Source organism: Hemiscyllium ocellatum (genome assembly GCF_020745735.1).
Source record: "Hemiscyllium ocellatum isolate sHemOce1 chromosome 27 unlocalized genomic scaffold, sHemOce1.pat.X.cur. SUPER_27_unloc_1, whole genome shotgun sequence".
Taxonomy (NCBI): domain Eukaryota; kingdom Metazoa; phylum Chordata; class Chondrichthyes; order Orectolobiformes; family Hemiscylliidae; genus Hemiscyllium; species Hemiscyllium ocellatum.
Genome location: NW_026867476.1, coordinates 227239 through 299327, shown reverse-complemented (window position 1 = coordinate 299327; position 72089 = coordinate 227239). Strand labels below are relative to the sequence as shown.

Below are 72089 nucleotides of genomic sequence, written 5' to 3'. Positions count from 1 at the left end.
TTTGGTGGATTGGCCGTGCTAAATTGCTCAATGTGTGCAGGGAAATGAAGGTTTGGTAGATTAGCTACAGGGAATACATGTTGACAAGGACAGGATCGGGAATCCGTCGAGTTGAGACGCTCTTCAGAGGGTCACTGCTGACTAGAAGGGCAGAATGGCTTGCTCCCCTCACTGCAAGACGGCTATGATTCTATGAACAGTGATACAGTGATTAATGGATGCAAGAAGACGAAGAACAAAGTTGACTCCACTGGTACCAAACAACAAACCAGACTGAACGTAAGAAAAACTGGTCAGAAAAGTAGCAAGAAGCTCACAATAAACACAAGCAGGGATTTCCGAATTCTGAAGAGAGAAGGTTGAGGCTTTATCGCAATACAAAGTTCAGATCCATTTTCTCTCCATGCCCAGACATTGTTTCAACGTTATGCTGCATTTGTCTTTTATGTTTATCACTTTAATGGTTGGACTACAATATAAAATATGTTTGTCAGATTTTCTGATCAGATTGTTACACAATGTTGACAAAGAATTCGATCTTAAAGGTATAGATGAAATCTTTCCAATCTGTCACACTTGATTTTCTGTCTTTGGACTAATTTTAAATCGTGACAAGCTGCTGAAAGTTTAGTAAATCCACACGTCTATTCACTCAGCCCCAATCCATTCACTTCGTCCGAATGATAGCAGTGGTTTTGTACGTGACTCCCTCTATTTCCTGTCACCGTGTCTCTCAGCCCGCAGTAATACACAGCGCTGTCAGACAGCTGCAGCTCATCGGCGGTGAAATTTCCCTCGCTTTTAGAAGTGTCCAGAACTGCAGAAAATGGATCACCAACGCCTTCTGTTTTGTAAACGTCTCCTGACTTTGGGATATAAATCATGAATGTGGGAGATTGTCCACCATCCTGACGGTAGAGTTGCACTGAATAGAAAGCGGCAGAGATCTAATACTTGAAGTGAATTGATGCCGAGTTTCGTTTCATCTGTGTCTCTGCAACTCTCTCCTGTGAGACCCAGTCCATACAATTAATACCTGCAGGAATTTATATCCGAAAATTCGTATGCGTTTACTGTTAAATTTCACAATCAATGTAACGGAGCTGTTGCAAATGGAGCTAGTGCACAATTAAAGAACAATATACCATTATCATCTGCAAATGTGCTTTCTCACGTTTTGGGGAAGTTACCAGTAAGGATGGACCAGTAAGGATAATCATGGACATGCTTTCAGAGCTGGTTGTAGGTTTGTACAGAGGGAACTAAGATGAGTGTTTCAGCTCAGAGTTTAGATGAGGAGTCACATCGGTCGTGCTGCACGACTAGCAGCGTCACAGTTGACACCCACTCAAATTTCCGCTGTTTTATCTCACAGTCCATGAGGTCTGAGTAAGGAACGGGTAATGAGCTAAAATTGTTCTCACTACAATGAATAGCACAGCATAACGTTTATCAGAACTCTCTGCATTGATCCTATTATGCGATCATCTATCATAGTTATTCTTTAACCAAATCGGGGCCGAGGATCGATCACTGTCTGAGTGAGACAACATTACTAAGATATGGATTAAAGTGATATTTTTCGTCGTTTAACAGAGTGAATCTTTGAGATGAGGCAATGACTGGTAACATTTAATGTTGTGCTGCAGATGGTGGCACAGGTTACCTGTTAGAAAGATCATGAAGAATACTGATATAAGAAGGGATTTTTCTTTTAACACAATGTCATAGATTCAGTACCAGTGAAAACGATCATTAGGTCAAGATGGTCTTAATATGAGGTTGATAGTTCACAGTTTGAATTTCAGATCTGATTCACTGAGCAAAGCTGACAATTTCTGCTGCTTGTACATACTAATTATGCCGGTGGGGCCCAGTGAACGGCAATTCTGTTGAGCCAGAGACATGAGATCCAGCGACATTTAATGGGAACATTTTCTTCTCTTGATCCAAGTAAATTCATCATAGAATTCTGAATATGTCTTCCTCCATGATTCAGACTTTAACTCTTCAGTAAACATCTTGAAGATCCCCCACGAGAGCGACTGTGGAAAAAGAGAATCTGATCCATACATTTTGCAGTGTCATTACAGATCAGTTTTCGGGTCCACCCCTCCTTAGTCATTAATTCTAGCGGCTCTTAGGAGACTGCATGTAGGCCATTCGTTCATTGAAGAACATGCAGAATATCTGAATTTTTTTTTGCGAATCTCAACCGAGAATTACATACTGATGGCTTTAGTTCACCGAACAGCATGATCATCATTCCGAGTAAAACACGGAGAGCATACATGATTACAGTTGACCTTATAAGCAGTTCACCTTTGCAAATATTTTGACTCTTCTAGTCTTCAGTTAAGGATGTAACTCGAATCAGAGTCAGTTTCGAATTCGGGAATGAAAATACGTTTCTCTACTCTCATTGTCTGTTCTCTCTGACATGGCAATTATTGTGCACCAAAGGTTCACTCGCTGATGAGTAAATACAGCTGACTTTACCCAAACACTGTCTGCTGTTTCCAATTGCTATCTGTTTGCGTCTCCTTTCCTTATTTCTTCTTCTTACTTTTCTGAGTCTTCCTCACTTAAACTTTCTTTCCTTTGACATCAACAGTTCTAACAAGCGACAAATGCATTATTCTTATTAATTCAGAAGAACCGATAAGTACCATAAAATCTGCCACATTTTAAAATCAGGAGAAATGTCCTTCAATTTATTCACGCCATCAATTGTTATCAGTGGAATCCCTTGCTTATTATAAGTTGCTGCACATTTCCAAATAGCAATTTTTATTTTTTATGCTTTTGTGGACTATGTGTGCTATTGCAAATACAAGCACTTGATGTGCATCCCTAATCCTAAATTCTACTCAACTATGTTGCTAAGTTCACCATTTCAGAAGGCAGTTTCGAGTCACGCACATGCGATTGGAGTGACATGCGTGGCATTCCAGATAAGGAGGTATTTCCCTTCCCCATAAGTCAGAATTTGAACATTCTTGTATTTTACAACAATCAGTAATGGTTATCATGGTCACCATTCTTGGACTTTCTTTTCCATTCTATAATTGTGATTTGAATTAAAGTTCAAACAGCTGCCCTTGTGAGATTTGATCTCTGGACAAACTGGTGCATTTTCCCATTGGCGTCCTTTTTCTCTGATTAAAATGCTGATTTCACCCATCACAATTTTACTCAAAAAACTTGACAATTCAAACCGCTTGAGGCTGCGTTTTTAATTATATCACTTTTGACAGTAAGTTGCTGATCGAGGTGAACCACAGCTAACACTTAAACATTGCATTCATTAAGGAGAATTACGTTTATGAATATTTTTAATGTTTGGATCGCATCATTCTTGATAAAGAAGGACAAGAAACCTTACGGATTATGTGGGAATATGGGGATCAGATCAATCCTGATTTTACTGAATAACTGAGCAGCATGGAGGGGTTGAAGGGACGAGAGTTTGCTCTCTTTTCAGATGCATTTATGATTCCCTGCACAGTTCCTTACGGATTCAATCACTTGCATTTCCTTGAACTTACCTTTTATTGTGACAAACATTCAGTTTTTGTGTGAGATTTGGAATCATTGCAAATTCACCGAGGATCTCAGTGAACAGTTATACCGGGCGCTGTCTGTCGCCCTCAACATATTCATGAACAGCTGAAAAGTATGTAGTCCCGGACTGAGATTCCCACTGAAATGTTCAAAACTTGGAGCCGTTCAGTTATATCCATAACGACTGGCTCTGAACAGATAGTGAGTGACTTGTCATGAATATCGACAATAACTGTCTAGTTCATACTGTACAGCTGTACAGGGTAACTTTGACCTATCGTCGATTTTTCACTCATTATTGCTTTGGCCCCTTATTCTGATTGGGACACAGTATATATTACTCATCTTTAAAAGTAATCATCTAACGCCCAGTTAATCATAGAATACCTCCAATGTGGAAACTGGCCCAACAAGTCCACAATGATCATTCGAAGAGTTACCCACCCAGAGACATTCCCCACATTTAGCCCTTACTAACGTACCTAACCTATACATCAATGAACATTATGGGCAAATTAGCATGGTCAATTCAAATAATATACAAATCTCTGAGTTGTGTGAGGAGACCAGAGCACCGCGAGGGGCCCTACGCAGACGCGGGGTGAATGTGAAGACGCCAGACAGACAAGCACTCAAGGCTAGAATCGAACACGGGTCCCTGTTGTTCTGAGGTAACTGAGCTAATTATTGAGCCACCATACCACCCGCTGTATCACTCGCTAGCTAGGAGGAAGGGAAGATAGTTAATCACATGGAAGTGGAAACGGGAAATGTGCACAAGGATATTTAAGATTTAAGTAAAGCAGACCTCTTAACAGGGAGATGACTAGAGTCAGACAGAGATTAATGTTCATGGTACTCGTCTCAATACCATGAACAGAAACAGAAAGAGCGATTACCATCTGTCACCTGGAAGCGAAGAGTTTAAAACAGAAGTGAGATATTATTTGATCGACTCTAACTCAATTGCTCCATCTACGTTAAATTTTCACACAGTCACTTTTTGAAAAAGAGGCACCTGATCTGTATTACGTTTTCAGATAGTGCCTACCCGTGTTCGCAATGAGATGAATGAGACGCCAGAGCCTGCGAAGTGGACTGACCAGAGCTGGAAGTGGGATGGTAGGGAATATTGTTCCCATCTCATCATTAGTCTCTTCTTAGTGTTAATCGCACATTTTGTCATGTGGAAATAATGGAGGCAAGTTCCTGATGATCATGGGTGAGTTGGACCCGGAGGCTTGAGGTTTGGTGCTGACAAAGTGCATGGTGTGCGAGAAAATCGTTGTCATGGCGGGGTGAGTTGCTGTGCCATGGTTATGAGATACAATGTTTGAATCATAGGATTCTTACAGTGTGAAAGCACACCATGCTGCCCATTGAGTCTACACTGATCCTCTGAAACAGCAGCCCATATGCAATAATAGGTCTGCATTCCTCACAGGTAACCCACATAGCCTGCTTATCCTTGGACTGTGGAAGGAAACTGATATACTAAGAGGAACCCCATACAGACATGGTGAGAGGGTGAAAACCCCACAAAGGGAGTCGTCAGAGAGTGGAATCAGAATGGAGGTTTATGGTATCATGAGGCAGCCGTGCTAACCACTGAGCCACAGTGGCTCCCTAGTCTACAAGCTGTAAGAAGGAGTCATTTATTTGACAAAATAAATGGAGCTACAGAAGAAACTTAGTAGATTTTATTAATATTTTTAAAAATGAAGGCATATATATATATATATATATATATATATATATATACACACACACATATATATATATATACTTTCGTAAAGCAATCGGATACTGCTATTCTGAAGAAACGTTAAATCATTCACTTGAATGGAATGTGACTGTTGAAAATATACAGCTCAGTTGTGATTGTTTCCAAGATTAATAGCTTCTGAATTTTAACCGAGCTGAATTTTAAGATCAGACTGCACATCTTCAAATGTATTCAGTGAAATGTGCATAGTCTTTTCTTACCTCATGTACCTTGCTGTGCCCTTTGTACATCATATGTGTCTCATTCTGGTGGCTGCTAATTAAAAATTCTATCCATCTGGCTAGGCCCGAACACGAGAACGTTACTTTCATTAAGCATGATTATGCCATCAGAAACATATCCCAGTTTCTGCAACAATTTCTATTTTTCGGTTGTATTTCTCTTTTATTTTCAATGAAGCTTTTGATATTTCATGCATGCATTTTTAAAAATTCCTCACGGTCTTCAAATGTAACATTACAATCTTCAACTGCAGCGCTCTTTATTTTCCGAACTCTTCGTTAATTGATCTGAGCTTGAGCAAATATGTTGGCTTTGTGGAAAAGGCTATGTGCTGTGCGACACCAGTTGCACTTAATTAGTCAGTGATTGATTCCCTTTGTGCCTCGTGCATGTGCGGAAATATTGAGTGAGTAGGGAATGGATGTAGTTGGGTGCTACGTGGTTAATTCTCGATTCAGGAGGAGACATTTTACACTTGTTGCTCTCAGTGTGTTCTGCGATTGTCACAAGAAGGAGACAATTTCAATTGGAGTTGGAGTGACATCTTCATCATTTGTTCTCGAGATCAGCCGTCATACCTTCTGTATGGGAACTGACTATCCATTTTCAAGCTGTTTGCATTCGCTGAGATCCAGCTTCTGGCTTCCAGTCTCACTGAACTCGTGGCACTGAACTGACTGCGTGCTGGGAGACTTCAGTAAATTGCGACACCGAGGTTTACGAATATCATGTTTCAATATCCAGCAGTCATTTGACAATGCAGTTTTTTTTTGTCATTTGACTTGTTTTGGGCACACTGCACAGACGTTGCGATTAAAGTGGCAGTGGTAACATGCGTGCGAGACTGCATAAATGTCCTTTATAGTATCTTGACATCGATAACACTCAGAATTTCAGGCAGAATTTATATTGATTGAAACTTCCACAGGTGTTGAGAATGAAGGAGAATTTGTGAAACTTCACTTCATAATGGAGCTTCAGAAATCTCACCTGTTTAACTGTCTCGCGGCTGCATTTATCGAAGCCATTTTGTATCACTGTTCTTTTAGAAGGATGGTGATCAAATGCATTCCCAGTGATGTACAAAACTGTCAGCTGGCGATGCGGTCTGTTGGGATATTTGTGGAATCGCAGGCAGACATATTCAATTCAAACTTAAACCATGAACAACTCAACTTAACCTCGAATTAAACAGTCAGCGAACTGCTTGTAGTGAAAGCTCAGAAAATGAACTTCAATCTCCATTCCTTCTGAAGTGCAGGCCAACGTTCCATTTAATTTCCCTGCTCCCCCCTGTGTCAACATTCCAACTTTATGAGACCAATGCAATAGGAGCCATAATAATGTCACCTCCTTCATCCCCGGAAATCTCTGCACGTTTCTGTAATCGCCATCAATTTGCATAATGTTCACCTTTGCTGTTATTTCAGATGTAATATTTCAGCTGCCAAGCTTTTGCCCTTTCACTCTATCTATTTCCTTCCACAGTCTCGTTGTGTCATCATTACAACCTGTGTTCCAATTATTTTTCTGTCACTCGCCAACTTGGCGACAGTAAATGCTCTTTCCTTTCTGTACATGCTCTGAAAGACACAGGCCCCAGCATTGATGTTTGTCGCACTGTAGCTCAGATTCGCATTCTGTCGGGGCACGCCCTGCCTTTATTCAAGCGTTTGTGTACGAATAGTTAAGACACCATCTCTCCATGCTAATATCTGCCTCCGATACTTTGACTTTTTTTTCATAAAGTATTCGAATTTGTGGTACATTCTCAAACATGATCTGGAAATGCAAATGCATTTTCGAGCCAGCCCTTTTAGCCATTTCGCTTGTTCTCTGCTAGAAGATTTCCACCGAATTTGCCAAGCAGGTTTTTCACTTCATTTAGCTCTGCTAACACAGTATGACCATCTAATTGTTACTAAATGTTCTAGTGTTAAGTTCTTTTTAATATGTTCTAGCATTCTTGGAATCACAAAACTGAAGATCACATGGTAAATAAAGTGAATAAGGGCATTTAATGTATTAAACATGAGGGCTGGGTGGAATGTTACAAGAATTTGTGGAATGCTACATCACTCAGAATACTACATCAATCGTGTATCGAGTAATAGTGGGAGAAACATGCTAGTTAGGTAGTATAATTAGGTTAGGTACCAACGGCAGCATACTCAGGTGAATCAAAGCAAGTGACATGTAGGTAAAAGTTAGCGTGATGTAATTAGTTCAACCTCGGGCTAAAGTCCATTGTGGTTGCTGTAATAGCAAATATCTAACCGTAACATAATAGAGAAACATTAAGATTGGAGTTGGGAGACCATTGTGGCAGACGAAATAATAAATAATCGTTATGATATGAGTTAAGTTTGAAGCAGGAATAAAACATAGTGGAAGGAGTAGAGAGGTAACATGAACTAAAATCATTGGTTTGTTGCATAACTGCAGAATGATGTCCCTGACTAACACATTAGATATGCTGATAAACTCGAAGAAGACATGATAAAATAAGTTAAAATAATGGACACCGAGGTTCGGGGGCAATTAAGAATTCGCTCCCTGGTTGTCAGGGCTTTTGTTAGCAAATGAAAAGTCATCTTCTTGTAGAACTCTCCACGTCTCCTGGTAATTCTCTACGACAGTCATTGGCCAATGGCTACATTTGCTTTCTTTCTCCCGTTTTGAATAAAGATATTGAAACTGAGTCCGTTAGATGCAGTTACAGCTCGCAGAAGCGATGTTCAGAGAAGCAACCATTTCATAATATGTGAAGCTGAGAATTAATTCAATGTGCACTGAGAAACATTTAATTGTTAATTCAGGACAAATTGAACAAAGCCATTAAAAAGTATTCTACAGGGTTTTGTTCTCCCTGCTTTGTAGCTACAAGTAGTCGATGCGGAGTATTTTAAAATTAAGATGCTAAATAGGTGCAGACATTTGTAAAATCTGTTTCTACCATGTTCTGCATTTTTAATTAGGCTGTTCATTCACTTTTCCATAACCTGACATATTTCGTTTCTTCTAAAAATAGTTTTCATTTTTATTTCAGCCCTGCAGCAATTTTTCCCCAGGAGTGACAGAAAAGACTTCACATTGACCTTATGCATGATGTGATGCTGCCGTCAATTTAAGTTGCCCACTAATTGACATCCTGGGAGTTTCAACCTGCGCTAATGCAATTGTGAATTTTGGTCATCAGAGGGTGACACTGTATCACACGAATCATAAGACAGAGAAATCAGGATAGAGACTGTGATGCTCAATAATTGATTAACATCCTTGCAGACAGTTTATCTTCCACTGAAACTGCCATCTCTTTTTGTAAAAGATTTAACTAAATTTCAGGACGCTGCAGGCAATCATTTAGGAATGGGGAACTGATATCTCACCGGGCACGAAGTCAGAGAGAAAAGCAACATAGACGGAAATATACAAACATGGAAACAAACTTACAGAGACACCAAAACAAATGTGAGCAGCAACAGAGGCACTCAAATGTAGGCATTTAAACTAGAAATTGAAAGTGCACGTTTTGAAGGAGATGCAGTACTCAGCAATCGTATGTTGAAGGGACAGCTCAAGCCTGCAACACATTACAGAGCTAGAAGTGCCTATTGCATTAATTTGCATATATTTCAATGCAAGAGGACTGACAGGTAAGGCAAATGAATTTAGGGCGTGGATGGGTATGTGGGTTGTAGGTATGGCAAAGGGAGTGCCATGACTGGATGCTTAATGTGAAGTAGTACAAGTGTTTCAGGCGGGACGGAGGTTGTTGGCAGAAGGAGAGTGCCAGTTTCATTTTGATTAAGGTGAATATAACAGAGGTGGACAAAGATGGAATAAATGAAGTATCATTCAGTGAGACTTAGTTGGAGCAACTAAGGAATAAAAATGGGATGATAACGTTATTTGGATTATAATATTGGCCATCAAATGCTCAGCAGGGATTGGAGGAACAGATATGAAGGGAGACTGTGGAGACTTGCAGAAGCAAGAAGGCTTTCACAGAGCTGAGAACATAGACCAGCACAGCACAGTGGAGACCCTTCGGCACTCGAAGTTGTGCCGAACTTTAATCCAACCCCAAGATCAGATTAACCTACACAAACTTCATTGCGCTATCTTTAATGTGCCTATTCAAGAGACTTTTAGATATTCCTAATATGTTTAACTCTACTACCACTGCTGGCAGTGCAGTCCACATACCCACCACTCTCTTTCTAAAGAACCCAACTCTGACATCTCCCCTAAACCTTCCTCGAATTACTTTAAAATTATGCTCCGTCGTGATATACATTTCCACCATGGGCTAACAGACTCTGCCTATCTACTCTATGTATGCCCCTCAACGTCTTGTATATCTCTATCAAGTCACCCTGCACCCATTTTTGCTCCAATCAGAAACGCCCTAATTCCGTCAAACTTTCTTCATAAAACCTCCAGTGCAGAAAGAAACCTTGAAAATCTCTTCTGCACCCTCTCGAAAGCATCCACAGCATTCCAATATTGAGACGACCAGAACTGAATACCATATTCCAAATGTGGTCTGACTAGAGCTCTTTAAGACTGTAGCATCACCTCGTGGCTTGTAAACTCAATCACACTTCTCATCGAAGCCAACACATCTTACCCCCTCTTAACAACCCTGTAAACCTGGTTAGCAACTTTGAGGGATCTCTGGACATGGAAACTGAGAGTCCGAAATTGCACCACAGTAACAACAATACTACTTTTTACCCTGTATTCTGCATTCAAATTCGACTTTCCAAGGGGAATGACTTCACACTCTTCCAGGTTCAACTCCACTTGCCAATTATCAGCACAGTCCTGTACCCTGTGTTAACAGAGAATTTGGCAAGCTTTGAGAAGATTTTTAGCTCAGGTAAAGATTCTGGATGTAAGTGTGCTCACTGAGCTGGAATATTCCTTGTCAGATGTTCCATTACCATACTAGGTAATGTTATCAGTGAGCCTCCGGTGAAGTACTGCTGTTATGTCCCGCTTTCTATTTATGTGTTTAGGTATCCTTGGTTTGGTGGCGTCATTTCCTGTAATTATGTCATATCCAATGTTGATGTAATATTCTGTTAGGAGCAACTAATTTTTTTTTGCTAGAAATCAATGGACTCTTCATTCTTCAATTCAATCGGCAAATCGTACATCTGAATCAGCTGGAGAAAAATAATTGTGTCACGTTTGAGTAACGTAATTGTACAGGTAGACCATGGACACAGTTTTTGAAAGTATTTCAGTGAGACAGTTTAGCATGGTGAAGAAAGTAGAAACAGTTGACATGGCACTGAGGGAAGGAACACCTCTGTCAGCCATTTACCGACGTGATTTTTAAAAAGGTGCTTCTTGATTTTGTTTCCAATACCATTAGTATCATGATTTATTGAAAAGATGCAAAGTTATAATTTACTTCTGATCTATCTTCGATTAGTTTCAGGTTTGATTTTGAACAATTGCAAAGTTTTCCTTCCCTGCAGGATTCTTGTTCCTTGGACATGCCGAGTGCGTGTAAAATGTATCTGAAGCAAATTTGGTTCTATCTGCGCACGCTGGATTGAAACATTTCTCTCCAAATTATCAGTGTTTTGACCGACGTAAACCTTGACTAATGTCAATTCAGCCACTTCTTCCAGAACAATATTAAACCTGTATAATTGGAGTCATGTAACCACATAGTTATCAAGTCTGATATAAAGCATTCTCAGATATTCACACTTCTAATTTGCAAAGTAACAAGCAAATCTCATTTCACAGATTCGTTTAAAAATAATCAAATAAACCACAAACAAATAAAAATCAGAAGAGGCATTCCCTTGCCAAAGAGCAGGAGCAGGCAATTGGAGTAAGTTCTAAACGCGTGGTTTATCAGTCCATGAAATATTATGAAACCTGACCTGACTGATTTCAGCCGTGTAATTATTGCATGCATGGTTTATCCTTGCTCCCTTCTCCACATCACAGGACCACACTAATGGACACTTTTTAGGACACTCTCTCTTGCTGCAGATACACACAAACACACACACAAACACACACACACATGCACACGTGTGCACACACGCACACACAAACACATTCTCACAGCCTAATGTTTCTGAACATAAATATAGATTGATTCACTGGCACCAAGCCTGAGTCACTGAGCAACATTCAGCAGCACGAACATTAGCTAATTGTCCGACAATAACCTTTAGTCTTTGGATAATGATGAAAAGAAGGTTTGTAGGTTGATTGATTTGTTGAACTAATCTGATATTACTGGGTAATGTTCAGCAGCAAGAATCTTGCTTGCTTTTGGCATTCCATATCATGCTTAATGAGGCAATATTAGAAGCAGGACTTGGGTTGATATTACATAATAAACCAGGAGCCACTGTGAAATTATCAGGGGAATCTACACTTATCATGCTACATTATTTTCCCTCATTCATCCGGAAATGATGAATAATGAATTGGAGCAGGATTTGGATTGGTGATTCACAATATTCCAATGGCAATGCACTATGGAAGAAATCTTTGTGATTCTCTGGTAATCAATGAATAATGATCAGATGCTTGAACTGAGTTGATGTCAGATCATAGCCACGCTACGTATTCTGAACGATTTCACTGATTTCATCCAACTTCTTTTAGTATATTTCAATTTGTTTGTTGCTGATTGTTTCTGCTGGACTGCAGGCTGTCAGCAGAATACACATTCCACGTGATTACCTGAAGTTCTGTTACATCTGTGCCAAATCATGCTAATTATATCTAGGATTTGTTAAAAGATGAATTATTTTACCTAGAAAAAATGCTGAGCAACATGTAAGTATTTTTATCCTTTGCTGATCACATTAATGCAGAATAAATCTGAACAAATTCTCAAACTGGCAAGTTTCTTTCCAAGCTGGTTTATACTTTATGTTTGTTTTCTTTTCTTTTCAGTTACCGTACTGACAATTTTGATATTATCTCATGGAAAATTCGGTCTGTCCAAATGTATTACGCAATACCTTTTAACGATGGCTGCAGCGAATCTACCGGTTGTAGTTCTTGACCTAACATTGAGGCATATTCCGATTATTTACATATTATAATTGATTTTCCTGTAATTTGGCCGTGTGTGCACGATACATGCTATCCTGGTTTATGTAGTCACTGATTGTTCTCTCTTGTTCACTGTCTCTAACTTTTGATAGATTTGTGGCTATTTGTTGACAGAAGCTGAAATGTAAATACCACACCAAGAAGACAGCGCTTGTTGTTCTGGGAACAGTCACTGTATTGAGTTGCATCAAAGACAATTTCTGATATTTTGTGCTCATGGGTGAGTCCTGGCTGGAGAACACCCCCTAGTTTTGTTGGAGAACAAGTGAAATTCTTGAATCTCCTATTTGGGTATTAATGGAGTTTGGGTATTAATGGAGTTCATTCGTACATTCTACTCACTGCAGTTCATTTTGCCCTCCAATTCTCCTGTTTATTTATTTAAAAATCCAGATATTTGATGAGCAAAAAAGCCCGGAAGAGACTGCATCGTCAGAATGACGAGGAAATGCAAGAGACCCAGATATTGAGATGCAAAGGAAGTGTATAGTTTTACTATTTATTTTCTCAGGGAATTTCATCCTGTTATGGACAACTTTCATGCTATATCTTACTTTGTTGAGTTATGAGGCTATATGGTTACCATACTCCGTACGGGAAATTGGATTTATGCTCCATATTCTGAGTTGCTGTACAAATACTTGCATTTGTGTTGTAACTCAGGCTAAGTTCAGAGAGCAGTTCAAGAATATGAAGCTTTGTCCATTTAGACACATTGCATTAGTCATTCAATTATTTCCATAACTGATGCACTTCAGCAGCAGTACTCAAACTTATTCCAAATTATTTTTGATGCACGAGTCCCTTCGGATTAGTGTTATACATTAATAGAAAAATTGACTGCTACATTGTATCAAAATATACACATATTGTCAGCGGGTTACATATCACAGAAACAGCCACACAACATATTTAGCTTTGGTAATGATGATGATGATAAATATGATGATAATAATAGTGGTCTAAGCAGTCTGTGGTGTTATTTGCTGTACATATTCCCGTGAGCTGCAGGGGTGGTGGCGTTGATAATCTCGGGGCTCATAGCAGTTTTATCATCAGTGAAAACATTTGATTAGTGGTTCCAGCTGACATGCACAAATCGTGTTAGAAATCGATCTCAAAGCGAGCTCCAAGTGAGTATCAATTTGATAATAACAAGATTCACGTTTTTTGGAGACTTTCAAAGTAAAATGGGGCCAATTCTTGATCATCTCCTTTGAAAAGCGGCTTTGAAATCAATACTAAAACCAATTAATGTTGGAGATCGCAGCGAGTCAGACAGCATCTATGGAGGAACAGCAGGTTGACAGTTCGGTTCGAGATGACTCTTCATCAGAGTGGAAGTGGACTGTGGAGGGGGCAGCATCTATGTTATATCTAGGGGATTGGGAGGTATGCGATGTAGAGTGCTTGTGAACAAAAGTTTGTGTTTCAGATTAAGTGATAATAACATAGGAATGGCCAGAGAATTGTGTATTTAACTGGCAGACTTGAAAGGGTAGACAGTACCACTGATTGGGGGGTGGGGATGGGGCGGGGGGGGAGGGGGTAGCAAGACAACATGGTGACAGAGAATGCAGCAAATAAAGCTGAAAATAACGGCGCTGGTTCACATTTTCTATATGTTGAGCTCAATATGAAGTCCAGGAACACAACTATCTTAATGATGCCTTCTACCATCTCATGGTCACTCTTGTCAAAGGATCTCTCACCACAATGTTGCTAATTAATCAAATCTCGCTACGCAATACCTAATATAATATGGCTTACTGTCTAATTGGTTACTTGATATATTGGGAAAGGAAAAAAAAATCCTTCATGCATTCAGGAAATACTCGTCCAGCGCATTGCTGCCGGTTTTCTTAGTCTAATCGATAAGTAAATTGAAGCAAATGCAATAGACATACTGCATCCGTCTCAAATTTCCTTTACAATACACTGCCCAACATTGCAACTACTGTTTGGTGGTTGCACATAACGCAATATTTCCACCCATACAGCTTTCGCATCGTGTAGGCTCCCGTTCTAATTTACTAGTGTGATAATCGATTCTACCTCACCTCCCTTTACTGTTTTTCCTGAAACTTGAATAATCCTCGATGTTGAGTTCCCATCCTCAGTCATCCTGGAGACAAGTTTCTGTGATCACAATTATATCAGACGCATTAGTAAATGTTTATGCAGTTAATTCATCCACGTGATTAAAATGTCACTCGCATTGAGGTACAGACCTTTCAGGTCATTTTGTTTTGAGAGATATTGCGATTTCTGAATCACTGCATAATGTTGCTCATTTTTATTATTGTCTTTAGTGTCTCTGCCTTCTACTTTCAAGTTTTCCCTCACTGTCGTTGGTTCTGTCCAAACTTCACGTCCTTCCGACTTGTGCATTGTTTCCCATTCGCCTACCATGTTATTTTAAACGCTTCCCAACAGCAATAGAAAACACTTCCCCATGACATTGATTCTCGTCCATCTCAGGTGCAGACCGTCTGGTTTATACTGGTCCTATCTTCCCCTGAACCTAATCCAGTGTGGCATCAATTTAATCCCTCCATCTTGCACCAGCCTCCAAGCCATCGATTCCTTTTAGTTATCTCGTTATTCTCACTCTGGCTTGAATGTGACACGAGTAGTAATTCCAGGATCACTACTTTTGAAGTCCTACATTTAACTTTCATATGTAACTCCCTAAATTCAGCTCATTGGACAACATTCCGATTTTTACCTGTGTTGTTAGTGCCGATATGGATCATGACAGCTGGAAGTTCACTCTCACCCCAACTCCACGTCCCCCCACCCAACCCCCCGAGGCCTCAGAATGTTCTTCAGCCGCTTGAAAGCTTCCTTGACCCCTACATCACGGAGGCAACATACGATCCTGAGCTTTCTTTTGTGGAGGCAGAAGCATCTCCCTGTTCTGCTAACAATTTCATCCCCCATCACTCCAGCTCTGACAGGTTTAATCCTCCCTCCTGTGCAAAATTATCAGCCATCTTACCATGACCAGACAGCTGCAAATTTTTCTGGTGAGCCATCTCTCCCAACAGTGTCCAAAACTGATTACCTGTTCTGAAGGGAGATGACTGCAGACGATCCCTGCACTGCCTTCGTGCTCTTCCTCTGTCTGTTGTTATAGCCTAGGTCAGACCCCCTCAACATTTTTTAGGTAATCTGGAACGTAACCTTTCCTTATCTTAAGGCAGATAAGGACGCAGCTGACTGAACCACACAGCTTGAAGCAAAACAGAATCCATTTAAACGCTACAGTTGAAACACAAACAATAGGAACTAGAATTTAGTAGATCTTAACTTTTGGAAACTTAAATGACCGACACATAAAATTAGCGAAGGAGCTGTTCCATTTCTTATATCATCTCAAAATACGCACCATGACAAAAGTTAATTTCATGCACAAAGTCTTACAGGAGAAGAGATTTCAAAAGGAAAATCAGTCAAGCATCTTCTGCTGAAGCATGGAACATTATTCACTGCCGCAGCTTCTGCTGTTATATCGAAAAACAGCAGCTTCTGACTGATACAACAATAGGAAGCTTATATAATCTTGAACTGGGAGAACAGAACACTCTCCTGCTTTTGTTACACCTGGACCTTTCCCAATATTTCTGTACCTCTGACCATTTTTAAAAATAATCTATGGACAAAATAACTTTTTAAAGAGACAGCTTTGCCACACTGTTGATCACTCTTCCTAAGTGTTTTTTTATCTATAGTATGACCACGTTACTAAACGTGCTATCCATAGCTTTTTCCATCTCGCTGAAGCTCCAAAGTGAGTCCACCCGCATCTACCGAGCTATCAAAGTGTCAGACAGGGGCTGCATCTGGGAACACATCCTGCACATGAAGGAATCAGGGACATGGGAACTGTCCTTGAATTACCAAATTGCATTGGAGGTGCATAGGATCTCCTCCCATGATTTAACACTTAAGTTAACAACAGGACCAAAATTAAGCGAAAGGAAATAAGAAACAATCATGTCATTTCGTACAACAGAAAAAGTTAGCGTCGGCGTACTGGGAATCATGCAGTGAGAAATACAAATGAGTTTCGACTCATAAAAGACAACAGAAGGACCAGGGAGAGAAAAGGCAGTTGTGATAGTTACTTGTGATGGCGAGTTAATAAGTGTTTGTAGAGGTGCCTGTTGTACTTAACGAGGAGACTGAGAGCCTGGTTTATGTCTGATCTGTGCTGAAGTAATCAGTATTCATGCAGTAAGTAACCAGGGATTCTCGATACTTTCAGCTTGAGCAGTCAGATGCTATTTGTAGTCCCACAAGAGCTGGACGCTTCAGTGAATGATTCTGAGCTGCTACTTTTTCTGAAATCTCTCTTTATGTTGTTCCCTCTTGTATTGTAGAAGTACATTAAACCCTGTCTTTGAATTGACCTCTTTGCCAAGAGGTGTGTTGAGAATACAATGTAATAAATCAGAACTAAATATAACAAAATAGAATAGAATAGCATATTCGTTATTGTAACATGCATTCCTTTGCAAGAATTTCGTGAAAATGTTTTAAACTGTCTGCCTTCTGAAGGCGACATCTTAAGTACAAGTACCTCGGTAGAAATCCTGCATACAACAGAGGTATACAAGTAGTTGCATTACTTTACAGAGTTTAAAACTAAGATCGAAAAAAGAACATATTTAAAGGATTGACATTACAGCAAGACAAGACATTTCAAATACACATGACATCGTTGCAGCTCAGCTTAGCGCATCCACGTTGATTCCAATCTACCAGCCGTCTGTGCTCCACTGCAAGCCTCAAGTCAACTCCATTCTAGCACTCAGTTGCTCCAAGGTAAGTTCAAGTATTGCTTTCCCCACGCCAGTCTCGGTCCAGATCGCGCTTCTTACTCACGTGTCCGAGGCCACTTCTTGTGCTGATCTAGGACTCACAGCTCACGTGATGCTCGGAGATTTGCATCCCATGCGCTGCTCCAGGGATTCTGGGTCCTTCCAACTACATGATAATTTAGAGCTTGTAAACCAGGCTCTCTGTCAGGCCTCGTTGCTCAGGTACTTGCTATGCATGCCTGCTGCTGCAAAACGATTCGGTTTTGGGGTTCAGGGGAGAACAAGAAAAAAGAGAGAGAAAAATAACCAAAGGAAAGAAAAGGAGTAGCAGGGTAGAAGCGCTCCAGCAGGAACACTTTTCTCGAATGCCGTCTTGCCAGGGAACTGTTATGGTAGTTACGGTATTCGAACAATTAGTTAGGAAATTGTACTTTATGTATTAACAGGTTATGTTTTTCACTCGTTAAGTTATTCTAAATAATGTTTTCTTTTGTTTGCATTTTAACTTCATGACATAAATTAGTTGTGTTTTGTTTAACGTTGTGTTATTTCATCAGTCTCATCATATCTGGAACAATGAGTTCGCATCTATTTTTACAATAAGAAAATATTAGGGTCTTGGCACCCTTCTTAAGATATTTTTACGTGCTCTCGTCTCTCCAAAAGAACTGTAACACCGGGAATGAAGAGCTGATATTATAAAAATATTCAAATTCCGCGTGTGTTCAAAGAGGCAGGATTAGAAATTCCTTATTTAGTGGATTGGTGAAGAATAAAGAACGACCAATCCATCAGTTCAATAACAGCACAGCTCGAGAAGAAATATTTTTGTTACCGAATCACATCAGACCTCATTGACAGTCGAGTGCATGGAGTTCGTGGTGGTGATGTCAGGAGAAGAAAAATTACAGAAGAACGGAAGAGAAGAGCACAATGCCTTGGTGAAACTGGTTTGCTGTGGTTAGAGCGGTGAACCTTTATTGTAGAGTACAAAGTTCTGTCATTCTCCAGTTGACAGTTGATTCGCCCACCCCTGTCCTGAGCATTGTACATAATGTAAAACTCGTGGAGTTTCGTGGAGCACCGGACAGAATCAGGAAATTTTTTTTTCGGGAATTTAAGTTTTCCAGGACGTAGAAGTTGCACATGCTAGTGAGTAACAGTAAAACCACAACAGAACCTGCACAAACAGAATCTAACTGACAGTTGAGTCTTCTGAGCAGTTTCTCACGATGATGTAAAACCTCAAACTAACCAAAGTTATTTTATTCAAGGAATAAAATATGACAAAATAAAATTAACTTCTAAATTCAAATTAAGATGAAGTGGAAAAATCTACTCCCTTGAAGGAAGAATACACCTTCCATGACAATTAAAGTAATAAATGGAAATGGTTAGTTGTTGATGATGGAAACTCAGCTGAACTGAATCTATCGTTTTTATCTGATTTTTCTGTGAACATTAAGAAACACAGTTTATGCATTCACATAAAATCTTGCTAGAAAGTACTTGTCTAACTGGGATTTATTTCCCTCCAAAAATGTAAATACAAATTTAAAATCAAATATTCATGCATTTGTCATCTTATTATTATCACTGCTTTCTGGAGCAGTGTTACCCCGACTCTTTCTGCTTCTCCAGAATCCACAAATTTGAAAGAAATCTGTAAGTGTTCATTGAATCTGCTTTCTCTATTCTCTCCCTGAGTAGAAGAGAACAAACCATATTCCCCAAGTACCAGCTTTCTAAGACAAGTATTGAAAAATGTAGAAAGTAATATCTAAAATTAATTTTCAGAAAATTACAATCTCATTCATAAAATTATAATCTTTCCATTATGTACGATGGATTACCACACAATGAATAAAGTTTCTATGCTGCAGTCCGAGATTTCAAGTTTCCCATATCCCTCAACTGCAAACCACTTCATTTGTTTGTATAGCTGTCTCTGTTCTCTGCATTGCTGTTGCTGCAATCGTCAGGACGTTCAGGTTTTTGTACAGCTCTGTCTGTGCTCTGTGTCACTGTGTCCTAATCGTTAGTCTGGTTACGTTTTTGTACAGTTCTCTCCGTGATTTGGATCATAGTGTATGCTGAGCGCCGACTCAGTGCACAGTAATACACAGCAGAGTCACTTTGTTGTATTGTGGCGATATATAAACGAGTAATTTTCGCTGCAGAGTCAATATCAGCAGAAATTCTTCCTCCAGCTGCATTTTTGTTATTCTGCTGTCCTGAAGTGTATCTCTGAAGCAGGTATTCCAGAGCCTGTCCTGGGGCATGACGGTACCAGTAAACTGTGTACTGACAGAATCCTGAATATTTACAGCTTAAAGTAATGGTGTCACCTGCAACTGAGGTTTTGACAGTAGGGCTGTGAGACACCAGGGACGGGGAATCTGGAGAACATATTAAGAAAAAAGGTTTTAGAGCACTGGTTATGCTGGAAACCTGGAAATCGTGCAAACATTTCTGTCATTAAGAGATTTTTTCTTAATTTAAAGCAGCTTTGACACGGTCTTCATCATAATTAACAAATTAATATCCAGATGTTGCAATTTCTTGCTGTTGGCAGAGTGCGTTGTTATTACCAGATTCAAACATCAGAATGCATGATAAGAATTCAGAATTAAGACTAAATTTCAAACGGAGTTTGCAAATGAACTGCAACAGGGAAGGATCGCAGGAGAACGGGCAAAAACTACAGAATGGGAGGAATTGGTTTTATTTGAAGTATCTACACATGCACTATCGATACTGTGGTGTCTGCTTCAATCGATTTTATTAAAAATCTTCTTCTGTATTTCTGTTAAATGTACATCTGGGAAAAAAATAGTTCATGCTCCTCTTCACTCAGATGTTCACTCTGCAGATTTACATAACAGACAATTACCCCCGCCATGTTACATCTTTATGGTCAGTAAGATCCAACAGAACGTCATAAAACTCATCAGCAGTTATTCACCTAGATGAACGGTAAGTATCTGTCGGCCACAGTATTCGGGAAGATAATTAAGAACAGCACTGGCACAGCAGAAGGTCATTCGGTCTGACGTGCACATACTGTGTCTCTGAAAGAGGAATTCAATGACTACCACTTCCCACTCTCTGCCAGCGGCTGACACACACTTCCTTCTTAGATAATTATGCAATTTCCTCTAGAACACCTTGGCCAAGTTTGCCTTTCTTGCAGTCTCAGGAATTACATTATACATCACAAACATTGAAATTAAATTCATTTTGCTTAAGTCGTCATTGATTCTTTTATCTATTCAATGTGTTTGTTTCAGTTCTGGAGCTTTCCACCAATTGGAGCAGTTTGACACTATCTGCTCTGTCCACACTGTTCATGATTTTGATTAACTTCATTAAGTATGGAGGAAGCGAATGGTTTGGGGCCCATACTAAAACTGTTCGACAGGACTTCCCTGGTATGGAGGATTGTAGCTGTGAAAAAAGTTTGGGTAGAATGGGTTTGTTGTCACAGGAACGCAGGAGATTGCAGGGCGATTTGACAAACGCCTGTAAGATTGTGAATTGCACGAAGAGGATGGAAAGTATGAGTTTTTTTCCCAGGGTGGAGGGGTGAATTGCTCGGCGAAACAAGTTCAAGGTGCGAGGCGGGAGATCATAGAAGAGGTACGCGATCCAAGTTTTTCACACAAAGAGAGGGGAGTGGCCGGAAGGCGTTGCAAAAGGAGACGATGTAAGCAGGCACAGTAGCAGATTTCAACAAGTACCTGGACGAATACACTGAAAGGAAAGGAATGAAAAGATACAGATCATGTGTGGAGAAAGTTGTGGTATGGAAGGGAAAATGTGTCAATGGAAACTCAGAGAAGTGAAGGCCCTGATCTTGTGCTGTATTGTTCTTTGTTCTCGATTTTTTTTTCACACTTCACTTCTTGAAGAAAAGTAGACAGAACATCTTCAATCCATCTCCAGCTCCAAAGTCCTTGTACCGTGAAATAATTCATGTACATGTTTCTGCATGCTCTCTCCTGCCTTCACATCCGTCCAAAATGGCGTTTCCCACTAACTAATACGATGTTCTCGTTGGTTTCAAAGCATGTTCTACAGATTTAACAATCTAAATGCTTTTGGACTGAATGCTCCTTTCACTATAGCTTATGAGAATGATTGCATTGTTTTGCAATTTATCACAACAGTTTCATTATTTTATGCCTGTATGTCAACGTTCTGTGACATTCCATAACCACACTGTAGCTCCAGGCTAACTTTGGAACTATTCGTCTTTCCATATACCATGGAACTAATCTCTTTTGATTTCACTTCTCTAATAATTTCTTCAAATCATTTCATTTGAAAATCTATAGCTCTCATTTTGTGACGTTGGCTTGCTGTTTCCCATCCTGTGAATTGGTTCCAAAGTCGCACAACTGACATTTGGGTTCCGGCATTGGCACTTACACAGTGGTTTTTCAGTCACTGAGAACTAGATTCTCAGGATATCTGACAATTTCAATGCCTCACTCCATTGATGAACAGTTCTCCGAGATTTCTGGCAAGGTGTTCTCTGAAATTTGAATCACATGGAGACATCAGATCAAGCATCGTCCATTCAGGGTAATTGACTGCATCTGTTTTTGTGCGCTCCAAATGCCTTCTCCCTCCTAAACTGGAACTATCACGTTTCTAACTGATTCCCATTTCCTTCCATTCCCTTCCAGTTTTCTTTCTCTATTTTGCAATGACGCCATCATCATAATGAACCATTCGTTCCAACCAATCCACTTGTCAGCCAGCTCCACATTCTGAACTGTCCCAGTTCAAATAAATTCCCCCGAATATATCTATCTATTGTCTTGGCGCTTCATGTATTGCAAGGCGCTTTCGTATTGAGTGACATACAATTGGACCAATCTCCACATGCATTTGGTTTCGCTATTAAGCGAAGGTCAATGATTTGTCTGGAACCTTTTCATTCTGCCAAATTTCGAAAGGAGCCCCAGGCTTTTCAAACTTTCAAAATGACACGTAATCCTGCTCAAGCTTTTATTGAATGGTGTAAAACAAAATCAAGTTGATGATGCAAAAATCTGAACAGGAGAGGCTATTCCTCCCTTAAATAGGGCCGGAAAATTGAGGAACATCAGCGTGGCTCATCTGTCTTCGCATTATGCCCCCCACTATTTCCAAATACTTTGACATCGTTTGCATTAAAACATCTATCACAATGTGGATTATTTATCAGATCCCTTAAGAAATGGATACGTTTTTATTAAGTACAGTCGTTTTCATAAATTATGGTTAATATAATACAACCCCCTGTAATCCTATAGGTAACTGTACCCCTGTGTTTGAAGTTGAACTTCAATTTCGTAGATTCAAAGAGATGTGTAGCATGGAAACAGACCGATCAGACCAATTCGTCCATGATGATGAGGAATCTTCAATTAATCTAGTCCCAATTGCCAGCATTTATCCCACATCCCACGTCCCATGTCAGCCTTCCTATTTAAATGCCTATCCTGTTGACTTTCAAATGTTGCAATTGTAACTGTGTGTGTGCCTTGCTCTGGCAGTTCATTCCAAAAGCGCGCCACACTCAACATGAGAAAGTTAACGTTTAGGTTCCGTTTAAATCTCCCCCCTCGCATGAAAGCGATGTTCTCTAATTTTGGACTCCCTCACGCTGTGGAAAAGATACTGGCTATTCACTCTATCTATTCTGCTAATCATTTAACAAACTTCTGTCATGTCACAACACAGCCTCTGAATCTCGAGGGAGAGAAAAACCTCAGTGCATTATGTATCTGTTTATGCCTCAAAACCTCGGAACATATGTGCAAATCTCTTCTGAGTCCTTTATAAGTTTCACAATATCTTTCTTATAGCAGGGATACCAGAATTGAACGCAGTATACGAATGGCCTAACCAATGTCCTGTTCAGGTGCAACGTGACCCTCCTAAGTGTTATATTGAATGCACTGACAAAGAATGGGACCCTTCAGAAACTCCTTCTTCACTTTACTGTCTACCTGCGACTCCAATTGCGAAGAACCTGCAGTACATCTCTTTATATGTCAAGGCTCTCCAGGTCCTTACCACTAAATGTAGACGTCTGCCATTATTTGCACTAAAAAAGGCTGCATCTCATCTTTCATCGATTCTAAACACTGTTTGCCATTCCACAACCCATCAACCATCTTACCAAGATCTAGTTGTTTCTGAGGTAATTTATTTTGTCTACTATATCACCAACTTTGGCGTCTCTTCGAATCTTATCAACTAGACCTCCGTTATTCACATTCAAAAAGCAGTTCACCCAGCACCGATCCTTGTGACATACCGCTGGTCACAGTCCCCCAGTTCTCAAAGCAACACTGCACCACCACCCTCTGACCGAACAATAGATCCGCTTGCTGTGAAAGGAAGAAGCAAAACGAAACACAAGGCCTTAGCAACCCACTGATATTAAAGGTTAATTCGCCTCTGTATTTAGACTGACTCAACATACAGTGGATATTTATGTTTCTTGTTTATACGACAGTTAAATTAATGAGTTCAGTGCTATAAGAGTTGTTCAAGGGTGGCATGACATGAACCTGGAAAAAATGTCGTTATAAAAGAAAGACTTTGGAGACGTCTACAGTGACAAACCGGGCAACATCTTAAAACCGGACATCGCTTGGACGGGTACTTGAGTGCGAAAGTCAGAAATGACCATGAATTATCAGATTGAAACAAGCCAGATTATCAAAATCAGGCATTATCTAGATTCTAGTCAAACTGTTAAATACTGCGTTGATTGTCTGCTTTCTATGAATTGAAAGGTTGAACTCAAATGGAACGTTGCATTCGTTTCTTATCTGGCTGTTCGTGCTTTGCCAGGAAATTCGAGATCCCAGTCGAAAAAAGCCAGCATCAGCATTTCAAAAATTAACATTTACGATGGGTGGGTGCCTGAAGTTTATCGTTTCTTTCTAAGGGAGGAAAGGGGTGAAATTAATGCGAATATTTAGGCAACAGAAAGAAACATCAGAAAGGATAAAATTAAGTTCAGTCACTGACTGCCCAATTGTAAAATTCTGCCAGGACTAAAACTAGGAAATCTGTAGCCTGCTCTAACATGTTCTTGGCTTTGTGCCACTCCAGATCTCAGACAAATCATTGCAAAACAAGGTGCTCTATCCTGATTCCTCATTCCCATTGTCAGAATCAGCCAGAAATCCTTTGCACATAAGACAGTTCCATTGTTCGCTGTAACATCCAATTCAACATGTGTGCTTGGGACTTAGCAGTTTGATAACCTGAATCCATTTAAAGCAATTGACATTGAGAGTGAGAGACTGGGATTATGTTTGCATTATCTTATGTCCTTTTTTTTCTAAGAATGATACAGATCAGGTCAACCAAACTTATTGTCGCTTGTCTCGGGTTTAACTCTCAGCCATGACTCATACTGCTAATTCTGCTCTCAAATCTAAAATTGCAATGAAAACTTACCTGAGAGAAATGTTTATTTTAGATGAAGTTATGTTGGGGGAATATAGATCACAAGAATACAACTACAGTAAGTAGTTTCCTGCACAATGTTGAACACGGTCGGTTTTGAATTCACTTACCAGCTGTGACAGTTACCATTGTCCCAGATCCATCCACTGCTTCTTCCCACGTACCACAGTTTCAAGGTTCTCGGTCACACCTTTGCAAAAAACTACTGACACACCAATCTCTTGGGTAAAAATCATCACTCGGTTCTACCTCATTATCGAGTTGCTTTGAGTCAGTACATTCAATTCCAATTTGGATATAATACGTCAGTTCAAGTTGACCTTGAGGAAATTCTAAAATCTTAGAGACAAGGCACAATAACCTGAACTGGAGATTAGCTCTTCTCAAAAATTGAGTGCAATGCAAAATATCCAGAATAGAAGTCAGAAAGTACAATAAAACCAACCCAGGACGCCAATTTCTTCTAATGCATACGGAGCCACGTGCCACAGAACATTGATTGTAATTGGACATGATATTTGTTTAGGTCTCATTCACCGTGTAATTCCAGTAGTCACACAATGTTTCTAGTCAGCATCAAATCTCTCGGTATGAATCAGAAGCGATTTTTTTTTGTTTTAAAAGCGGCTCCAGGTCCCAGCATCAGAATTGGATCCCATCTGTTATTAGTGACGCTTAAGAGGGATCAGTCATTCCCAACACGGATTAATTAACAGCGATCAAACAAAAGACATCACTAACGAACGTTTTCAGCATTAACAAAACTCAAAATGATAACAGCGACAACCTAGTTTTGGTATAAACTGGACTGTGGAGTTGGTGGTCAGAGATGGAGACGTGGGGAGTTCAAGGCTAAAGGGCTTTGGAATTTCATTTACATCTGTGATAACATGCGGAGAGTTTTTTGGTATGGTGGGAGGCCGGGTCAAATCACTGTGTGCTATCTCTATACCAGGCTTTGCAATAATATGTGGCAGTGTCTTTAACATTCACATCCTGAACCTGCAGCGAAAATGTCTTTTCTGCTGTGTTCGTCCTCACAACAAACCGTCCTCCTGACAAGATCCGCTCTCGTTTTGTTCCAGTCTCTTTTTGTTTGAAGAATTCCCCCCGCTTCAAAGGACGTTTAAAGAAGCCACCGTAGAAAACGCAGTCGATGCTGAAAGACTGGCACTCTTTCTTGATGTCCGCTGGTGGGGACTGTACCACTGACTGACAAAAGGATTCTGGAAATTAAACGGAGAGATATTAGTCCGCACAAAGGAACTGAACCAGAGACAATGCCGATTTTTTTTCATGGATTCGGGAAGCTTTGTACTAATTGTGCACCATGTTGGATTATTGGATCCGTACTAACCGAGTATATAGGTACACAGTAAAAGGACAAGTATAACTCCCATCGTGCTGCTGCCTGGTGTAGCAGATGTTTCATGCAGTCTGGAAGCTGACTGCTCCTCTGGGAGAAGGCAGCTCAGAGCTGGACTAAAATGAAGCAGAATGATCAAGTTAACATGCAGATGCAGCTGTTCTTGATCCGGATGTGAAATCATTGCCAACGTTACACTGACGTACAGGGGGTGGGGTTAGACACTGTTGTGTGAGTAGAGGCTGCATCTCCGTCCACCCAGAGAGCTGAGCGGGAAAGTTGGTCATCTGGTTTCATTTGTGCTTTTCTTTGAGTTTGAAATGTTGGTCCAGGGACTCGCGATATATTTCACAATCTGGAAACCCCACTCGCTACATTCCATTACTAACACGGAGTCATTAGTATTCCCCTGAACTGATTGGCATGATTTTGGTTCAATATATAATCAGGAGGAGAGCGCCTTGCACTCACTCAATCCGTATCTGTCTGACCTCTGAGTCTTAGGTTCACATGTGAGATACCTCAGTCGAATTGTCAACATCGTGAAACACTGTTTGGAAACATCTTCAAGTATTCATTTTATGAAGGGTTTCATACCAATGTACAATTTGACAGTTGGATTCATCAATTCAAGCCTGTCGTGACGTTTAAAAAGTCCAAGATTTATCTGAATCCTCCGCATTCCCATCGACTAACAATTAACATCCATGCTTTTTTAAAAGCAAGAATGTATTTAAATTTGCCTTAAAATATTCAAATACCTGCTGTAGTGCCTGTAGAGAAAGAGAGTTCCAAAACCTCACAGACCTCTGCGAGGAAATAAATCATCTTTATCTGTGCAGTAAATGATCGAATCCTCATCATTCACCTGGGATTCCGATTTCAAGATTCGCCGAGAGAATAGAACATTCTTTATATACTTGACTTGTGAAAACCTCCCAAGGTCTTATATTTGCGAGTGAAATGGACTCTTTCTCTTCTGGCCTCCAATGAACAAGTCTCAACTGTTCATGCTGACTTCGCAAGTCAACCATTCGAGACATTGCTTCAGTAAAATTTCGGTGTACTGCTTTCAATACATTCTCACTCTTCTGAACTAAAGAGTTCAGTACAGTGCATGGAATGACAGTTGCGTTCACACAAATAAATGTGAATCTGAAGCAGAACTTTCTGAATAAGTTTCTGTTTAGAATAGAATGTGAAAAAGTGTTCCCACTCCTAAAATATTCGGTAGCCAGCAGACACAGATTTAACAGTACGTGGGCCACTAGCCCCAGAGAACAGTATGAACCAATAGCCCCGAAGCAGCAAATGGGCCACGATCTGTGGAACTGCGTAAGGTTTGTCGGTTTTGAAGCGGGGAACAGAACAGGACGTGGAAGCAGTCCTACAGGAGCACGCCAGCAACCAGCCACAGAGCACCGTATGGGCAGTGAGTCACAGGCAGACACTGGCACGGAGGAAGCAGTCCATGAATTACCCTGGAACAGTTCAATGCCGATATGTAACGAACTGTGGCTTAGAGCAGAGCGAGGATTGCTGGTGGATGGTGGACTGAGATCTGGTGCGTTTGGTCCAACCACATACAGAGACACTGTGGTGAGCTGTTGTGACATAATGTCTACTTATATTTTTAAACGTGTTCTTCAACTTGGTATAATAATGCAATTACTTGTATTTGACTGTTGTATTAAAGATTTGTACTGAAAACGTGTACCCCTAATATTTCATCATAGGAAGACAGCCATTGCAAATGATTTTCACTGTACTCTTGCAATGTGCACGTGACAATAAAATGATATTCTAATCTTGTAATATTCCGGAGGAAGCATTGCAAAAAAGGATGACATAAACTCTTTTTCACACAATGAGCCATATGTTTATGGATGAAAAGCCTAGAAGAGGCTACAGACAGTTTTAATTCAGATACTAGAGAGGGCATTGGATATTAACATAGAACATAGAAAAATACAGCGCAGTACAGACCCTTTGACCCTCGATGTTGCGCCGACCCAAGCCAACTTAACCTACACTAGCCCATTATCCTCCATATGCCTATCCAATGCCCGTTTAAATGCCCATAAAGAGGGAGAGTTCACCACTGATACTGGCAGGACATTCCATGGACTCACGACTCGCTGAGTAAAGAATCTACCCCTAACATCTGCGCTACACCTACCTCCCCTTAATTTAAAGCTATGCCCCCTCGTAATAGTTGACTCCATACATGGAAAAAGGTTCTCATGGTCAACCCTATCTAAACCCCTAATCATCTTGTACACCTCTATCAAGTCACTCTTAAACCTTCTTTTCTCCAATGAAAACAGCCCCAAGTGCCTCAGCCTTTCCTCATATGATCTTCCTACCATACCAGACAACATCTTGATAAACCTCCTCTGCACCCGGTTCCAATGCCTCCACATCCTTCCTATGGTATGGCGACCAAAACTGCACGGAATACTCCAGATGCGGCCGAACCAGAAACTTATACAACTGCAACATGACCTCAGGACTCCGGAACTCAATTCCTCTACCAATAAAAGCCATATGCCTTCTTCACAGCACTATTTACCTGAATGGCAACTTTCAGAGATCTGTGTACATGGACACCAAGATCCCTCTGCTCATCCACACTACCAAGTATCCGACCCTTACCCAGTGCTCCACCTTCTTGTTCCTCTTACCAAAGTGAATCACTTCACATTTACCTACATTGAACTCCATTTGCCACCTTTCTGCCCAGCTCTACAGCTTATCTATATCCCGCTGTAACCTGCCACATCCTTCGTCACTGTCAACAACTCCACCGACTTTTGTATCATCAGCAAACTTGCTCACCCAACCTTCTAGCCCCTCCTCCAGGTCATTTATGAAAATGACAAACGGGAATGATTCCAAAACAGATCCTTGCCGAAAACCGCTAGTAACTGCACTCCAAGATGAACCTTTACCATCAACTACTACCCTCTGTCTTCTTCCAGCCAGCCAATTCCTGATTCAAACTTCTAACGCACCCTCAATGCCCTACCTCCGTATTTGTTTGCAGTAGCCTTTCTTTTGTATATCAAAAAAGTGCGCAGGTTATGTTCGAAAGTTTCATGAGTTTGACAGTAAGCTGTTGAATAGCCGTCTCTGGTCGTGTAACAAAACGTGAATCTATTGCTCTATGAGATCCATTGGACAAAAATGAAAATATTCTATCAATTTTCCTAATTATTTCCTGCACGTCATTCCTAACCTGCCATTTTTCATGGACCGTGACACCCTTCTGCAACTCAGAGCTCTGCAACTCTTGCCATTTAGATAATGTACTTCTTTTTTATTCTTTCTACCCTATCGGACAACTTCAAATATTTATGTACATTGATTTGTTTTTTTTTAGATCTTTCTGCAATTGCTGAACCTACCTGCATTCGTCTTGTCCTTTGTTTTGATGTTAATCAGCTTACTCAGCTTCTTTTTCTTGAGAGTCACTTATGTCACATTTTCTCTATACTCAGATCCAGGTGACATTTACCTCACTGAACTGAATTTCAGTAATCTGGACTGCATTGTTCTGCAGGTATCATGGTGGCTCAGTGGTTAGCATTGCCGCCAGGGACTCGGTTCGATACTAATCTCGATTGACTGTCAATGTGGAGTGTGCATATTTTCCCCGCATTTGCATGGGTTTTCTCTGTGCGCTGCAGTTTCCTCCCACAATCCAAACATGTGAAGGTTTGTCGAATTGGCAATGATAAATTGCCCATTGGTCAGGGGTAATTATAAGGTAATCAGGTTGGTGAATCTGTCTGGGTGGGTTACTTTGCTGAGAGTCGTTGTTGGCCTGTTTCCACACTGTGGTGATTCTCTATGTGAAGGCGATAGCTATGCTTCAAGATGTTCAATATTTACAGGTACTCACAGACAATCTGAGCATTGGGTTACGCAAAAAAAAATCTTGCCAATCTGTCGATGCCAATCTGCAGAACATTATATCTGAATGCGACTATTCAGAATAGATCTGCATGCTAAATTTTCATTGATAGTTGGATTGTTTAAAACAGGAGTTAAGCACACTCTTGTGTAAACAATGACTGAGCAATTAGATGCTATTGCAGAAGGCCATTTTGCAGTCTTCTGTTAATCTTCATATTGTCGCTTCTTTAATCTTTGGCACAAGACAGCACAAGTTTAAATTTTGATCCGATCTCGACGACAAAGGCCACCGTTTTAAATCCAACAATGAAACTGATATGTCAGCAGCTTAAATTCAAATTCTCAGCAACAACTGTTGCCTTTTTTGTGGAAAATAAGTTATCTTTGTATTAAGCTATAAACTTTAATTCTCAAATTAAACTTTGTCAAATCCCATTAAAGAAAAACGTTATATTCCTCCAAATCAAAAACTTCATTCGAGCAGCAGCTGCAATTATTTGTCACCTGAAACAAATGTAATTAGTTCAAATCATCAAACCAACTAATAACCTCGCTGCAGCCTGGTATTATGAATAATAGAGAACATTTTAGGACATTGCACAGCACACTCAGAGCCTTTGTTAAAAATGCACAGAACACCAGCATTTGTGGGATTTGCCATTTATTTTCCTATCCAAGGAGCTAACGGAATTCCAGATAAAGTACTGTCGAGAGTTTGCAGGTGAGTGTATCATTGTATTGTTCTAGTAATGCTGGAATTTTACCTGAAGCACATCTGTATGTTCTAGTTTAACATGTTGTTTTTCTTTACATTCCATGGCATGAATTCACTTTCACATCATCACTGTCAATATAAGGATATTAAGTCGCCAATTGATTTTTTTTTGGTATGAATGTTATAATTGCACTCCTTTAAACGTGGAATTTCTTCTTGTTAAGAAGAAAGTACTTTATCAAAGTGTTTTCTCAGCTTCGACTTAATGCTATCTTCTTGTGACTTTTGCCATTTGAATGTTTGAACGGTGTCGCTGATTTTACTAGAATAGGACGAAATATATGTACTTCTACCGTTTACGCGGACAGAGACATATTGAATGAATTATGACACTGTTGTCGTAATTTCATGACTATTTAAAGGCCGTCACTGACAATGCAGGTGAATTACTGCCGTAATATTATCATTGTTATTATTATGCAAACTTAACTAGAATGTGACATTGCCACTGTCCTGTGGTGAAGTGGCATAATGTCCCTACAGTTTAGATTACCTACAGTGTGGGAAGCGGCCCTTCGTCCCAACAAGTCCAAAACGACCCTCTGAAGAGTAAACCACCCGGACCCACTTCCCTCTGACTCATGCAAATAACACTGTGTGTAATTTAACACAGCCAATTCACCTGGCCAGCATATCTTTGGACTGTGGTAGACAAGCCATGTCGACACGCGGGCAAAATGCAAACTCCACGCATGCACTCACCCACTCATCGAACCTGGTTCCCTGGCACTGTGAAGCAGCAGTGCTAACCACCGAGCCACCGTGCACAGCTGCGTTGATTTCCATTTACTTACACATTCCTTATTACTTCCTTAGATTTAATGCTTTCAGAATATAATAACATTCCATTAACCTGGTGAACAGAATTTATATTTTAATGGTAGAATTTTTTTAAGGAGTAAGAATAATTTCTTACTTCGGATCACATCTTAAATAAATGCTTCCAAAATGGAATTCTGCAAAATAGTCAGGAGATTTGGCTGGGATCTGAACCTGTAACGATCTTGTTCTGCATTAATGACGCACAAAATGTCTCTCTTCCTCTCTTTTAATCGTCCTCTATTATTATCTTTCTTTATCTATCCCTTTTTTCATATATCAACGAACGAATCCAGTGGTTGTGCTGCATGTTTCTAGTTTTGCCAGTGTCTGCTGATTGCGTTGTTTGTGGCGGGATTTTAGTCATGATCATAACTGCGATGTCAGACTGGATTCTTTAATTCATTTCCCTTTTTTGTTTTCTATCTAGTAGACTCAAGCAATTTGCATTTTGTCTTAATTCCTCCACATTTTGCCAATTCGCCTTGGTTAAAGTTCGTTTACATTTGAATTGATTTCTTTGCCCTGCATTCAAGCAAGTGGGAATGACAAATTGCAGACAGAGGTGATGGCATGCTTTGATATGAGCAACGATAAACACAAAAAATCATGTGTTTATAATTTCAAATGCACATGGTTTAATGAAGGAATACAGTTGCACATTGAGTTGCTCATGGATATGTAAGCAGTACAAGTTTAACACTTTTAGAAACCCTTCATTATTTCCTGAAGCTCAATATTTTCATTGTGGTTCTCTGAGCAATTCCTTATTTTGACCTTCGATCATTCCAACAGTGAATAATTTTGCAATGGTTTGTCAGATAGGGCAGATTCTGGTCTTCAGCAAAATATGATACTTGTTCTTTTTAGTTTCCTGATTTCTTTTGGATTATTTTCCTATTTCTCAGCAAAAATATATTTCCATACTTTGTTAGTATGACCATTGTAAATCTTATTGCCCTTAATGTCATGACACTGATAAAAACCTTCGATGTATTTTGCTCTCTGGTCTGTGTGTCATTATATTATATTGTGTTCGTGTTCCATTGTTCTGTTTGTGTTCAAATCAGGAATCATCGCATCCGGGCAGTGCAGATAGAGACAATTCAACCAATTATGTGTGTTCTCGCTCTCGGAAGATCCACCTACCCAAACCCCAAAAACCCACACTCATCATCTTTCACCCACCTAACCTAAACATTTCTGGACGCTATGGAATAATATTGCATAGCCAATGAAAATATCCTGCACATCTTTGCACGGTGAAGGAAAGTCGTAGCACTTAGAGTAAACGCACACAGACATGGGGAGATCGTGCAAACTCGACACATGCAATCGACCAAGACTGGAATCAATCATGGGTTCTTGTTGATGTGAAACAACAGGGACCACCAATTTGTCATGCTGTCGCCCAAAGACATGTGCTTTACAGGTAGTATGTGAATTGGTAATTTCTAATTCAAATTCATGTCTCAAAAGCATCGATTTCATTCAAGATCTTGTAGAACAGTCTCGTTATCTGTATGATCTCAGATGTTCTTTCTCCTCCGCTTTCTACATTTCCGTATATACATTTCTACAACAGCTAACCTGATAGTGTTTGTGATTCTTGCCCAAAGAAAATGCAGTTTTTCAAGTTGCATCATTTAATGACTTGGCTTGCAATGTAGTGGCTGATCTCTTGGTCTGCTAACTGCTGTAATACTGAATTGCATTTCTTGAATTTACTTCCCATCAAATTTCTTGTTCATCACTCCAATATTCAGCTCAATGATGCCATCATGTAGACAGCTATTAATTTTTCAGCTTGGTTGCTGGCTGCATTCATCTTTGATAGATTTGTGACGATTTCCTTTCAGAAGCTGAAAAAGAACTACTGCAGAGAACAGGCAGCAGCGATGCTTACTGAAATCGTGTTAGTACTGAGCTGCATAAAAAGTGCCTTTGTGTTTTTTTTAAATATCATTCATAATTTACCCTGTTACTGCGACATAAAATTCATATTGAGTACGTCACTGGCATGGGCACCTTCTGATTGGATTCGTACCATTTTTAACCTTGCCTCCCATTCATTCTGATGTTCCAGCTCAACGCTTTGACTGTTAGGCATCTTGCAGTGGCCAATCTGACCAACAGGAGACTCCGAATTCAGGGAAGAGGAGAACATCAAAGGGATTCACAAATAGAAAAATGTAAAAACGTTCATGCGTTTTCTCTTCACCATCTCCCGCAGCCTCATCCTATTATATATTTTATGTTTCATAACGCCCATCTATGTCCGAATTCCAAACGTACCTTATTTTTCAGGTTTCAATTAAAGTCAGTTGTATTTTATTCAACAGAAACGTGGATACCTGCTTCAATTTATGAGTTCCTGCATCATGCTATTTATGTATACTCAGACCCAGAGTAAATTCAGATTAGTGATTAATTGAACACTTCTGGAAATGCTCAACATTGCAAACGAAGTGTGATATTTACTGACAAATAGTATACAGTCATATGACGATGTACTTTCGCTGGGGCCCACATCAATCTAAACCTTTATAGTTTGCTGACAGTTACACTACTGTCTGTACTACTATATTTATTCTGAACTTTATCTATCATCATGCGTTTTAAACTCCGAATTGTACACTTAACCATATAAATATATCGCTTGCCTTCTCTTCCTATAGCTCTGCACCCATTATGTCTTCATTGAAGGGGAATTCATGCCCGACAAATTTAAAGAAATTCGTGGATGGCATGGAGGTAGGAAAAATAAAACAAAATGAGGAGATAAAATGTAATTGTAATTCCGAACGACGTTTGATAATGTGCCACATTTTAATGAAACAAGAGACTACATCTTTGCAGTGATCTGATAGTGAATAGATGACTGGATAACTAACAGAAGACCATATGTTGAGCAAGTACTTTCCTTAGTTTTGTTATTTGCTGATGGCATCATTAAATGACGTAGTCAGTGAGCATGGAAAGGAATCCCCAAAAACTAAAATGGCACCCCTCAGAAAAACAAGCCAAGAGGAGCCCTAATAACAGTGCTGCTGTGCAATAGCACAGATTCGTCAGCAGGTTGTAACACTGCATTATTTTAGTTGGAATATCAAGCATCAGGCAGAGAGGTTTTGACACTTTAATTCATTCAACCTTCAGTCTAAGTATATGTTATTCCGTGCAGAGATGAACACCCAAGCATAGACATATTGATGTGGACATACACACACGAAATAGAGGAGGAACTACCACAAACAAATCTCAAAGTCTTCGCTTTGCGTATAAACAGTTCAGGACTAATGTACGGGATCATGCCAGATTGTTGTATTTTGTCAGTACAGGGAAGATCGACCGAAGGTTCAGTTCCCATGCTGGACAATGATGACGTTATAAACGCGGAGCACAGCCAAAGGCCAGAAAAGTGGTATTTTCACGTGGGCATTGGGGTCATGGATGACGTGTAAAATTAATACGACTGCACCTATATTTACAAATGTTGGGATTACCTTCTCAGCCATTGTGGTAGAGGACGAAATGGTTTCACCAGAAGAGTTCACAATTTAGCAAAACCAGTACTTGGATAGACTATTGAAACTTAAATTTGACAAGGCACTGGGATTGAACGAGATACATTGAAGGACATTGAAGGAAATCATGGCATAAATTGTCGGGGCACTGGTAGTATTCTTTCAGTCTTCTCTGGCTTCGAGGCACATCAGCAACCTCGACACGCTGACTTTGTTTCTCCCTCCACAGATGGTGCCAGACCTCCACAGCCACTTCAGTATGATCTGTTTTCATTTCAGAAGAATTGTTTCATTTATCAATTTGAAAGGGCCCTCTGATAGACACTGACTGGAATTCTCAGTGCAGGGTTTTTGACAGGGTTCTCAATATTTCTGCAGATTAATGAGCTCCCTGGCACAGAGATGTATGGATATGAAAAACTGGAGGCCAGAGATATTGAACGCAATGGGTTTGTTTACTTTCATTAAAGTTTCAGTGCACCTTCCTGTTAAAGCTGGAGTCTTCTTTCATCTTCTCGTGTTATATAGTTTCATTAAATATTTCAGAACTACGTGGTGATACCTGATTTACAAGGACATGCTTGTAGTGGATTAGGTTGTCAAATAACGGAAGCCCAGATTTATGATATCTCATTCTGAATCGTTAATTTAAATTGATCTTGTGACATTGAATCTTTGCAATTCGGTGCTGTAATACAGTTACGACATGTTTCAAAAGACAAGTAATAAAGAAAATACCTGCTACGTGCAATAAGTCTTTCATAACAAATTCACCAGGCAACGACGCAACTATCTTCATTATGGATGATAGGGAAAACGCGTCTGTTTCCGTGTTACGGCTTGGGGTAAACGCTTCTGCTTAATTTAAAGCCAACAACATAGAAAAGATTTATCTTGTGTAGTAATCTGTAAACTATCGAGTGGCCAAGAACTATTTAAAGTTAAAATTAACAGGTTTATTTCTTAAAGAATAACAGAGAACAATTAACCAGCCACTATTTACAATTTACTTCTCTGACCTATCGTTTACTTTCCCTTCTATAATATTAGTTCAATAAAACTCCCAACCATGACTTGCAAAACAGCGCTTCTTATCTCAAAACCAGGCAACTGTAGGTTCTTGTTTATGAGCCTTCCTGTGTCTTTTCTGTTCCTTGTTTGGAATTTCTGCGTCAAAGGTTACTAATCGAAAAGGTACTTTTAAGGCTTTTACTTTTTCACGCAGTCTGTTACATGCTAGGACTTCGCAATTGTCCTCACAACTGTTCAATTTTCCTCTGGTCATATTCTTCAGAGAATTGGATTGTGTCATTGGCCTTTAAGATTGTCAATATACTAAATTCAAATTTGATTGGAAATTGGCTTTTTTGCTGCGTATAATTTAACCTGATTGACCAAATTCGAGTTTGTTTTTGTCTCCAGGCAACGAGCTAATCAAGTCGTTCGACTAAGTGTTACATACATTGGTGCCTCATTGAGGAGACTTGGTCTTATATCGATAGTTCTGCTGCTTTTAACTATCTTAAAGTACACCCACATCTTCATAACACCTCTTCCTTAAGAATAAAATGAACCATCAAAGTAAAAAGACGGCTTCAGGTTTTGTACCTTTAAAATACATTACCCTAACATACCGATAACATTAATATAATGATACCTTAATTTGTTCCCTATACCTATACACGTACACAAAACATTGAACAAAGATAAATTTCATCTAAACTCTATCTGTTAAATCCGCGAATAAATGTCCGTAATTATATCCTTCTGACGTGACAATCGTCTCCGACATATTGCTCGTGACATACACATTAAAATGCTGTAAGGACAGTACCAAATTCAAAAGTTCCTTTTTGATTGTGGAATATTTCCTCTGACAGATGTTGATCTTCTTCGAAAATGAATCAATCCCGTCCTAATTTTCCTGTTGGAGGACAGCTCCAACTCCAGTGTCACTAGCATCAATGGCGACTTTGGTTTGAACAGTGTGGTCGAGCTAAAACTGGTTTGGTGGTTAACATCAATTTGAAATGGTCGAATGTCTTCTGGCATGGTTCTGCCCACCGAAACTTTGTGTTCTTCTTCAGCAAATGGTTTAACAGTGCCATTGTACTGCTAAAGTTTGGAACAAACTTCCGGTAGTATCTGCTGAGTCCGAAGAATCGAAGTGCCTCTTTCTTCAAGGGTGGTGGTGAAAATTCCTCGACAGCCTCCTTGTTGCGTTCCGTGGGGGTCAGACTTCCATTACCAATGTTATGTCCCAAGAACGTCACGTCTGTTTTTGCATATTCCGTTTTATTTAGGTTATTCACCAGGTTTGTTTCTGGTAGTTGTTCAAAGAGTTCTGCCAACTGTACCATATAATGGTTCCAGTTCACCACATCGTCCAAATCGACTGCACAGTTTGTTAACCCAGCCAAAACATTTCATGGGTCTTTGGAATGTGGCGGGTTCCTTCTTCATTCGAAAGAGCATCACTTTAAACTGATTTGGTTTGACAAAAGCAGAAATTTCTTCAGCCAACTCTGATAAATATATTTGCCAGTAACCAGGCATTAAGTCCAACTGTGTGATGTAACTGGCTTGGCAAAATTTCGCGATACAGTCCTGCAATATAGGAATTGGATATGAATCCGAATTTGTAACAGCAATGAACTTCCGATAATCCACGCAGAATCTTTGAATCCCATCCGGTTTGGGAACTAAGATGATCAGCAAACTCCACTCGCTCTGGCTTGGTTCGAAGGTGTTCTCGTCGAGCATGACCTCCACCTCCACTGGACCTGTCTGGCTTTGAGAGATTAAGAGGATAGGGCTGTTGTTGTACTGGAGTAGTATTCCCTATGTCTGCTTTATGTACAGGAGCATTTTTCCTCCCAATCTGATTCTTACACATATCCTTATAGTGTAGTGGTGATCTTTCAAATTCGTTCTATGCTCTTGAGACAGAGAGATAACTAATTTATCCCACTCCTCAAGGATTTCTTCATTTTTAAAAGTGTTTTGAGTCACCTCAAAATCCATGTCATCTGAATTGGATTTCTCACTCCACGGGGCAGTAACTAACACCTGTTTCTCCAGTTCACTCTCTGTCATGTAATGCTATTTCAACTTTTCATATGACATACCTGATGCCTTTTTTCCTATCTGGCATCTTTACTAAATAGTTCACCTGACTCAACTTTTTCTCAATTTGATAGGGACTACTAAACCTGGCTTTGAAAGGATCTGCCACCATTGGTAACTGTACTGACACATTATCCCCTTGGGAAAACTTCCGACTGTCAAAGCTTTAATCTGCCACGTGCTTCGTTGTACACTGTGCCATCTTAGGTGCTGTTCGACTAATCTACCTACTCGATTTAAACTCTCCCTCACCTCCGATACATAATCTAGTTGAGAGATCTCAGACTTTGGACCTGTCAATTGTTTCCTTAATTAATTTCAAAGGGCCTCTCACGTCATGACCGAACATTAACTCAAAGGGAGTGAACTGAATAGAATCGTTTGGGGTATCTGTAATGGCAAACAATACAAATGGGATACATTTATCCCAATCATACGGGTAATCTTCACAGTATGCTCTTTAAATGGTCTTCAAGGTCTGATATCACCTTTCTAAAGCTCCCTACAATTCAGGATGATATGCACTGGATTTAAAGTGATGTATACCGAAGCTATCCATGCCATTGTTAAAAAGGTGAGCAGTTAAAATTAGAGCCTTGGTCCGACTGAATCTCCTCTGGGTAGCCCATATCTTGTCAAGAAAACTACCAACTCCTCTACCACATTTTATTTCCTTGAAAATCCGGAATGGAATTGCCTCCAGAAATCTGGTAGACACATCCACTATGGAGAACCAGTACTGGTTCCCACATTTAGTTCTCGGGAGGGGACCTACACAATCAATTATAATCCACGTGAAAAGTTTTTCAAATGTTGAAATTGGCAACAAAGTTTCTCGTTTTATTACCTACCATTTGGCATGTACGACACATACGGGAAAATGTTACTACCCTTGGGGCCTTTGAAGGAAGTAAGGGGGGTGATGTGTGGGCACAGGTTTTTCATTTCTTGTAGTTGTAGGGGAAGGTGCCTGGAGTGGAGGTTGGGTTGACGAGGGAGTCGCGGAGGGAATGGTCTTTTTTGAATGCTGATAGGGGAAGGGAGGGAATTATATCCCTGGTGATGGGGTCCGTTTGGAGCTGGCGGAAATGACGACGGATGATATGATGCATATGGAGGTTGCTGGGGTGGTAGGTGAGGACCAGTGGAGTTCTGTCCTGGTGGCGATTGGAGGGGCGGGGCTCAAGGGCGGAGGAGCGGGAAGTGGAGCAGATGCGATGGAGAGCATCGGCGGTCACATCTGGGAGGAAATTGCGGTCTTTGAAGAAAGAGGCCATCTGGGTTTTACGGTATTGGAACTGGTCTTCCTGGGAACAGATGCGGCGGAGACGAAGGAATTGGGAAAGTGGGTTGGCGTTTTTACAGGGGGCAGGGTGGGAGGAGCTGTAGTCTAGGTAGCTGTAAGGGTCAGTTGGTTTATATCAAATGTCCATGTTGACTCGGTCGCCCGAGATAGAAATGTAGAAGTCGAGGAAGGGGAGGGAGGAGTCTGAGACGGTCCAGGTAAATTTGAGATCGGGGTGGAAGGAGTTGGTAAAGTAGATGACCTGTTCAACCTTCTTGTGGGAGCACGAGGCAGCGCCGTTGCAGTGATCGATGTAATGGAGGAAAAGGTTATCACCTTCTTCACTATCCTATCTACCTGCGACTCCATTTTCAAGGAGCTATGAACCTCCACTCCAAGGTCTCTTTGTTTCGCAACGCTCCCTATGAACTTACCAATAAGTGTATAAGTCCTGCTAAGATTTGCTTTCCAAAAATGCAGCACCTCACACTTATCTGAATTAAACTCCACCTGTCACTTCTCAGCCCATTGCCCCATCTGGTTCAGATCCTGTTGCAATCTGAGGTAACACTCTTCGCTGTCCACTACATCTCCAAATTTGGTGTCATCTGCAAACTTACTAATTGTACCTCTTATGCTCGCATCCAAATCATATATGTAAATGACAAAAAGTAGAGGACCCAGCACTGATCCTTGTGGCACTGCACTGGTCACAGGCTTCCAGTCTGAAAAACAACCCTTCACCACCACCTTCTGTCATCTACCTTTTAGCCAGGTTCTGATCCAAATGGCTAGTTCTCCCTGTATTCCTTGAGATCTAACCTTGATAATCAGTCTCCCCTGGAGAACCTTGTCGAACGCCTTACTGAAGTCCATATTGCTCAATCTACTTATCTGCCATCATCAATCCTCGTTGTTAATTCTTCAATACACTCAATCAAGTTTTTGAGACATGATTTCCCACGCAAAAGACTATGTTGACTATCCCTAATCAGTCCTTGCTTTTCCAAGTACATGTACATCCTGTCCCGCAGGATTCCCTCCAACAATTGCCCACCACTGAAGTCAGGCTCATCTGTCAAAAGTCCCTGGCTTGTCTTTACCGCCCTTCTTAAACAGTGGCACCAGGTTTGTCAACCTCGAGTCTTTCGGCACCTCACCTGTGACTATCGATGATACAAATATCTCAGCCAGATGCCCAGCAATCACTTCTCTAGCTTCCCACAGAGTCCTCGGGTATACCTGATCAGGTCCTGGAGATTTATCCATCTATACCCTTTTCAAGGCATCCAGCACTTCCTCGTCTGCAATCTAGACATTTTGCAAGCTTTCATCATCTATTTCCCTACCGTCTATATCTTCCATATCCTTTACCACAGTAAACACTGATGCAAAAAAATCATTTAGTATCTTCCCCATGTTCTGTGGCTCCACACAAAGGCCGCCTTGCTGATCTTTGAGGGGCCCTATTTTCTTCCTTGTTCCTTTTTTTACTTAATATTTTTGTAAAAGCCCTTTGGGTGCTCCTTAATTCTGTTTGCCATAGCTATCACATGTCCCCTTTTTGCCCACCTGATTTCCCTCTTCAGTATACTTCTACTTCCTTCATACTCTTCCAAGGATTCACTCGATCTATGCTGTCTATCGTTGATATATGCTTCCTTTTTTCTTCACGAACCCCTCAATTTTTTAGTCACCATGCATTCCCTCTACCTACCAGACTTTCTTTTCATCCTAACAGGAATATACTTTCTCTGGATTCTTGTTATCTCATTTCTGAAGGCTTCCCATTTTCCAGCCATCCCTTTACCTGCGAACATCTGCCTTCAATGAGCTTTCGAATGTTCTTGCCTAATGCCGTCAAAATTGTCCTTTCTCCATATTAGAACTTCAACTTTTAGATCTGATGTATCCTTTTCCAACACGATTTTAAAACAAAAAGAATTGTGGTCGCTGACCCCGAACTGCTCCCGCACTGACACCTCAGTCAACTGCAATGCCTTATTTCCCAAGAGTAGGTCAAGTTGTGCACTTCTGTAGTAGGTACATACACATATGAATCAGAAAATTGTCTTGAACGCTCTTACGAAATTCCTCTCCATCTAAACATTTAACCGTATGGCAGTACCAGTCGATGTTTGGAAAGTTAAATTCCCATACCATAACCATCCGATTGTTCTTACAGATAGCAGAGATCTCCTTACAAGTTTGCTTCTCAATTTCACTCTGACTATTAAGGGTTCTATAATACAATCCCAGTAAGGTTTTCATCCCTTTCTTATTTCTCAGTTCCACCCAAATACCTTCCCTGGATGTATTTCCGGGAATATCCTCCCTCAGCACAGCTGTAATGCTATCGCTTATTAAAATGCCACTCCCCGTCCTCTCTTGCCTCCCTTGCTATCCTTCTTGTCGCATTTGTATCCTGGAACATTAAGCTGCCAGTCCTGCACATCCCTGAGCCATGTTGTAATTGCTGTGATATCCCAGTCCCATGTTCCTAACCATGCCGTTAGCTCATCTGCTTTCCCTGTTATGCCTCTTGCATTGAAATAAATGCAGTTTAATTTATTCGTCCTACCTTATCTCTGCTTGCCCTGACTGTTTGACTCATTTCTGTTCTCAACTGTACCAGTCTCAGATTGATCTCTTTCTTCACAATTCCATGCCCCCCTCCCTCCACACACACGCTACCAGTTGAAAACCTACTGAGCAGTTCTGGCAAATTTCCCTGCCAGTATAATCGTCCCCTTCTAATTTAGGTGCAATCCGTCCTTCTTGAACAGGTCACCTCCACACCAAAAGAGATTCCAATGATCCAAAAATGTGACTCCTTCTCCCATACACCAGCTCCTCAGCCATGCATTCATTTACTCTATCATCCTTTTCCTGCCAAATGACTCTTTCGAACTCAAATAAGTCTGACATGGTTCCTTCTGTGTGTTTCTGAACCACTGTCCATATGCTTCTGGCATCAATTGATAAGCACTTAAAACAGCCTGTTTAACCTTTTCATAATCACTTGACACCTTTTCTGACAACGCAACATGTGCCTCACTAGTTCTGCTTGCCAATTTTCTATGAAATAGCATTACCCATAAATCATCAGACGACACCACCTGCCTAGCCAATTTTTCAATTTTTCATAAAATTGTGGCAGTTTTGACAAACTTGCATATGTCACTTACTTCTGTTTTAATCTCCATCCTCTTAACTTGATTTTGCTAACTAATTCACAACTTCTCAAGGACAAATACTCTCTCTCCCCTCTCTCTCTTTCTCTCGCCCTTTCTTCTCTCTCTCTTATTATTTTTGTCTCCCTTCCCTCTATCTGCGTCTTTGCTCAGCCAAGAACTGCCTCTGTCTTTTTCCTCTTCTTCTCTTTCTCTTCTTTTCTCTGGCTCTCTTTCCTCTCAATCTTTATGTTTATCTTCTAACTCAATTTTCCACAATTGTAATGTAAGGTTTTTCCTCCCTTTACTGCATTTGTCTGTTTCTCCGACATACCGAGGTGTTTGACTAATTCCCTTACAATTTCTTACAATTTCAGGTTTACTTTTGTTCTTGGTTAAATCAAAACTAATGTTTTTACTAATTCTAAAAGTATGGCACTTTTCATTCATTCTAAACTTTCTTGACAAATCTGAGAATCATTTTCAACTCCTGTAACATCGTTAGCAACTTTAAAAGCCATTTCTCTCACTTTTAATTTAATTAATCACAAGACACCGAAATTTTTAAAAATATTGTCCCCCTGCGTTTTATTAAAATATCTCGGCCAGTAACCTGCAACTGCTTAAATCTGTTGGGAGTTTTCTTACTCCCAAATCTATTCAAATCTGTCTAAGCAAGTTCACATCACCGACCAGAGTCGCCAATCTGTTACGTCATGGAGTAAAGTCTCCTGCTAATTTAAAACCAGCAAGGCAGAAAAGATTTATCCCACGCAGTAATCCGTAGGAATTCGAGTGGCCAAGCAGTATTTAAAGTTACAATTAACAACTTTATTTCATAAAGTATAACAGACAATAAGTAACTAACCACTATTTACAATTTCTAGCTATAATCTATGTTTTGCATTCCCTTTTACAATACTATCTCAACAATTTTCCCAATCAGGATTTACAAAATAGCACTTCTCCTCTAATGCTAGTCAGCTGTAGGTTCCTGTCTTCGGATCTTCCTGTGTATTATTTTTTCCTTGTTAGAAATTTCTGTGTTGCAGGTTACTGATCATAGAGGTACGTTTAAGACAATTTTTTTCATTCAATCTATGACATGCTAGGACTTGGCAGTTCTCCTCTTAACTGTTCAATTTCCCACCGGTCTTATACCCCCCCCCCCCCCCAGAGTATCGGACTGTGTCAATGGTTTTAAGACTGTCAATATTCTCAATTCAAACTTGATGGGAAAATGTTTTCTTTCGGGGTATAATTTAAACGGATTGGCCGAATTCTAATTTGTTTTGGTTTCCAGGTAACGAGCTAATTAAATGTTTCGACCAAGTGTCGCATACATTGTTGCATTATTGAGAACATGTGATGTCGTGATCAGTCGTTCTTCTACTTTTAACTCTCTTGAAGTACACCCTAGTCTTCATACCATTTAGAATTAAACAGAAAATATGCGAATTTCATTCGACATTAAGTATAATGCAGATCAGCATCAGACTTTGCTCACTGAGAATATGGGACATTCCTTCGAGGCAGGATTGGCTGCCCTGTCAGCGCTGATGGCAGCTACGTGATAATTAACGAGAGCTATTGACATTAACTTCCTCTGTTTATTACTTTGTCGTTCTCAACATTCCTTTTTCTTTTCCTGTTTGTCTCGATCTCTGTCACACTGGTGAACCAAGCTCCACTTGAAATCGACATCCTTTTTACTGTAAAATACGTTACAACAAAGACAGGATAAATAATGGTTGAAATGAACACAGAGTTTGACAGCTTGAACAAATATAAACCAGAGTCTACCAGCAGAACGTGAAGAAACCATGCTGAGTTTTTATTTATCATCCATTTCAAAGTTAATCCATAAATTTTGCTTGTTTGTATAACACCAATGGAGCAATAATGATGAAGGACCATAGCGACTACACCCTGTAATTAAAATTATGAAGCACTGAATGAATGTCTGAAGAAGACACGTAGTTAAAGATGCATCAACGAAAGGGATCATGAATTCTGAGACAGCGAATCAGTGAAAAGTATAATAATATCGGATCTAAAGTTCTCAAATTTGACAATTTGAGAAAGATTAAATCTTTGTGATGTATTCCATCCACTGGTGCACAATTAGAGAGAAGGGCAGAGAGGGAGGGAGTTGGGGAGAGAGAGAAAGAGAGAGAGAGAGAGAGAGTCAGAGATCGTGCCATTCCTTTCTCTCCTGATTTCAGCAGGTAGCCAATCCATGAGCGTGACATTAAATGATGTCTGTTGATTACATCCTATAAAAAATCAGGTTGTTGAAAATGTTGCTCACCATTCTCGCTATATATGAGGAGAATGTCAAAACCTCCCCTTTGCTCCTTCAGTGCCATCGCTGAGATCCTGTTATTGCCAGCAACTCCTGGGTTGGAAACAACAGACTAATTGACTTGCGTCTTTTGCATCTTCATGGCCATGTGCAGAATGTCCAGCAATCACATATTCCCATTTGGAGCTCTAATGTACTTCATATTGTGTGAATTTTATTTTTCAATGAGAAACCATCTTTTACCATTCCGCAAATCATTGTGGTTGAATGTTGTTTCTTTTGTTATAGCACTTTTCTGTGGGGAATAGAGCTCAAAATCTGATCAGATGTCCCTCGAAAGAGGACGGGTTGAACTTCATGTCAGCTCTCCAATGGTACTGAGGATATGATTGCTTAGTGCCGACAAATACTGCCAAAGGCTCTGACATTTGTCGATTCGATATACGAGGGCAATCAGACCACAGGCTGCTACACGCTGTCTTTTGACCGTGGGAAAGTAAATATCATCTCGATCAGTGAGGCTGAGGTCAACCGTTTCAACATAAAGGCTATAAGGGTCGGTCAGCGGGTAAGAATGACACTGCAAGTAACTCACCATCTGACTACCAAAGTCTGCCCAACATCCACAAGACACAATGAAGAGTGTGGTACAATACTATCCATTTACCAGGAACCGTGATGCTGCAACAGCATCCTAGAAGCTTAAGAGTATTTCTGACAAAGATTTTCGGTTATAGCTGTCAGAGGAGAACAGATTTTCATTAAGACGAAATTGCTTACTGTGAAGTGATGTTAATTCTCTGAGAAGGAAATGGTTACGTTACAGTTGAAGAATAAGGATGGTATTCGCAAAGTTCACTTCGTTCACTTTTGAAGTCAAAAACCAGCAAGTGTCAGAGAACAACTTATCGAGTTACCTGATCTCATGAATAATGTTTGCAGACATAAAAAAAAACCACTGCAAGACAATCTTCTCTGATCATGTTCAGCATTTTGTGTTTTATCATCAGTAATAGGTTTCATGGTTCTCTCCTAGCTGTTTTTGTTTCTTGGGGTGAGAACGCCCCCTGGTGAGCACTACTTGGAATTCTCTGGTTGAGTGTTTAAACCGTTTTGGCTGCAGCTCTGCAACAATGTGGGCTCCATAGCACAGAAATACACAGCGTTGTTAGAGATGAGAATGTTGCTGACTTTTAGTTTGGTGATCTTGTCAAACTTATTAAACATAGAAGAGAATCAATCAGTGATGCGGTTATCTTTTTGCACATCACTCCCAATAAGCTGAAACCTGTATTGTAGAGGCTGTTCAGGACGTTTACTGTACCAGTACACAAAAAACATGGAGCTGCTCTTCGTCACATTGAAGGTTAGTGTGAAATTCTTTGCCTCTCCAAGCGTCTTTACAGAAAAAGGATGTTCCACTGTATCATGCTCGTTCATTCTAACATATAAATAGTAAAAGACACAATCAACATCAGCCTTATATTGATCAACATAATGGTCAGTAACACGTCGACCAACACTAACATTCGTATTGGAACAATCATTTTTTTTCTGCGATGGAGCTACTTCCTGAGAATGCATTCAATGATGAAGAACTGTGTGTGACATTTCTCCATTTTGATTTCTGACTCTGTATTTCTGCAATACAGGAAATTGTCTATCAGAGCAGAAAGTCAGATCCGGAACTGGCTGCGTGGTTGATCCTATCAATAAAAAAGTTGGCGAAGTGGTAGCATTCTCTTCAAGAACGCAGTTGGTTCAGAGATAAGGAGAGGAAGAGAGGCATAGAACAGGAAATAGAAGCTACGGGCCGAGTTACTGTAGACTGAATTTGACGATGTGTGTGCTGACTCTCAGCTGCTCTCCGAGCTCATGGATTGGAAACAATGATGGCAATGTCTCCAGTCTGTGACGTGACCTCTAAACGTGGAAGACATTACTTATCATGGTTCAATAGTCTATATGTTTCGTTATAGTTACAAGTTGTTTGATCTGGATGGAAGTTTAAACACAGAAAAACATTCTTGATATCAATGCCATTTCTACCGTCTTGTTTTTTGGAATGGTTGGCGTTGCAGCTGGGACGACCAGCCTGTCCATCATTTTTACTTCACAAACGGATATAATCTTAAAATTACATTTAATTGAAACAAATTTAAACAAGAATCATGTTTTTTTTAGATCAGGCAAAATTTCTTTTATCATTTTCATACAGAAAACATAAATAATGAAAGAAACATTAACCAAACAACATGATACAATGTAGATTGCAAGTGCGGGGGTAAGTATTACTGTAAGAGTAATCCAGAGTCTCGGAGTAATGCTCTGCAGCCAGTTAGTCTGGTGGTAGAAATTGCAACTGTGTAAATTTCTAAGCCACTCTGTTCAAGAGCAATTATGAAAGTGCAATAAATGCTTCTTTCCCAGAGACACCCCACATCTCACGAATGAATAAGAAGCCGTCTCATGTCGAAGGAATACATATTGTCATAGCGATCACCCATCAAGAAAACATTTTAAATCCAACTGCCATCATTTTACAGGCGTACTTCAAAATATTTTAAGACTTATTGTTAATGGTACTTTGCCCTCGCAGCTCCCTTTGGCAACGTTCCAAAGATATACAATTCCCTGAGAGGAGAAATTCTTCTGCATTCTGTCTCAAGGCACCACTCCATTATTCTGTGATTGATCCTTTTGTCTGGACATTCTCCTATGAGTGCTAACTTCCTCTCAGCACGTACCCTTTCATGTACCTTAAAAATCCTACAAGTTTCAACATGATCACTTTTCATTTTTGGAACTCCAGGATGTATGGTCTAAACTTGTTTGACCTTTGATCGTAAGAAAATCTCTCCAGATCAGAGATCACCCCAGTGCACTTTCGCTGAACAGACTCAAACAAAATTATACCTTTCTTTTAACATCAGACTTCCTGATTACCTGCTGCCCCTGTGAACTAGCTTACTGTCCCAGAATGTCTTTGTGTTGTATCTTTCTACAGTTATTAATCCAATTAAATAATAGCATGCTGTTTCGTTCTTCTTTCCAAAATGAACAATGTCACATTTTACCTCTTTACTTTCCAAAACTGAAACTGTTTGTGCCCTTCTGACAATTTCCTTTCCACCTGTTTTGGTGCCATCTGCAAACTTGGCTGCAGTGCATTCGCTTCCTTCCTCCAATACAATACATTATGTAAATATTTGTCGTCCAAGCACTGATACCTGCGTTACCCCATTGACCACAGGTCATCAGAACGAAAAATGACTTTTCCCCACTTGCTGTTTCTTCCCTTCATCGAATTCTTTGTTCATGCCAATATGTTACCTCCAACACCCCGGGGGCTGTTATTGCATGAGTTAATCTTTTTTGATGTGTCTTGTCGAACGTATTTTGGAAGTCAAAATGAAAACATCTACGGGTTCTCCACTATCCAATCCAAAGTCTGACCCATTGTCACTTTCAGTAAGGCTTAAACCACCGGCGGTACACTCACATCCGGCCTCATGCCTCTCAGTCATCATTGCCTTTCATTTTTTTCTCACTTCTTTGCTCTGTCTGTGATCTTGCACATTGTCGTTTCCAGATCTCTGATTTGGAACTGCAAGTACTTTTTAACAAAACTGAATCCTTCAATATGAATGTCACTCACTGGGATAGGATTTATTGTCGAAGACTCATTACCTCAGGGTAGAAATAATGAGTCACTTCTTAATCACACTTAGAAATTAATGAGATGTGATTTCCATTTCATGAAATCAAGTGACTTGTTATATTAGAAAGCAATATTCCAAATGTATGCTTTACGTTTTTCAGAATTCATTCTAATAACTTTCCAACAATTCGTGTTAGTCCAATTGGCGTGCAATTTTCATTATTTTTTTCCTGCCTGTTTTTTTAAAGTATCCTGTTGACCATCATTCAATTCTCTCGCACTTTTTCAGAGTTCAAGCATTTTTGGATAACAATTGCAATCAGTCCTAAGATCGCTGGTGGGATAAATTACATTGGATTCGAAAGAATTTTAACGGAAGGTGTTTGCAACTCAGGCAGAGGCACTTCTGGGATTTGAACACTGGATTGCCTGTTTAGTAGCCAAGCTCCAAGCAAGGCACAGTGCCACCATTGGGCTGTTTCTGCCAATTTCCTAGGACAGTTTGTCATAGGAGATAAGTATTTTTTTCTGTTGCAATTTTGTTGAGTGAGAATGTCAATTATATTCGACTTTTGAATAAAAACGCAACATTCACTCTGAACAGTCACCAGTGAATACGCACAGAAAGATGCAATCTCCAATTGCTTTGGTTTAAAAGTGATATTTTGATCTGTTAAGCTAACAGGATGAGGAGATGCCCTCATAAAATGAGAACCATTTACCCCGTCAATTCCCCAAGAGGGAGCATCATAAAAAGAAGAGAATGTGTGGATACTCTCGCCCTCTTGGAGGCCATTAAGCACATTAATAAACCAAGAGAGAGCATCATAAAAAAAACAGAGAGCCAATTTGGTTAATTGATTAGGAGTGATTTCTGAGTCTTTGCAAACAATGCATAGTAAAGTCTGACCAATTGTCACTTTCAGTGAGGCTGAAAACACCGGCGGTACACTCACATCCGGCCTCATGCCTCTCAGTTATCATTGCCTTTCATTTTTTTTCTCACTTCCTTGCTCTGTCTCTGATCTTGCACATGGTCGTTTCCAGATCTCTGATTTGGAACTGCATTTTTTTAAAAACTAAACTGAATCCTTCAATATGAATGTTGCTCACTGGGATAGGATTTGTTGTCGAAGACTCATTACCTCAGGGTAGAAATAATGAGTCACTTCTTAAAATCTTGAACTCCTTGGCACTCGGTACAATTGCGATGGCAATGTGGATTGAGTTCCAGAATTTAGACGGAGCGACAAAGAATAAACAGAAATATACTTCCAACTCACAGTGCTGTATGCCTGCAGGATGCCTTGAACGTGACAGTTTTCCCACATACCTGTTGCTGCTGTTTTTCTGGATTGAAGCGCCTCTCATTAGGTTGAATCAGCAGGTTAAGAACGCATATGCTATTTGCATTCAGAAATTCGTTTGCATTTGGAAAATTCACACAAGAGAAAACGGTGAGAGACAAAAATATCCAGATCCATACCTATGTTGAAACAACATTTTCAATGAGGTTTTGCATTTTATATATTTCAGCTAGACAGTGTCCTACCTGGAATTGCTATTTAAATTTAAATCAGGGCCGAATGAGATTGTTTTTCCCTTCTAAATCCAATCTATTATTTTGGTAACACTGTGAATGACTCCTTCAGTTCGGTTCACTCGAACATTTAATTGCTGGTTTCCAATTTCTCAGTATTTGCGTTCCATATCTGAATGATGGAATTTCTGTCACTCAGCGGTATCCCTCGATCACACAAACCGACTCAGGCGATGTTACTGTCAACTTAACCTGCATCGATGATATGTACTCTTTCAACTGGTGCTGTCAGTAACTGGGCAAACAGCCTGAGTTCACAGTTTGGATGAAGAAAAGCCTTGCTACTGAATTCAACGCAGGTTTCATTGAAGCTCGGTCTATTGATGCTCTCTTGCAGTCAGAGAAGTAGTACCAATTGCCCATCTTGTAGCTGCTGCAATCTGATACCGTGATTTGTTATGTGCTTGGAACGAATGGCTGATACAATTGGCTTCTGGCTGACACCTACCGCATTTTCAGGGGAGCTTGTAACAGCGGGTCACACACAGATACTCCAGTGGATTCCTGTGATAGAATTGTTGTGTGAGTGGTTCATGATCACTGAAGAGCGTCCTGATGCCACAACATTAACTATTACCTATCAATGTCCCAGATTGAGTCTGCCAAAGACCAGAATTGAAGTCAATGGTCGTTTTGGCTTCATTCGGTCATCAGAATTTTCTTTTTTTTCCATAGTTTTGTGTATATTTGGAACTTACATTGATAGACTAGTGTGCGTTAAAAGACGGAAGTGGTTTGGGATTTGTCCAGAAGCGAGGTTGATCAACTATGTTCTTTTTCACGAGTGGAGCAAATTCGATGCGCAAAATGGCCTCCTCCAGCTCGCAATCTGTGTTCATGTGCCAGCTCTTTGATGTCATGAATCGAGAACAAAGGATCTGAAGCCGCTTGGGTGATGACTGATGACTGTGACAAAGATCATTCAATCGGGATGGAGATCGGAAAAGACACATTTTTTTTTGTTTCAGTTGAAACAATTGTGCTTCGTTTTGTTCCAACCAATCTTCATGTCAACTATTCATATTCATGTTTACCCTTGGCCATAGAAATCTTCATTTTAGTTGTGTTTCTGTGTCTAACAACATACCCTTTGATCGTGAGTCTTGATTAGAATCGTCATTTCAATACCATTTACTTGCTATATCACTGCAGGTGTTAATTTTGCAGATCCGAACTCAGAAGCTGGTTACCATGACACAACTTGAAGGAGATTCAGTGATTGTTCGTTTCAGTTGTTTGACAGCAGTTAATATGTATATCTTGCAATTCTACTGTCAGGAACCTGGTAAATCTCCGATTTTCTTAATCTATATCACTGACTATCAAAATGCCATCAGAGGAAGTTTTGAGTTGTGACAACTCGATTTTTTGGATCACTGGACACCTCAAACAGTGAGGGAAGTTTCGCTGTTGTTGAGCTGCGGCTATTGGCCAGCGGCGTGTATTATTAAGAGACAGAGTAACAGGAACCAGAGGGAGCATTGGACAAAAACATTGCTATAATGGTACAAAATGAACGGAATGAGAAGTGGAAGATGCATGGGCCTTGCAGCGTGCAGAGAAATCAGGATTTCCTTAACCTCATTTTCAAACGAACTGAATTGAGACATTTCCGAATATTTAACAACAGAAAAACAAATGTGTAGCATTAGAGAGAGTGTACCTCTGAACATCATTCAAAATGTGGCTAAGGAATTTCTGCCATTTTATACATTAAACTATTGTGACAGACGAACTTTCTGCAATATATGAATTAACTTCCTCTTCCAGTCATTCATGACTATTTAACAGAAAAAGGAATGCATCACTGAATCGGTAAGAAACATAAAAAACAATCTTTATTCGCTTACATCCATTCCTGTTGAATTCAGATATATAAAAGCCTTTCTGATGTTCCCTAACGTTTTTATTTTTATTTCAATTGAGGTTTCATATTCATAACGTGTTCTGACCAAGAGTGGTAACGCCTGTCCTTTCAGATTATTGCTATTAATATCATTGTTCATTATCCTCTCGTTATATCCTGAAAATATCCCCGTTTACTGTGTTATATATATGGATTTTTGTTCTTTAACATGTATATTTTTAACATTGAACGGTGTTTAATCAGGTTACTGAAATTATTGGGAATTTCATCACTTGGCGGTCTGCTGTTCACACTACATCCTGGAATCTCACGTCGAAAAATTATGAATTATCCCCCAAAATAGTGGTAAACGGATTTGGGTAGTGCCAGGCAGATTGCAGAGCTTGTATTCTCGAAGAGTGTCAGTAGGGAGTTCCCAAATAAACAGCAACCAATTCGGTCCACTCGAGTTCAATATAATAATCAGAATACTATTCGCTATGACCAACTTGAAATGGTGTTTACCTGGATTGTCCTCTGGGTATTTCCCCTCAGTCAAATACACCGAAATATCAGTGTATGACTCGCTGTTATGTTCAACCGTCAACAGGCTACAGCAGTTATTGTACGAGTCTTTCACTGTCTTGCATCGTTGTGAGCCTCATTGCACAGAAGTAAACGGCGGTGTCAGACAGTAGCAGCCCTGAGGTTTTCAATTGGTACAATTTTTCCAACTGTTGGATTTCATCAGAAAACCGGGCCTGAGCAAAATCCGCTTTCTTTACTGCACCGCCACTCGTAAGCCTCCGGACTGCGAACTCAGGCTGTCTGTCTGGGGACTGGCGGTACCAGAACAAGTAATCAGCATCGTCAGTGTAGGTACAGTTTAAATAGGCATCTTCTCCCTCTGTCCGTGTGAGAGAAAGCTCACGCTGAGTAACAGAATCTCCATTGTTCAGGTCTGGAACACAGGTGAGAAATTAACAGTTAAGTATTCGAATGAACAAACCACATTTGGAAATTCACGTTGTTTCCTAAAATACGGTATAGAAATTAGAGTAGAAAGAGCTGATTTGATAGATTGCGCCCATGTCCATGTGCATAATGGACACAAGAATCCTTCCTCTTCTCTCCTCTCATTCCCTTAAGAAAGCTCTTCACACTTTTCTCTGCATCCCTTTCATCTGGTCTCTTCTTAAATACATCATCTTGTGAACTCTAGACATTCATTGTGGAATGCCAAGCACATTTTAACTGATATCTAGCTAAACTTCCTATCCAAGTCCAGAATCTAAATGTTTTCATCTGTGTACTGACAACATTTAAGTTACCCTTAGACTTTGTGGTAAGAGAGAAAGGACACCAAGCCTTCACATTGTTTCCTGTCAGTTTGTAATCTCTCCTTTCCATCACTGTATCCATAAATCTGTTTATGCTTTGCTTTCTGTCCCTTCATTCCTCGTGTAAGAGAAAGGCCAGAAGTGCACACCATAAACCAAGTGTGTTCCATTCCAGCTCCGATACTTGCCTTATGTGAGTGCACTGTTTCACGATTTTATTCTTCAGACATTAATCCATCTTTTAAAGTTTAAATCCTTACCAAAAATGTAAATAATCCAGATGACAGAGAAAAGGGCGAGATGCATTGCTATTGCTCTGGAATGCGAGAGACCTTTCTGTGCCACAGAAATCTGCAAAACCTCGGAGAAGAAAAGCTGGTCTCATTGGCTGCGATGGATTTGATGTCACTTCCTATGAATCATGCAGTATGATAAGCTGAATTTCGATGCTTATTTCAGACAAGAGAGACATGAATGGTAGACTGCGATTTATGGAAAAAAGCATGTCTAAATATAGGTATATTGTTCTTGACTGACCCAAGAGAAGGTTGAATCATTCACTGAAAGCAGAAACAAATGGATCTCTAACTTACTCAATAAAGAGCTTGATGTCTAATTGACTTGACAGATGGTTTTTTTCTCGATCTGACCTGACAGACAATTTGCCCTCTAACTCGGCAGACAGACATCCTGTCCATTTAATGACATGAATTAATTACATGGTCTCACAATACCACGTTATAGTCCAACAGATTTATTAGGAAGCACTAGCTTTTGGAATGCTGCTTCTTCATCAGGTAGGTGTGGAGCAGGGCCAATTCCGGATGAAGGGTCATACCTTCTGTGCTGCAGATGCCTGTCATGCTGTGCTTTTCCAGCACCAAACTCTGGATTCAAATCTCCAGCATCTGCAGTCCTCACGTTCGCCCATATGGTCATGTGCCACAGCTAACTGATGGCAGAACAGCCCTCCGAAAGCAAGTGCTTCCAGATAAACATGTTGGATTATTTGCTGGAATTGTGTGATTTTAAACTTTGTTCACCCCAGTCAAACACCGGTTGCTCCACATCACGAAGTAAGTAGTTTAACTGCCAACGTTTAGTTGTTGAAATTAGATGGTGACGTTCCCACACAATGTCCCGAATCCTTCTCTGTTTGCAGAGTGGTGAGTCCTGATAATCGTCTGCGCAGGACATACACCAGAAAAATATTTTCACAGGTCACTGCTTATTAGCAGCACCTAATAGAGATAGGAGAAGGTACAACCTCCATATACATCATATCATCCGTCGTCATTTCCGTCACCCCACCACCAGGGATATATTTCCCTCCCCTTCCCTATCAGCGTTCTGAAAAGACCACTCCCTCTGTGACTCCCTTGTCAGGTCCACAACCCCCACCAACCAAACCTCCACTCCCGGCACCTTCCCCTGCAACAGCAAGCAATGCAAAACTTGCGCCCACAACTCCTCCCTTACTTCTCTCCAAGGCCCCAAGGGATCCTTCCATATCCGCCACAAATTCACCTGCACCTCGACACACATCATCTATTGCATCTGCTGCACCCGATGTGGCCTCCTCTATATTGGGGAGACGGGCCGCCTACTTGCAGAACGCTTCAGGGTACACCTCTGGGATGCCCGGACCAACCAACCCAACCACCCCTTGGCTCAACACTTTAACTCTCCCTCCCACTCCACCGAAGACATTCAGGTCCTTGGACTCCTCCATCGCCAGAACATAACAACACGATGGTTGGAGGAAGAGCGCCTCATCTTCCGCCTGGGAACCCTCCAGCCACAAGGGATGAACTCAGATTTCTCCAGTTTCCTCATTTCCCTCCCCACCTTGTCTCAGTCGATTCCCTTGAACTCAGCACCGCCCTCCTAACCTGCAATCCTCTTCCTGACCCTCCGCCCCACCCCACTCCGCCTTATCACCCTCACCTTGACCTCCTTCCACCTATCACATCTCCATCGCCCCTCCCCCAAGTCCCTCCCCCCTACTTTTTATCTTAGCCTGCCTGGTACCCTCTCGTCATTCCTGATGAAGGGCTCTGGCCTGAAACGTCGAATTTCCTGTTCCTTGGATGCTGCCTAACCTGCTGTGCTTTAACCAGCAACACATTTTCTGCTCTGATCTCCAGCATCTGCAGACCTGACTTTTTACTATAACAAAACACAAGCATTTTCCTCAATTTCAATTGATTCCGCCTCCTGGGGAAGCATCTGCTGCGATTGGGACAGTACAGTCGCCCCAGTAACAGTGGCTACAAAGTAGAAGACATCTGTATTTATGGCGAATTCATCCTTACAGAAAATATTCACCTGAAATCAAAGCCGTGGAAGTTGCCATTTATTTCCCTGCATTTTGCTGGTCCATGAAAGTTGTGGATCAGGAATATTACGAGAGAGAAGAAAACAGAGAATGAACGTTTCGAGTCAAGTGTTCTGCACTGACGAAGGGTCATTCGACTAAAAATGTTAACCATCTGTTTAAAACTGTTTTGTCGGACCTGCTGAGTTTTTCCATAAATTTCTGATTTTGCTCAGATCTCCAGCATCAGCAGTTCTTTGATTTATATCATTGGCGAATTGGTTTAATTGTGATTGAATCGAGTGTTTAATCAAAAGTGTGATTTTGATCACAAGGAAGATGTGTGCCTTTACCCAGAGTAATTGATCAATCCAAGTAGTTTACACGTTCTCACTGGCACAAGGCTTTGAGACAGATATCTCATTTATCTCATCCAATAAGAAAAGCCTCTGCAGTACCTGTTGTATTACTGGTGAAGCACATTCAAGGCAGTGAACTTCACTTCCATTGAAGCTACGGTCAAATCCAGTTCCAAGCATCAAAGGTGAATATTTCGTTTTGCTATAGTTCTGTACGTGGTGTTGAAGCACATTTGACATTAACAATTCTTTCTATTTAAAGAAGCTGCAATGCGGGAGCAAGTACATACGCCGTGTCTGTTCGGCCCTCTCAATCAATTATCTTCCTATATTTAGGCAGAGTCTATGAAGTAAGTGAACAGTGTCATTGAATTTACAAATGATGCATTGATGTCAATGAATTTACTTTAAGGAGCCTGTTGTTGTGACTGAGCTCGGATAGACATTACTTAATTGCACTGGCTGTTTATGATTGACAAGATTCCTTCTACTAAGGCAATGATCAGCAAATTATGGACTGTGTTGGTCAAGGATCCCTGTAGGATAGGATCGTCAGACTGCCATCTTGTGGAGCAAAGTGATAAATACTTGTTTCTTTGCGTATGTAGATTCAGGCAAGAAATGATTGAGACTAAGAGAGTAAAAGTAAAGGGAGTCAGTGGACAAAAAGCTGACAGAAGCACAGGGAATTAAACAGTAGGAAATAAAGCGTTAGAAATTTAGGTAAAGATGATCATATTAACCATCGTGACGTGGGGGGACTGAGGTGACGGTTCAGTGTGAGAAACATATACAGGAGTTTGGAACCATGGGGACTCAGAACTAAAGAAAAACAACAATTGGAGAGTGAGGCTTCGAAGGTATAAGCCGCACAATTGGAGACTATTGATTGATATAAAAACAGAATTGGAAGAAGTGTAAAAATATAATAAAATATCATGTATCATGGAAGATGACAAGAGTAAATTCTGCGATCCACATGTAATTAAATTGTCAAAGCAAAAGTGGGCCTCGATTTGCATCAGGGAACTGCAAATGTTAGCGTTTTATCTAAGATCAGAGATGTAATTGTTTCCATGACACATATATTTGAGAATTCCAGTGATTATTTCTATTTGCAATTTGCTCCAAAGCGGAGTGGGTATTTATTTTTGTGAATTACAACTGCTCACATTACTTGACTTCTGTGTTGAAAAGTGGATGACTCGTGCCAGGAAACTGGTGACCATATAAAGTAGAATCAGACACTCGTGGATGGTGGTGCGAACAGAATTACTCAGAAAATTTGAGATTCCATGTAAACAGCCACTCTTATTCATAGGGCGTTTTTAGTTTTAGGCACTACTACTGCTTTTGACTGATTTCCCAGAGAGACAAGAACTTACTGAGAGTAGCCCATTAAGCATTTTGACTTGGAATCATGTAGCTGTCGCTAATATATCGCTATGCACTACATTTTGGTGCTAAATCTTTGCGGAAGAATGCACTAGATGTGGATTCAGAAAGATTCGGTTGCCTGCACTGGACAAGCGAAATGTGCACATGAAATCTGGATAATGACATCCACCTCTTTCATTTATTGTATCCGTTGCTCCTGATGTGGTCTCTTCGACATTGGAGAGACTGGATGACTTCTCACAGAGCGTTTTCGGGAACATCTCCAGGACGCCCGCAACAATCAACCCCACCGCCCCATGGCCCAACATTTCTTTTTCCCGTCCGAGGACATGCAGGTCCTGGGCCTCCTCCACCGCCTATCCCTCAGCACACAACGCCTGAAGGAAGAAAGCCTCATCTTCCGCCTCAGAACACTTCAACCACACGGCATTAATGTGGACTTCACCAGTTTCTTCATTTCTCCCCCCAACCTTACCTCAGTTCCAACCTTCCAACTCAGCACCATCCTCATGACCTGTCCTACCTGCCAATCTTCCTTCCCACCTATCCGCTCCAGCCTCCTCTCTGACCTATCACCTTCGTCGTCCCATCCATTGATTGTACTCTTTGCTATCTTCCCCATCCTCTTCTCTGACCTATCACCTTCATCCCAACCCCCATCCACCTATTGTACTCTTTGCTACCTTTTGCCGAGCTCCATCCACTCCCATTCATCTCTCCACCCTGGAGGCCCCCTGCCTTCAATCTTGATGAAGGACTTTTGCCCGAAACATCGATCTTCCTGCTCCTCGAAATGCTGCCTGACCTGCTGTGCTTTTCCAGAACAACTCTAATCTAGACTTTGGTTTCCAAGATCTGCAGTCCTCATTTCTGCCTACATCTGGATAATGGACTATCACGACACAGTGCCAGCTCCAGTTTTATTGGATATAAATATCAAAGAAATGTCAAATGTGACATCTCACAACAGCGAAGTATTCCATGTCAAGCTTTGGAGGAAGCTACAATAAATTAGTCGTTATATATACTCCTTATTAGTTTTACACTAGTTACTCTCTATTTTACCATAGAATATTCCAATAATTTCGAGCTTTTTGTTACATATTTATATTTTTCTATGCTTTCACTTTGCTGAATGGAGTCTTTGATTTTTCTCAGTGCTTCCTTTTGTTCTGTTGGAACATTATACATTTTTGTGTGATAGATAGACTTTATTTCTAAAGAGAATTAATATTTTTAAGACACGTCATAATTTTCCAAATGTAAAGTTGGGAAATGGAGGGGATTCGTTTCACATCTGAAAGATGACACTATTTGGAATCGAAACAGTACCTTTCCAGTCCTCACACGTTCTCATGCAGATTTTCTCAGCTTTTCTATTTTTCCATCTCTTACAGATAGCATATTCCTCCTTATAATATTTTCTCAGACAAGATCTGCTCTACCTGATTGTACCATTTATTTCCTCGTCTCCACCGATCTCCTGGTTATACTCACACCTTTTTAATATCAAAGTGTATTGGTGGATTTTAATTCGTGTTCTGTATCAGGTATATCACGTCGATGTGCAGTCTCCATTCTGTCTAAACTTATGTATCTTCAAAGGGTTCTTCCTGGTGAACAAACTCTGTAGATTTTGATCAATTTTTGACCATTTACTGTCAGAGCTGAAAATAAAATATTGCACTGTGAAGACAGCAACACGGGTTATAGAACAAAGAATATTCCAGTGTCGGAGAGTCTCGTCAACCCTCGATGTTGTGCCGACTGGTGGAACCAATCTGAAGCCTATTTATCTGACACTTCAATTTTCATCCACATGTTTATCCAATGACCAGTTAACTACCCTGAGAGTTGGCGAATCTACTACTGTTGTAGTTAGTGTGTTCCACCTCGCCAATACTCTCTACATAAAACAACGACTTCTGACATTTGTCCAACATCTATCACCCTGTTGTGCGAACTACCACCATCCGAGTTAAAAGGCCACTCCATACAACCCTCCCATTATTTTAAAAATCTCAATGAAGTCACCTCTCAACCTTCTTCTCTGTAACGAAAACACACTCAAGTCCCTTAGCCTTTCCTCAAACGACCTTCCCTCCATGCCAGTCAACATCCTAGTAAATCACTTCTGAACCATTTCTGAAGCTTCCACATCTTCCCAATAATGCAGTGAACAGAACTGTACGTAATGCTCCAAGTGCAACCGCTCCAGACTTGCACAATTGCAGAATGCCTTCGTGGCTCCAAATCTCATTCCTTCTAAATAAAAGCCAACACACCCTATGTCTTCTTAACAACCCTGTCAACCCGGGTATCTAGTGTTATGGACTAGGCCAGACCATCAAAAACATTCCTAAGCAGGCAGCCCAAGACCTATCTTTGCAGTAAGTGTGCAGTGAAAATTACCCGGTGTAAGGTAGCTAGGGTGACTACTAGATTTTAAAACGAAAGCGTCACAAATTTTCACAATAAAGCACAAAAACAGAAAAAAAATCCCCTTTAGGTCTCAACTTATCCAGCTTGCATTACCTATGCTGTCCCAATAAGCAAACTCCCTTTACAACACTGTATAAATGAAACGCATGCTTTCAGGTTAAAGTTGAAGGGCAGAAACAAGACAGCGTATCCACACATTTCCGTATTAAACGTCCCTGTTCAAGGCTGAATTAAAACTGAGTTGGAGATGCCAGTGTTGGACTGGAGTGTCCAAAGTTAAAAATCACACAACACCATGTTCAAGTATATTCCATAACCCCGTAATGAAGGAGCAGCGCTCCGAAAGCAAATGCTTCCATTTAAACCTGTTGGCCTTTAATCTGGTGTTATGTGATTTTGAACTAAAATCTGCTCAGCTCAGCTTGCTAGAGAGCTGACTCTTCCCCTCTCTTCACTTGGGTAACTTCTAATGCATGACCACTTTGGTCTGAAGGCTCATCTCTTTACATATAAACAATGGGACTCCTAGAGTCCTTTTCATCTCTGTACTAAACCAGACTGATCGGAGTCTAGCCTGGTTTATTGCTCATCTGAAAAAAAAAACCAAGGGTAGCGCCTCCCAGAGCAAAGGAACAGCGTTTAGAAATGAAGGGACTAGCTTTGTGACACATCCTCCCTAAAAAAAAACATCAATACTAAAAGATGGTTGCATTTTGCGTCCTAGGAAATCCCGGTTAGTAGTTTAAACACACTGATACTCTATACTGACAATATACATGCAAACACGCACAACCAAATGAAATTTCAGGCCGGGTTACACCCACCGCCAAATTCCTCTGCATCTTATTCGAGTCTCAATAACACGTCAGTAATCACGTTTTCGCGACCTGCCAAATGCACAGTTGTCAAATTGAATGACTGCAACAACAAGCCTCATCTAATCAGTCTGGCCTTTGAGACAACAAAATCACCCACAGTTGTCAATGGGTTTTGATCCGTGTACATGATTGTCTCAGATGCATTGGTGAAAGTGAGGACTGCAGATGCTGGAGTTCAGAGCTAACATCTGTGTTGCTGAAAAGTGCAGCAGGTCAGGCAGCATCCAAAGAGCAGGAATATCGACGTTTCGGGCATGAGCCCTTCTTCATGAAATCCTTAAGAAGGGCTCATGCCTGAAACGTCGATTCTCCTGCTCTTTGGATGCTGCCTGACCTGCTGCGCTTTTCCAGCAACACATTTTTCAGCTCAGATGCATTGGTGGTGATATAAATACTGAAATGTTATAAGGCCAACACCAAGCTTAAAATTTCTCTCTCCACCGTTGAATATTTCTGTTGATGAACGTTCAAGATCTTGGAAAAATACCCGATGGATCTTTCTGTTCCCTCATCATCCTCCTGAAGGAACACTGCACTGGCATGCACATCACTGACATCGGTAGCCATCAAGAAAGGTTTCCTTTCATCCGCTGTGGCTAATACTGGGTCAGTGGCTAACACATTTTTAAGGATGTCAAATGCCTTTTGACAGTCCTCTGTTCACTGGAACTTCTTGCCTTTTTAAAAAACAATTTCGTGAGTCGAGCAGCCGCACTGCTAAAGCTCAGTACAAACTTCCGGTAAAATGCACTCAACCCTAAGAACCATAGTGTTGCCTTTTTCGTCGACGGTGCAGCAAATTCCCCAATTACTTTCGTTTTCACATCCCGTGGGGCCATTAGTCTATGTCAAATAAAGTGGACCAGCAATGTGACTTGGACATTGGCAAATTCACTTTTAGCTACGTTTACCACCAAGTCTGCCTTCCGAAGTCAATCTTAAGAAGTCTGATAAATGTTGTAAATGTTCCTTCCACGAATGACTAAAAATCACCAAGTCTTCAATATACACCATACAGTTGGGTAATCAGGCAATGACCTCATTAGTCATTCTCTGAATTGTGACTGGAGTGTTTTCATACCAAATGGCATGACGTTGAACTGATATAGCTCATTTGGCGTTACAAAAGCAGAAATTGCCTTTGCTTTCTCTGACAGAGGTACTTGCCAATAGCCTCTGAGCAAGTACAACTTAGAAATGAAAATTGCTTGTCCCACTTTTCCGACACAATCCTCCAATTGTAGAATTGGATATGCATCAGACTTTGCGATTGTTGACACTACCGGTGGATACCAGCTGGATATGGCACCATGACAATGGGTGAGCTCCGATCATGCCATCTTGGAACATGCGCTCTATCTCCCTCTGAACCTGTGACAACATTGGAGTCATGTCTATAATGACGTTGCTTAACCGGAATAACATCTCATATATCAACATCATGCACAATTAGGTTAGTACTTCCCAATTTATTTCCGCATATTTCCCCATGTGATAGTGATACCTGTTTCAGGACATTTCGATTTTCTTGAGAAATAAACCTCTGATCCAGTTTCTTCCTTCTGTGCTGTAATTGGTAACATCTTCTCGTCTGCTTTCCTCCCCTGTCAAAGTACCCTTTGAGTATATTCGCATGACACAGTCTGTGAGATTTCTTCCTGTCTGGAGTCCTTATCAAATATTTCACCTCGCTCAATTTACTCTCGTTTTGATAAGGTCCACTAAACCTTGGTTTTAAAGATTCACTTGTTACTACAAGTAACACTAATATCGTATCCCCAATGCAACATTGTGAATTTGTGATTTCTTATCTGCTTCTTGTTTCATTGTATTCTACGATATTTTTAAATGCTGTCCAGGCAACTCTCCAGCTCTATTTAATCGTTCTATAAAATTTGACACATAGTCAAAATGGGTGGTCTCTGAATTCTGACATACTAATTTCTCCTTAATCAATTTTAACCTTCCTCTGACAACATGCTAAAGAAAAAATCCAAATGGACTGAATTTTGTCGATTCATTCGGTGCATCTCTGATCGCAAAAATAGTGGAAACGGAATTCTCTTAACCCAATCACCTGGATATTCCTGACCCTAAGTCCTCAACATGGTCTTTAGTGTTTGATGCCATCTCTCTGGCGCTCCCTACAAATCCAGATGCTACACAGTAGATTTGAATTGCAGTATTCCCAAGTTATTCTTTAACTACTTTAATGTAATGGATGTGAAGTTTGATCCTTGATCTGACTGGATCTGTATTGGCAGTCCGTACCTAGTAAAAAAGTTCAATAATTCTTCCACAACCATTTTAGCTGTGATGTTGTGTATTGGAATTGCCTCTGGAAATCTCGTTAACACATTCATTATTGTTAATAAATACTAATTCCCACTTTTTGTTTTAAGTAGGGGACTTACACAATCAGTTAAGACTCTTGTGAAAGGTTTCCCAAATGCTGGAATAGGTATTTAAGGAGCAGGTTTTTATGACTGCCTGTGGTTTTCCGATTAGTTGACATGTATGACAAGTCTGCCAAAATTCACTGACGTCTTTGCGTAGTCCAGACCAGCAAAATTGTCTTTGTATTTTACCCTGGGTTTTCTTCACCCCTAAATGTCCTCCAAGTGGTAGTTCATGCGCCACTCGCAGCACCCCCTTTCTATAACCTAGTAGCGAACAAGATTGTTGAACTTCTGCCCATTTTTCATCTGCTTGACTGTGTGTATGGTCTCGATTTCATCAAGACATCATTTGCTAAGTAATAACACACAGGAATGCATTCACTTCCTTATTCTGCAATTTTTTTTTATATAACTGTTTTAGCTCCTCATCTTTATGCTGTAATTCAATTAGATTAGCAGAGCTAGGCATACTTACATGTTTACTTATATGCTCCATCTCTGTCCCACTTATCTGATCAAATGAAGTTTTGGATAATAGTGCAACAGCTTCCTTATCTGTGCCTTTGAATCTTTTCTGCTTCGGCTTGTGCCTCTGTGATCTTGTGATTAGGCAATTAGGGAAAATTCCTGTATAAACAGCCCCTAGGTCTTCAATTGCTTGCATCTCCATTGGCCTTTTGACTAATGTAGGCAGCACGCTTACTGGTGCATCAGCTATATCATTTGCAAGGACAAATTGTATTCCTCGAGCTGCGAGTTTGTCTTGTACTCTTAACACAAATAGTCCACTCTTCCTTGAACTCTCTAGCCTCACTTTACATAACTGAGCACTTTTTGTCTCACCATTAATTCCTGTTACCAGCACTTCCACTAGCAACAGTACCCCAGGAGTGCATATCTCCTCATCCTTTAACATTACAGGCTGAGGATGTTTTATCTCTTAATATTGTCACCTCCTTACCGATTTGAATAAACTTTAAACTTGCATGTATATTTTTAAGCTGATCTGGCACTTCTGCCTTAATCAAGCTCTGATCATCTTGTACCCTCTGAGGCAGTTGTCTAACTTCCCTTGTGCTTTTTGTTAGTAGTCCAACACAATTTCCAGGTTTGTCTGGTTTTCCTACATCTGGCTTTCTCCTATCCCACCAACACTGATTGCGTGTGGCCCAATTTATTACAATGAAAACACTGGAGCTTATGAACTATTTGTCCTCCTCAAGGGTTTTTCTCCCCTGTGGTAAACTATCCTTATGAACTTCACTGACATCTACCTTTCCCTTTTCACGTGAGGATTCCTGTTAGCCCCAATTTCAATCCCTCACGGACTGAAACTGATTCTGGAAGACAAACCGAGTTTAATGGACCAGCTCATAATCATCAGCTATTTCAGCTGATTTACCTCTCTCCTCTTCCACATGAGTTCACATTACTTCAGGCAGCGATTTTTTGAATTCCTCCAAAATAATTACTTCTCTAAAGGGTAATTATAGGTTTGCTCAATTTTAAAATCTCTTATCCATATATGGAAATTACTCAGTTTGATCCTTTAAAACTCAAAATAGGGTTGACCTGGGTCCCTCCTTCGATTCCTGAAACGTTGTCTATATGCTTCTGGTACAAGGTCGTATGCACTTACAATGGCTTCTTCACCTTCTCAAACTCCCCAGAAACCTCCTTTGATAGGGATGCGAATATCTCACGAGCACTACCCACAAGTTTTGTTTGGATCAACAAAACCCACATTGTCTCTGGCTAATGCGTTGTTTAGCCACCTTTTCAAATGAGATGAATAAGGCTTCCACATTTTTCTCATCAAATGTATGCAATACTTGAACATAAACCGCTTCTTACTTGGCTTCTGACTACCAAGGGCTTGCTCAACGTCACTCTCTTCCACACAAAGCCGACCCTCAGCCTTTATCTCCAGTCTTTTAAGCTGATTTTTTTAAGTATCTGGTTTTGAAGTTCAAACACTCTTCTTACGTTCTTTGTTATCCCTTTTCCCCACTCTTCTGCTTTTAATCGTAACTCAAGCTGCTTCATTTCTGCTGCCCTTTCCTTATCTCTCGCCTCCCACTTAAGCTGCTTCATTTTCAATCAAATTCTTGTCATCTGTATAGTTTCTGATGGTTTCTCCAGCAAGTTTAAATGCTGACCTGCTGCATTATCTCTCCTTTGCTCTCAGAAGCATCGAGGTCTTATATAAAAAATGGCAAACAGCAGTGGTCACAAAACAGATCCTGAATGTACACCACTAATAACTAAAATGAAGGATGAACTTTTTCCATCAACCACCACCCTTTGGCTTCTTTCAGCTAGCCAATTTCTGATCCTAACCGTTAAATAACTCACAAACCCATGCCCCCATAGCCTCCGTGAGGCTCCTTGTCGAACGCCTTAGTGAAATACATACACACGATATCACCTGCTTTACCCTAATCCACTTGATTGTTCGCCATCTCAAAGAACTCAATACGATTTGTGAGGTGCGATGTACCTTTCAGAAAACCGTGTTGGCTATCCCTAATCAATTTATTCCTCTCTTGATGATTATAAATTCGATCTGTTAACAACGTTTTTAAACACTTTACCTACAACCGACATAAGACTTACTGGTCTGTAATTACCAGGGTTGATTCCTCTTCTTGAAAAAGGGGACAATATTTGCTATCCCCCAGTCTTCTGGCAGTATTCGTGTAAACAATGACGACATAAAGATCAAAGCCAACGTCTCTCTGATCTCCTCCCTGGCTTCCCAGACAATCTTGGGATAAATCGCAATTACCAGAATTTATAATACCCCCAGTTGACACAGTCGTAGCCACATTGAACTGCATCAAAAAATGTAACCACTTTATGCACAATAAAGAGCACTGATTCGACGAATGCTATGTTCGTTACATTCATAGGTCATCTCTATTGGTTACATATCATTTCATGGTTGGTCTCCCATTAACATTGATTTTAATGGCCAGTGTTTTTGTGTCAGATAAATTACATTGGTTTTCAAATCATTCAGGGGAAAACGGCACATCAAAAATGACCGTAATCAAAGTGAACCAGAAGTTTAAAAAAAAGCATAGTCCCATCCTGTTGTGTTTGATAAAAAGATGCTTCTGCCACATTCAAACTGTCGCTTATTTTGAAAGTTGCGATTTCAATGTATCATCATTTATTCATTTAGCATTTTTTATTCCTGTATTAGTTGATTTAAATATGCTGGCATGCAGAATAAATTCAGAGTCAAATTATGAACTGCGAAAAATATGTAATGAGACGATTTCTTCCATTATTCAAAGGCTAACGTAAGAAATTCCAGCATGAACTGTGCAGTAGAGATCGGCTATTTATTTAAGTCATGCTCACCTAGCACACATTCCCGGTTTCAATATAGCTGCTCCTGCATTCATAGCGAGCACAAAAAAACTTAGCAATCTACGTAAGTCGGGGTCCATTCTGATACAATTCCATTTTGTCAACCATCTTAGTAAGATTCCAGTGTTCTGACGGGTGGTGGTTCAGGTCTGGTTTGTTTTCATAAGTCTTTAGGACTCTGGAGGCCTCTAGCAGCTGTTATTAATAGTTGGTGAAACATGCAAGAAGAACTTATCTTTAATTAGTTTTATGGACACGACGATTGGACTTAAAGGAACGATTGTCTGCCGTGTCGTATTGTTTTTCTGGATACAGCCTGCATCTAGATGAATTCCTCCATCATTCCTGTATGCATGTGCATTGCTCACTGGCACTTTGACCAAGTAACCCTCAAATTACAGCATCAATATATGAGATCTTGGTGATTTCTACATAAGAGCATCTTATTAACTTGAAGTTGAGAATTGTTCGACCCTTCTGCAACCACAATTGTTTGCGACTGAAGCAGCCATTGCCACTTGGAGGCTGTTCAAGTGCTCCTGCGCGGATTGGTGTGTTATGCCCTTCTTCATATTCACCAGTCACCACCTGTCAATTCTTCCACGTTTACAGCAGGGGACTAATAGATAATAACGTGACACTAAAATAAATTAAGCGGTGTCTTGTTACTCCAAGAGGTGATCCTTCTGCCAGTTTGGACAGTACTGTTGTCCTTCCTGTGAGCGAATCCCTGATAATTTCATCCTCTAGTTTTCTTTAATGCATTCACAGGATGTGGGTGTCTCTGTCAGGAAATTGTCCATCCCTGTCAAGAAGATAAGATTGAAGCATTCACTGCAAATGTTAGGCAAAAGGGGCAAAAGGATGATCTTTCTCGGCTCTCCAGTGGTCTTGAGTATGACAGATGCCTGTCTTCAAACATTTTGATTCAGTCTATTTATTTGCAACACTGGATATTGAAAAGCCTATGCGCCCCGAAAACAGTCTGTTAATATTCCTGAAGGCATGTATTGCAGATCTTGTGGTTGCTTTAGCCAAATATTTCCAATACAATTACGTAACGATCATGTAACTGAAAACGTGAAAAATGTTCCTGCTATGTCCTGTACATCACCAGGACAAATTCAACCTAGTAAATTACTGCTGCACCAGTCCACACGAGGTTATTAGTAAAGTGACCAAAGGTGTAAGCAACAGTACTATCAAACAGTACTTGTTCAGCAATAACTTGTTTATGGACTCCTGGTATCAATTTCGCCAGGGCAACAGCGTTTCTGTTCAAGTTGTAATCTTGGTTCAAACATAGATGAAAGGGCTGACTTGCAAAGTCGAGATGAGAGTTTAGAGTGACAGGCCTTGACTGCAAGGTCACATTTGGCGGAGTGTGGTATCAAGGAAACCAAGCAAAACTATAACCAGCATAATGGCAGTTTAACCTGTCTGCTGATGGATACCAGATGGAAGCATAGGAATACTACTATCGTTTTTGGAGACTGTTTTGTCAGTCGGTGCAGACACGATTGCCAGAACAGCCTCTATTCTTTAGGGTAGGTATTCTATGAGTAACTCACCACCTGACTCTCCAAAGGCAGTTCACCATCAATAATGCACAAGTTAAGAATATGATGGAATACTCCCCACTTGTCGTGATGATTGCAACAACATTCAACAAGCTTCACACGATGCAGAACCAAACAAATCGGTGGCTTATCAACACATCGAGGAGATTTATCCCCTGCACCAATCAACTCAGCAGCAGCAGTAAGTATTATCTGCAAAGTGAACTGCGGAAACTGAACAAAGATCCTTTGACAGCACTTCGAAACCAATGACTACTTTCATCAAAAAAGGAAAAGGAACACATACAATGTAATACTACAACATTTCAGTTATTCTCCAAACCGCTCACCATCCTGACTTGGAAATACATTGGCGTTACTTCACTGCAGCTATGTCAAAATTATGGAGCTCCCCCACTTCATGAATAATTTGTCAATCTATATCATTGTAGCAGTTCAAGAATGCACCTTGTTGCCACCTTCAGAAGAGGGTAATTAAGGATAAGGAATAATTATTGGCGAGGCAGTGACGTCACACTCCATAACGCAATTTCATAAAATGTAAGCCTTTTTAAATGAACACCAAAACACTTCTGAAATGTAATGAGCATTTTAGCCTATGCTGCCAAAGAGGCTGTAATTTCCTGATTGCCGCCTACACCTAGTGAAAGAAAAAAAAATGAGCTGCTATGCACTCTATTTTTTTTGCATCTTACCTGATAGTTATGGGCACTGTGAATGAAGAGGACTTTGGCAGTTCATCCCCATCACAACTTAACCACGGGAATTATAACTAGCAGGAGTGAAAAACGCTTCAGGAACACAAAATCGATTTCGATTCGATCACCTTATCCCGTCAGCCATGACCACAGCACTTGACTGAGACGTGCCGTACTGACAGGTTGGTTGGATGTCCGTGGGATCTGGATTTGATGATAAAATCTGAATGTTCTGAACTAGATCTACAGTCAAAATATCCGGCTTTGAAAAGTGTTTGTTTGATTCTGGCCCCCAAGAGTGATAACATTCGGACTAGGCGATATAGATAATTTTTTTCATTCAACGTCATATAAAGAGATTTAAAATTGCAAATGGCCGAGGAATTTGGAGAGGAAGCGTTTGGGCCAAATGTCCAGGGGAATAATGGAAAATTCACTCCTGAAACATCGATTCCAGATACCATGGTGGCACCTGAAACAAAATATCTATGATTCTCTGAAAAAAGGACAGAGAATGTTGGGTCACGTTTGAAGTTCTCACTGGAAGCTCCAACGCTCTGAAGCTTCCCACTGAGTCATCAGTAATATCATTGTGAAATTCCATTTATGATCTACACCACTTCCAAAACAATGCCATGCATTTTCCTTAACATTTAGAACACAGAGAATAGACCTTTACAGAGTAGTACATACCCTTCAGCCCTCAATGCTGCACCGAACTATGAAACCAACCTGAAGCCCATCAAACCTACACTATTTCATTCTCATTCATATGTATATCGAATGACCATTCCACGCCCTTATTATTGTCTGAGGAAAACACCTACCTCTGACATTTGTCAATTTCAAGCTATGTCCCCTCATGCTCTCCATCACCATCTGAGGAAAATGGCTCTCGCTGTCCATCGTATCGAATCCTCTCATGACCCAGTATGTCTCTATTGCATCTCCTCAGAACCTTCTTCTCTAACGAAAAAAGCTTCAAGTCCCTCAGACTTTTTTCATATGACCGCCCCTCCATACCAGGCAACATCTTGGTAAATCTCCTACGCACATTTCCAATGCTTCTACGTCTTTCTTACCATGCGTCGAACAGAACTGTATGCAATATTTCAAATGTGGCTGCCCCAGATTTGTATAGCGTTGCAACATGACCTCTTGACTCCGAAACTCAATTCCTCTCCAAATAAAAGCTAATACGCCGTATGCCTTCTTAATAACCCTATTACCCTATGTGGCAACGTTCAGGGATCTATTCACATAGATATCGTGCTCTCTCAGCTCATCTACACTACCAAGAATCTTACTATTAGCGCAGGACAGCACTCTGTATTCCTGTTGTTCCTTCCAACGTTAAAAACATCATACTTTTTCGCATTAAGCTCCATTAAGCAGCATAGCCCAGATCTGTACCTTATCGATGTCCCTCTGATCCATGCACCACCCTTCCGCACTGTCCACATCTCCATCTTAGTTGTCATCTGCAAATTTACTTATCTATCCTTCAACGCACTCATCCAGGTAATTTAAAAATTGACAAACAGCAGTGGTCCCAAATCAGAGCCGTTCCGTGCACCACTAATATTTGAACTCCACAACAAACATTTCCCATCAACCACCAACCTTTGTCTTCTGAGAACTAGCCAATTTCTGATCCAAACCGTTCAATCACCCTCAATCACATGCCTCCGTATTTTCTGCAATAATCTACCGTGGGGAACTTTATCAAACGCTTTACTGAAATGCATATATATCACAGCAAACACTTTGCTCTCATCCGTCTTTTGGGTCCCTTTGTCAAAGAACTCAGTATGTTCTGTGAGGCACCACCTACCCCTCACAAAATCACGTTGCCGCTCTCTTATCAAATTATTGCTTTCCAGAGGATTATAAATCTATCTCTTGGAATCCTTTACAACATTTCACCCACAACCGAACTAAGGCTCACTGGTCCATAACTACCAGAGTTGTCTCTTCTTCCCTTCTTGAAACATTAGCTATCCTCCAGTCTTCTGGCAGTATTCCTGTAAATAATACTGACTTAATGATCAAAGCCAATTCTCTGCAATCTCCTCCGTAGCTTTCCAGAGAATTCTAGGATAAGTCCCATCTGGCACAGGGGACTTCTCCATTTTCACCCTTTCCAGCATTGCTAACACCACCTCCTTATGAAGATTAATACCGTCTCTTCCAATAGCCTGTATCTCAGTAGTCTCCTTGTCAACATTGTCTTTTTCCTGTGTGAATAATGACGTTAAATGTTAATTTTGTGCTGCTCCTATCACTTAGGACCCGAAATACAACTTCCCACTTCTGTCCTTGACAGACCCTAATCTTATTCTGGTATTCTTTTATTCCTATAGAATACCCATAGAAAGCTTTCCGGTTCGCTTGATCCTACCTGCCAAAGACTCCTCATGTCTCCTCCTGGATTTCTTAGATTTCTTTTTCGGTCTTTCCTGGTTAACTTGTAATTCTCAATCACCCTTACTGAGCCTTCACTTCTCAACTTTGCATAAACTTCCTCTTCCCCTTGACAAGAGATTCAATGTGTTCAGTAAAATGGGATTCCCTCGCTCGACCTCTTCCTTTCTGCCTGACAGGGTATATACTGATACAGTAACCGTTCCATGAACGATCTCCACGTTTCAATTGTGCCCATCCACTGCATTTCCTTCCCCGTCCTCTTCGTCGTAAATCTTGCCAAATCACGTCATAACTGCTTTTTGACCAGCTATAACTCTTGCACAGCAGTATTTACCTATCCCTGTCCATCGCTAAAGTAAACGTTACCAAATTGTGGTCACTATCACCAAATTGCTCACCTACTTCCAAACCTAACATCTGGCCTTGTTCTTTGCCCACTACTAAATGCATAGTGGCCTCGCCTCTTGTTGACCTACTTACATACGCGTCAG

The 72089-nt window shown here is 40.5% G+C and overlaps 1 protein-coding gene and 1 gene segment (V, D, J or C); both read right to left on the bottom strand.

Annotated features, from left to right (window-relative positions):
• Window positions 1-19533: 19533 nt before the first annotated feature.
• On the bottom strand, window positions 19534-26381 carry LOC132807041 (T cell receptor alpha chain MC.7.G5-like). Its single transcript, XM_060821347.1, has 4 exons — window positions 26339-26381; window positions 25919-26207; window positions 25092-25144; window positions 19534-19901 (listed from the first exon to the last, which is right to left on the bottom strand). Exons 1-4 carry the CDS (start codon window positions 26379-26381, stop codon window positions 19534-19536), a joined length of 753 nt encoding a protein of 250 aa, XP_060677330.1.
• A 26621-nt stretch (window positions 26382-53002) lies between these two features.
• On the bottom strand, window positions 53003-58418 carry LOC132807040 (T cell receptor alpha variable 38-2/delta variable 8-like). The segment is given in 2 exon segments: window positions 53003-53343; window positions 58373-58418. Coding segments are annotated over 2 exon segments (387 nt in total).
• Between the last annotated feature and the right edge of the window lie 13671 nt (window positions 58419-72089).

Excerpts from the sequence above, each read along its gene's own strand:
- LOC132807041 (XM_060821347.1), bottom strand. The coding sequence starts at position 26,381 with ATGGGAGTTATACTTGTCCTTTTACTGTGTACCTATATACTCG. Across the intron at positions 26,208-26,338 it reads ACTGTGTACCTATATACTCG|AATCCTTTTGTCAGTCAGTG; the intron begins GTTAGTACGGAT and ends TTTAATTTCCAG. Across the intron at positions 19,902-25,091 it reads AATGGTAACTGTCACAGCTG|ATTCCCCGTCCCTGGTGTCT; the intron begins GTAAGTGAATTC and ends TATGTTCTCCAG.